Source organism: Pristiophorus japonicus, chromosome 16, assembly GCF_044704955.1.
Source record: "Pristiophorus japonicus isolate sPriJap1 chromosome 16, sPriJap1.hap1, whole genome shotgun sequence".
In the NCBI taxonomy this organism is placed as follows: Eukaryota; Metazoa; Chordata; class Chondrichthyes; family Pristiophoridae; genus Pristiophorus; species Pristiophorus japonicus.
In genome coordinates, this window is record NC_091992.1 from 53,053,680 (window position 1) to 53,120,291 (window position 66,612).

General features: G+C 43.8%; 1 protein-coding gene across 3 annotated transcripts; it reads right to left on the minus strand.

Annotated features, from left to right (window-relative positions):
- Positions 1-11,371: 11,371 nt before the first annotated feature.
- dtx2 (deltex 2, E3 ubiquitin ligase) lies at positions 11,372-60,745 on the minus strand. Of its 3 annotated transcripts, none has more exons than XM_070857325.1 (9): positions 60,312-60,745; positions 49,135-49,717; positions 30,970-31,028; positions 27,122-27,277; positions 19,262-19,329; positions 17,097-17,255; positions 16,022-16,183; positions 13,301-13,390; positions 11,372-12,499 (listed from the first exon to the last, which is right to left on the minus strand). In XM_070857325.1, the coding sequence occupies exons 1-9, from the start codon at positions 60,652-60,654 to the stop codon at positions 12,275-12,277; spliced, it is 1,845 nt and encodes a 614-aa protein (XP_070713426.1). In that variant the 5' UTR covers positions 60,655-60,745; the 3' UTR covers positions 11,372-12,274. The 3 variants fall into 3 exon arrangements, with proteins under 3 accessions (XP_070713426.1, XP_070713428.1, XP_070713427.1); XM_070857327.1 differs by having other exon boundaries at positions 60,469-60,594; XM_070857326.1 differs by lacking the exon at positions 27,122-27,277.
- Between the last annotated feature and the right edge of the window lie 5,867 nt (positions 60,746-66,612).

Below are 66,612 nucleotides of genomic sequence, written 5' to 3' on the forward strand. Positions count from 1 at the left end.
GGTATTCACACCACCGCCAGTGAACGAGCAACAAGAGCATTCAGCAGCATGCACAGTCCCTGCGGTCAGCCCGGACAGGCCAGAATCACCACAGGGGACAGACACGCAGGCCAAGGCTCAACAGCCAGAGCCCCAACTGCAGCGCTCCACGAGAGAGCGCAGACCACCCGAAAGACTTAACCTGTGATCCCAATAAGACGTTGGGGGGAGGTGTTGTCATGTATGTAACCTTCATGTAACAACACTGCAATACTGTATATACTTGAGAAATGCATACATTGACCACAGGGGTGAACTTGTGGGAGACACTCCTCACCTGGTCATCCAGGTATATAAAGGGAGGTCCCACGCAGGGTCATAACTTCTTGTTCCTATGAATAAAGGTGCAGGTCACAGAGTGACCTCGTCCATAGAATGTGCCTCGTGTGGATTTGTGGTATTGTGTCAGGACTTTACATCCACTAGCCTGTCCTCGCCCCCAGTCATCAAGATCCATGGCGTGGCCCTGGACAACGTGGATCATTTCCCATACCTCAGGAGCCTCTTATGAACAAGAGCAGACATTGACGACGAGATTCAACACTGCCGCCAATGCGCCAGTGCAGCCTTCGGACGCCTGAGGAAAAGAGTGTTCGAAGACCAGGCCCTCAAATCTGCCAGCAAGCTGATGGTCTACAGGGCTATAGTAATAACCGCCCTCCTGTATGGCTCAGAGACATGGACCATGTACAGTAGACACCTCAAGTCACTGGAGAAATACCACCAACGATGTCTCTGCAAGATCCTATAAATCCCCTAGGAGGACAGATGCACCAACGTCCCCAGCATTGAAGCACTGACCACATTTGATGAGTTCCGCTGGGCGGGCCACATTGTTCACATGCCAGACACGAGACTCCCAAAGCAAGTGTTCTACTCTGAACTCCTTCACGGCAAACGAGCCAAAAGTGGGCAGAGGAAACGTTACAAGGACTCCCTCAAAGCCTCCCTGATAAAGTGCAACATCCCCACTGACACCTGGAAATCCCTGGCCAAAGACTGCCCTAAGTGGAGGAAGTGCATCCAAGAGGGCGCTGAGCACCTCAAGTCTCATCGCCGAGAGCATGCAGAAATCAAGTGCAGGCAGTGGAAAGAGCATGCGGCAAACCTGTCCCACCCACCCTTTCCCTCAACGACTGTCCCACCTGTGACAGGGACTGTGGTTCTCGTATTGGAATGTTACGCCACCTAAGGATCCATTTTTAGAGTGGAAGCAAATCTTCCTCGATTCCGAGGGATTGCCTATGATGATGAATATGAGAATTTGAATACTCTCTTTCCAATTCAGCCCAACACACAGCCACAAATAAAACTCTTGCAGAAAAATACTGAAAAGTATTTTTATATTTTTTAGCATCCCTCTTATTTGGTCTCCCTTGACAATGGGTCGATCCTGGGTAAGATGGAGAGCAGGTGAGCTGCTCCTAGGCTTTATCCTAGCTCTGTACATACTACTAAGGTGCAAAGAACTTAACAATCTTGATAAACTTGCTGATCAACAGTCATCAATAGCTACTCAGTTTGCAAATAACGTAGCACTACTGCACACTGCCCGATGACTAAGTTGGTAATGGCTGCGAGTGACCAGCAAGATCCCAGATTCCATCGTGTCTATCCTGAGTCACCTGATGTCACAAGTGCTACAATTGGCCTCAATTGCATTGGGCTTGCTTGGTGGAGAAGGGGGGAGGGGGGGGGGGGGTGGAGTGTGGAGTGCATTCCAGATCTTAACCACTCGCTGCGTAAAAGTTTTTCCTCATGTCGCCTTTGGTTCTGCTGCCAATCACCTTAAATCTACGTCCTCTGGTTCTCAACCCTTCCGCCAATGGGAACAGTTTCTCTCTACTCTGTCTAGATCCCTCGTGATTTTAAACACCTCTATCAAATCTCGTCTCAGCCTTCTCTGCTCCAACGAGAATAACCCCAGCTTCTCTCATCTATCCACGTAACTGAAGTCCCTCATCTCTGGAACCACTCTTGTAACTCTCTTCTGCACCCTCTCTAAGGCCTTCACATCCTTCCTAAAGTGCAGTGCCCAGAATTGGACACAATAGTCCTGTTGAGGCCGAATCAGTGTTTTATAAAGGTTCATCATAACTTCCTTGCTTTTGTACTCTATGCCTCTATTTATGAAGCCCAGGATCCCGTATGCTTTTTTAACCGCTTTCTCAACCTGCCCTGCCACCTTCAACTACTTGTGCACATATACCCCCAGTCTCTCTGTTCATGCACACCCTTTAGAATTGTACCCTTTAGTTTATATTGTCTCCTTGTTCTTCCTACCAGAAACACTTTGCAATTTTCTGCATTAAAGTTACTCTGCCACGTGTCCACCCATTCCACCAGCCTGTCTATCACTATCCGCATCACTTTTCACTTCCAAGTTTTGAGTCATCTGCAAATTTTGAATTTGTGCCCTGTACACCCAAGTCTAAGTCATTAATATGTATCAAGAAAAGCAGTGGTTCTAGTACCGACCCCTGGGGAACACCACTATCTACCTTCCTCCTGTCCGAAAAAGAACCGTTCACCACTATTCTCTCGTTTCCTGTCACTTAGCCAATTTCCTATCCATGCTGGCACTGTTCCTTTTATTCCATGGGCTTCAACTTTGCTGGCAAATCTATTATGTGGTACTTTATCAATGACTTTGGGGAGTCCATGTACACCACATCAACCACATTGCCCTCATCAACCCTATTGCCTTATCGAAAAAAATCAATTTAAACACAATTTGCCTTTAAGAAATGTTAAAGCTATGCTGGTTTCCATAATTAATCCACACTTGTCCAAGTGACTGTTAATTTTGTTCCGGATTATCGTTTCTAAAAGCTTCCCCATCACCGAGGTTAAACTGACTGGCCTGTAGTCGCTGGGTTTATCATTACATCCTTTTTTCAACAAGGGTGTAACATTTGCAATTCTCCAGTCCTCTGGCACCAGCTCCGTATCCAAGGAGAATTGGAATATTTCGGCCAGTACCTCCGCAATTTCCATCCTTACTTCCCTCGGCATCCTAGGATGCATCCCATCCGGTTCTGGTGATTTATCTACTTTAAGAACAGCCAGCCTTTCCAGTACATCATCAATTTTTATCCTATCCAGTATCTCAACTACATCCTTGTTCACTATGACTTTGGCTTCTTCCTTGGTAAAGACAGATGCAAAGTACTCATTTAGTACCTCAGCCATGCTCTCTGCCTCCATGCATAGCTTTCCTTTTTGGTCCCTAATTGTCCCAATCCCACCTCTTATTACCCGTTTACTATTTATATGCCTATAGAAGACCTTTGAATTCCATTTTACGTTAGCTGCCAATCTATTCTCACTCTCTCTTTGCCCTTCTTATTTCCTTTTTCACTTTTCCTCTGAACTTTCTATATTCAGCTTAGCTCTCTTGTATTTTCAGCCTGACATTGGTCAAAAGGCCCCTTTATCTGCTTCATCTTGCTCTCGAACTCTTTCATCATCCAGGGAGCTCTGGCTTTAGTTGCCCTACCTTTCCTCTCGTGGGAATGTACCTGAACCATCTCCTCTCTAAAGACAGCCCATTGTTCGATTACAGTTTTGATTCCAATTTTTACTCTAGATTACTCCCTGTCCTTTTCCATAGCTAATCTAAACCTTATGATACTGTGATCACTGTTCCCAAAATGTTCCCCTCTGTCACTTGCTCTACTTGACCCATCTCATTCCCGAGACCCAGATCCAGCAATGCTTCCTTCCTCGTTGGGCCGGAAACATACAGATCAAGAAAGTTCTCCTTAACACATTTAGAAATTCTTCCCCCTCTCTGTCCTTTACATTATTGCTGTCCCAGTCAATATTAGGATAGTTGAAGTCCCCCATTATCATTACTCTATAGTTCTTGCACCTCTCTGTAATTTCCCTGCAAATTTGCTCCTCTATAACCTTCCCACTAGTTGGCTGCCTATAGAATACACTTAGTAGTGTAATGGCATCTCTATTGTTTCTCAACTCTAACCAGAGATTCTATCCTTTACCCCTCCAGGACATCCTCTCTCTCCAGCACTGTAATATTCTCCTTAATCAATACTGCCACTCCACCTCCTTTATTTCCTTCCCTACCTTTCCTGAACTCCTTATATCCAGGAATACTTAATACCCAATCCTGCCCTTTTTTGAGTCAGGTCTCCATAATCGGCACATCATATTCCCATGTGTCTATTTGTGCTTGCAACTCACCAACCTTATTTACCATACTTCGTGTATTCATACACATGCACTGTAAACCTATCTTGGACATTCTCGCTTAGTCTGACCCCACCTAATACCGTACTATTTCTTACTCTAGTGCTATCTGTCTCTCCTAATCCTTTGTGCACCTTGTTTCTCCTTTCTAATGCGACAGCCTGGTGCCCATTCCCCTGCCAAATTAGTTTAAACCCTCCCCAACAGCATTAGCAACCCCCCCCTCCCCCACGAAGACATTGGTCCCAGCCCTGTTGAGGTGCAACCCTTCTGGCCTGTACAGGTCCCACTTCCCCCAGAACCGGTCCCAATATCCCAGGAATCTAAAGCCCTCCCTCCTGCACCATCTCTCCAGTCATGTATTCATCTGCTCTATCCTCCTATTTCTATACTCACTAGCTCGTGGCACCAGGTGTAATCCGGAGTTTACGACCTTTGAGGTCCTGGTTTTTAATCTGTTTCCTAGCTCCTAAAATCTGCCTGCAGGACCTCAGCCTTCTTTCTACCAATGCCATTGATACTAATATGGACTATGACCTCTGGCTGTTCACCCTCCCCCCTCAGAATGTTCTGCAGCTGCTCAGTGACATCCTTGACCCTGGCACCAGGGAGGCAACATACCATCCTGGAATCACATCTGCGGCCGCAGAAACACCTGTCTGTTCCTCTATCACTATTGCTGTTATGTTCAGAATAACTCCACAAGACTGTATATCTTAAGCTCAAACTGTTGTGACCTTGGTCTCTTTATTGTAACTCCAGAGTGAGGAAGCAGCATGGTAGACTGCCTTTTATACCTGCTTGCCCAGGGTGTGCAGGTGACCCTTGGGTCTGCCACAGGTGCGCCCCCCCTGGTGGCAAGTCTTACACATTGGTAATGTTTACATACATAACAATTGCTTTCCCAATCTTCCTCCTTCCCCCCCCCCCAGCCCCCCCCATACAGCTGAGCCACCCATGGTGCCATGGACTTGGCTCTGGCTGTACTTCTCAGAGGAACCATCGCCCTCACAATACTGGTTGGAGAGTGAGATGCACTCAAGGGCCTCCTGCACTACCTGCCTGGTCCTCCTTTACTGTTTGACAGTCACCCATTCTCTCTCTGTCCACACACTTTTAAGCTGTGGGGTGATCACCTCTAGAAAAGTGCTATCCACGTAGCTCTCAGCCTCACTGATGCACTGCAGTGACGCCAGCTGCTGCTCAAGCTCCAAAGCCTGGAGCTTGAGCTCCTCCAGCTGATGACACTTTCTCCACATATGGTTGTCCAGGACATGGGAAGCATCTTGGAGTTCCCACATGACACAAGGTCTGCATTCCATGGGACCGAGGTGCCCTGCCATGCCTCTACTTAATAGACGATTAAGTAACTTAACAGAAATAAACTTAAGACTTAAAAAAAAATCACCAACTACTCACCAATCCCTTGTGATGAGGTCACTTACCCCGCTCCCTGACACTCATGCTCTCTCCAGGCTCTTGGGCCTACTTTTATCTGCAGCTGCTCCTCTTGCTCTCCTGCAGGTCTGTTCTCGTGTCCGTTAACTGAGAGACCTTGGGTTCTGTGGCTCCACTCCTCCTTTTCAGTCAGACGTCTCAACCACCTTCCTCCTCTCCACCGAATTCCTGCGCTCATAAAATTCCTCCACTCTGCTAGCGATCCACTCAGTTTATGTTCTTGCAGCTCTGTACCAGTACCCCCATGCTTTATCACTATTAGCTGACCCCTGTCGGAAAGTACCATATATATGGACACTAGGTGCAAACAGGATCAAGCTTGGCATTGATGCTTCCCTGTGTAACCTGCTTGGACACAGTAATAGACAGCACCATGGAAGTACTATGTAACATGACTCAGTGCCTTGAAGGAAGATAGAATATTGGAGGGAAAGAAATAAGTCAAAAAAGATAGCAATACCTTTAATGGTCACCCACCCAGTTTCACATAAATGGCAGAATAGGGTACATCATGACATTGAAACATGGCTAATAAGGCAGGAATGACAGTATCTGTAGTAAGTTTCCATTCTCCTACACTTCAGTTTATCTCCTACACCACAATCTCTGAGATACACAGCACAGCCAAAACCAGTCAATCATCAGACAGTCTTCGATTTCCAATTTAAGATCAGATAGACAAAGAAATGTTATCACTTACACAATCATGCACACCTTAAATCAGTGAGTGCTCAGCAGGCTTTCTGAACTTCTATTCTGGTTGATCGTGGACAACAATATATTCCTGGATAACAGGAATGTTGGTTCCAATAGTTTTTTCCCCTCTCTTCCAAGAGATAGGCCTGTATTAAGTCAGATATGGTACATTGCATCAGAGAGACCACTGTGTAGTTTGTTAGTAAATCGGACCATAAATTCAGTATTGCAACTGTACAGAAGAACTTCATTTCAGCCTGAAGAAAAGCCTTTCCAGCATCAAGAAATTCTACAGCAACAGCACAATATAATTGAAAGAGCAAAATACTGAAACACCAGGTTGCAAACTTTGCTAGGAATTTGAAAGCCGATTATGCAAAATTAAAAAGTTTAACATTTCACCAGTAAGCCACCCTTGCTGACTCAAGTCTACAGGGAAGTGAATCTCCAATCTGCCCAATGGCACAGTTCCCAAGTCTTCGGGTTTACACCACTTCCCAACATTTTGTCGTCATCTACTTAATTTGGAAAGGTTGTTTAAAGGTCAGACATTGAGCAAAGAATAAGTGAAGAGGCAAAAAATAGGCAGATGGATGCATGGTGAAGGTTTAAGTAAATGATGATAAAATTGGCACAATTTTGATATCAGGATCACTTGTTAAAGGAGAAATGCAACTCTACAGAACCAGGGGTCACAGTCTAAGGATAAGGGGTAAGCTATTTAGGACCGAGATGAGGAGAAACGTCTTCACTCAGAGAGTTGTGAACCTGTGGAATTTTCTACCACAGAAAGTTGTTGAGGCCAGTTCGTTAGATATATTCAAAAGGAAGTTAGATATGGCCCTTATAGTTAAAGGGATCAAGGGGTATGGAGAGAAAGCAGGAATGGGGTACTGAGGGAATGATCAGCCATGATCATATTGAATGGTGGTGCAGGCTCGAAGGGCCAAATGGCCTACTCCTGCACCTATTTTCTCTGTTTCTAATACTATCAACCAGAGGTATTCATCCGATCGCCTCCATCGCTTATAAAGGATGGAAAGTGTAGGAAAACAGCTATTTAAAAATAAATATCCCATTATTTGCCTTGGCACTTTAAAAATTCATGACTATATTATAAAATAGGTTTGTGTCAGGAGCAGGGTGCAACAACTTAATTTTGTGACATCATGGTGATGTTTCGGATAGGGAGAAGCGTGTGAATTGTTTTCGCAACAACTTAAAGAAAATCTGGATCTATTTTAAGTCTCTAGTTTGACACGATACTTAAAAGGTACACACTGGCGCATTCGCGTATGGTGTGCATACCTTGGTAATGGCACAGATACATAATTTGATGATGATCCTAGAGTTTTGGTTAAGTTAGCAAGAGCATTTCAAAAGCCTTGCAAATATAATTGTGGGCCCTGTAGGGCTCTGGCATTGCCCTTTGTGGAGCACTGGGGGTGGGAGTTTGCTAATCTATGATTTGGGGGGGGGGGGGGTGGGGGGGTGGTGGTGGTGGAGGAGTGGAGGGGAAGGGAGGTTGTGAACCAGACATGAAGCTTTAGTAACTAGTTGTATCATTAGGAGATGCTGCTGGCAGTAGTTGTGCATTTCTGTTTCCATTCCTCCTTTAATCTGGTATCAGAGGTTTCATCCCGAGCTCTTTTTTTATATATACGAAAAGGCTTTTCGTGTTATCTTTTGATCCGGAAGTAAATTTAGTACAAAGTGAGGAGAGGGGTTTACGGTGTAGTTACGTTCTTGGGAGGTTGATAGTTGAGAGCACGACTGGGCGGAGGAAGAAATGTTTAATTCGGATTTGGCAGAATAGGTTATGCTGGGTCAGCTGGAATTATGCATCAGTTGAGGAGCTGACTTAGTCTGGTGATGCCTTGGTCAAGCTAGGGTCATAAGCCATCCATGGCAAATTCCTGAGAGTTCCACAATGTACCAAACTGGGGAAAGGGCCAGATAGGTTCAAGGGATTTTCAGAGAGATGCAGACCTCTGTCCAGGAATATAGACCTGGCTATTAACAGGGACAGGTTATGCAGGCCTAGGGGACCTTGATAGGTTCCCCGCCCAGACGTCAGCCTGATTGACAGGCTTGGTTCCTTATCAGGAGGGGAGCAGGACCAGGTAGGTCCGATCTACAACCCTGGGGGAAGGGGGTGGTGGAGAAAGGGGGCGGGGGGGAGGAAAAGAGAAAGCACTCCTCCTGGCCCATAAGCACTTACCTTCTCCGCGAAGCTGTCCTTGTTTCCCTTCAAGCTGCCAGGTTTCCAGCGTTCTGGGAAATCCAGCCAACCAGGGTTAAACTTGCAAAGCAGATTAAATCAGAGGCCGCCAACCTCATTAAAATAGTTAAATTGTCAACACCTGGGAGTGGCTGGTTGCTCATCCTCTAACCTCCAGAAGTGAGTGGGTTGGAGTCGTGGTTGAGATTTTAATAGTTAAACCTCTGATTCGACCCTAACCCACCTGTTTTTAGGTGCTAAAATCCAGCCCATAATCTGGACCCCTGGCAGCTTTTCCTTTAAGGTCTATGAAGATAAGATTGTGTACAGGGGTTGTTTTGAAGGCCCTGGTCTTCATACGAAACAAAAAGAGTTGCAGCATGTTGAGTAACAGAGGCATCAGCTGTTTCTGCTGCATTGTTTAGAGCCGCAAGATCCTGCAAATCCCCTAGGACAGACGCACCAATAATAGCGTCCTCGACCAGGCCAACATCCCAGCATTGAAGCAATGACCACACTTGATCAGCTCCACTGAGCAAGCCACATTGTTCGCATGCCAGACATGAGACTCCCAAAGCAAGCGCTCTACTCGGAACTCCTTCACCACAAACAAGCAAAGGTGGGTAGAGGAAACGTTTCAAGGACACCCTCAAAGCCTCCCTGATAAAGTACAACATCCCCACCGACACCTAGGAGTCACTGGCCAAAGACCGCCCTAAGTGGAGGACGTGCATCCGGGAGGGCACCGAGCACCTTGCGTCTCGTCGACAGCATGTTGAAATTAAGCGCAGGCAGCGGAAAGAGTGTGCGGCAAACCTGTCCCACCCACCCCTTCCCTCAACGAATGTCTGTCCCACCTGTGACAGGGACTGTAGATCTCGTATTGGACTGTTCAGTTACCTAGGGACTCATTTTTAAAGAGTGGAAGCAAGTCTTCCTTGATTCCGAGGGACTGCCTATGATGATGATGATGCTTAGAGCTTTGATACCCGATTGCCAGTATGATATTAACACATTGCCAAAAGATCTCACTGTGTCAAACTAATAAGTGGTACCAAGAACCCCTTAAAAAAAAGGGGGGAGCCAGGCAGGATTTCTGTGGTAACTTCCCATTTTCTATAGTTTTCTTCCCCTTCAATTTACTGCCTTTTTGAAAAAAATTACTTTACAAATTAAGTACCTATAGTCATCCATTTTCTACTTAAAGTGGGATGGACAGACAGACTTGGTTAATCCAGAACAGGTATTATGGATATATTTACTAAACCCCAAGAAACCCCTGCACCCAGTCAATTTTGCCATACAATTGCATCCCAATTTAAATGGAGGAAAATACTTTGTACAAAAGCTGCAGCTATTTTATCCGTGTGCTTAAATTTTTAAAAAGTGCAGAAGATATTTCTCTTCCTGTCCCCTGTAATAATTTTCTGTTGTGTTCTCCTATGGACAGTGAAACAAGGGATACCTGGTCTACAGGAATCAGCAGACTTCTGCAACTGTAACCATGTAGTTAACTACTCTAACCTTTCTTCAATTAGGAGGCCAGCAGACTATGTGGCAATTTTGGGGGTGGGGGCTTAAGGGTGCATATTTTAGTGCCAATATTGTGGCTAACTGCTTTAAAGATTAAAAATATGGAATCTTCGAATATAACCCCCACTTCCAAATATATGGTTACCCAACAGAGCTTTTTGATTGTCATTATAGGCAGTCCCTCGGAATCGAGGAAGACTTGCTTCCACTCTTGGCAGGAGTTCTTAGGTGGCTGTACAGTCCAATACGAGAACCAGTCTCTGTCACAGGTGGGACAGACAGTGGTTGAGGGGAAGGGTGGGCGGGGAGCCTGGTTTGCCGCACGCTCCTTCCGCTGCCTGTGCTTGATTTCTGCATGCTCTCGGCAACAATACTCAAGAAGCTCGGCGCCCTCCCGGATGCACTTCCTCCACTTAGAGCGGTCTTTGGCCAGGGACTCCCAGGTATCAGTGGGGGTGTTGCACTTTATCAGGGAGGCTTTGAGGGTATCCTTGTAATGTTTCCTCTGCCCACCTTTGGCTCGTTTGCCGTGGACGAGTTCAGAGTAGAGCGCTTGCTTTGGGAGTCTAGTGTCTGGCATGCGGAGCTGATCAAGTATGGTCAGTGCTTCAATGCTGGGGATGTTGGCCTGGACGAGGACGCTAATGTTGGTGCGTCTGTCCTCCCAGGAGATTTGTAGGATCTTGCGGAGTCATCGCTGGTGGTATTTCAATACTGTACATTGTCCACATCTCTGAGCCATACAGGAGGGTGGGTATTACTATGGCCCTCTAGACCATGGTGACAGTTTTGAGGGCCTGATCTTCAAACATACTTTTCCTCAGGCGGCCGAAGGCTGCACTGGAGGTGGTGTTGGACTTCGTCGTCAATGCCTGCTCTTGTTGATGAGAGGCTCCCGAGATAAGGGAAGTGGTCCACGATGTCCAGGACTGTGCCGTGGATCTTGATGTATGTGGGGCAGTGCTGTGCGGCAAGGACAGGCCAGGTGTCACCGGAGAAGCAAGGCAAAAAGTGGGGAGGACCTCCAGCAACCAAATTTTAATTTGATCCTTAATGTCTAAAGTTTAATTTGTTCAAGTTTGTCGGTTTTAGTGCCCCTTTAATAAGGGGGCACTTGTATTAACGTTTCAACTTAAAAATAAAAAAGTGGGGAGGCGGAACTAAAATAACTGGTACCACAGCAACTTAATAGAATACAATTCAGTCCAATCATTTTGCTAGTGAAAGACTTTATTACATGGAAATAATTGTTAATTATTCAGCCTCCCTGAGCACAATAGAAACCAGTAGAAAAGTGAATTTATTGATTGCAGAGGACACCGCCTTGTTGCCAGTATGAAACAGGCTACATCGATGGACACAAAAGTACACACAATTTGTGACCAAAGTTGAACAGTAATGCACACAAGATTCCACAGCTTTGCCACCAGGAGCAGATAGTGCACATGCTTGAAGGTTCCACTGTCTCACCTTTCTATGATCAGATAGTAGTGAACATGCTATAAAAGGTTCCATTGCCTGCCCCATTTCGATTAGATAGAAGTGCACATGCTACAAAGTTCGACTGTCTGTCCCCATGTGGATTACAGATACTATTTTATTTTTAATGCTTACGGCTGAAAGACGAAGAAACCAGGAGAAGGATGCACACAAGAATTAGAGGTACGACAGTCTCCAACATCGCTGCTGTGGTAAAATGCAACACGACAGACAATGTGCAAGAAACTGTGCAACCAAACCAGATTCAATTTGTTGAAGTCCTTGCTGGCTAATGCTGTGCTTATGTAAACATGGTACTGGAGATGTTCCAAAGTGTCAGAAAAGGGACTGGGGCAGGGGGAGGGGGACAAAGTGAAACATGCGAGTCCAGCTCAGCTAGATCTGGCTTTGAATGGAGCATCACCTCCTCCAGCATCTACCAGTGCGGCGATTGCAAACATCAGGGCTTTGGAAGATGCAGCCTGTGCATCCTCGCTGCAGCGTTCACAACTGTGGGGATTGATGCTGCATTACAAAGGAGGAAAATTAAAAACACAGCTAGCACTCAAAGTGCAAAAGACGGGAGGCTCTCGAGAGGCAACACTGGATTGAAAGGCCTTTCCAAAATACATTTAGCTATTGTCGAAGACAGTTCTCTCGGACACCCTGAGCTGCCAGCTCTCCAATGACATTGTCCAGATAGTTGGGGTCAGGGAATCCGTGCCCCGAGACGTTGGACCCCATCTCTGTTTTATGGTGAATTTCATTCCAAACCACTGTGTCCGTTTCTCCGGTTGTGTTTGACGTTCCCACAGTAAAAATCAGCCGTCTGTTCCATGCTACTTTCAGCAGCTCCAGAACCTGAAATACATGATTCAATTCGGTTTGTATTCATTCCTGGGAGGCTGTACGTGCATGGCTTTACAGTGAGAGCATTGATAAAATGGAAGTTAAATAGTGTCCTGGGATTGATCCCCTTTCTGTGCTGTTAGCCAATCTCAGCAGCAGGAGCCCTACAAAAGGCCTTAGCAGCCTTAATTAAAAGGGAGAGAAAAATCAGCTCTGGCTTTTAATTCAGATTGGTATCTTGTGGCCTCTATTGGCAGTGCATATTTCTGAATACTAGGTGAAGATCTGATCGCTTGGCTATGCGCCCCCCCACCCCACCACCCAACCAGTGAAGCAGCCTGCTCACCCACTCACTGTCACGACTCACAAGTGAGTAACAGTCATTTGGTACGAGATACTGGAGGGCACCTAGTACCCTTGAGACGCTACTCCAGCAAAGAGTCAGCACCTTCAGGAGAGATGGTTTCAGTGGAAGGGGCAAATTGTAAAGTAAAAAAAAAGGCATATTCAGTGGTGCGCCACGCACACAGGGTTAGCCAAGACTAGCAAAGGTGCCCAGCAGCACAGCGCATCGCACTGCAGCACCCAGCAGAATGCAGAAACATGCTGCCTTCACGGAGCGAGCGATTAAAATGTTTTTTTAAATAAAACAATGCGTTCTATGGTCCCTCACTAAGGTCGCATTCTTGTAATCAACTTCAATTCACACATTGTGAAAAATCTAGAATACCAAAGTTAGCATAAGTGGCAATCAGAACTATTACAACATTTAATTGTTAAATCAGTTTAATCCGCTCTGTTACACTCTATTACCTGTTTGCCCTTTTCGCTGTACGGCAGGTAGCAGTGCCTGGGGAAGCCACGGGCAGTGTATGGTTTGCCTGGGTTCGGGTGCTCTGGACCCTGTGAGACATCAGAAGGGTTTGTTAATTTCACTAAAAACATGACTAAACAGAATCCTTCAGCTGCAATTCCCGATTGGGACATTCACAGCTCTTCATCCTTGACTACATTTCCAAAGAGGTTTGTTTTTAATATAGAAATTATTACAATAATGAGATAAACACAAGATAAGCTCTCCAAATGTCTTCGAGACCAGTTGGTGCAAGACTGATCCATACAGACCAGGCAGACTCCAAGTTATTAGCCGAGGCATAGAATACAAGAGCAGGGAAGTTATGCTGAAACTGTATACAAATTAAGCCACAGCTAGAGTACTGCGTGCAGTTCTGGTCACTACATCACAGGAAGGATATAATTGCACTAGAAAAGGTGCAGAGAAGACTTACGAGGATGTTGCCAGGACTGGAAAACTTTAGCTATGAGGAAAGATTGGATAGGCTGGGGTTTTTTTTCCCTTGGAACAGAGGAGGCTGAGGGGAGATTTAATTGAGGTGTATAAAATTATTTTTATCTCGCAAGTTGTGGCCCCCGACCTGCGAGAGAAGAGCTTCGCAGGTCGGGCTATAAAAGAGCTGGAGCGCCGGGCCCTGGAACATCATGGCCCCCCCGATCTGCGAGAGAACAGCTCCGCAGGTAGGGAAGTAAAAGAGCTGGAGTGGCGTACCACTTCAACCTCCAGTGCGAGCTGCTCCAAGGATTTTGAGATGGGTGAAATCATCAAAACCCTGGTCGCTGTTTTGGAGCATGGGTAGGAATATCGGCAGGGCCCAAGTACAGAGGAGTGGGAAGGTCGGGGCGGAGGAGCGGCAAGTGTTTGTGGCGGAAGTGCAACAGAGGAGGGTACGGGTTCCAGAAGAGCCGAGGACCCAGGGACACTGCGATGTGTGCGCACGCTCGGTCCGTGCAGCAGAGCAGGTCTCTAGTCATCTTGATTAACCCTTGCACTGGACCAAGACCGAGCTCTGTCAAACCCATGTGGTGGCTGATGTGCAACGGTCACCACACACTCAAAAAAAAATCCACGCACAGGCATCTTCCACCCCCTCAATTGGAGTTCAGGACTGGAACATCGGGTCCCTCATTGAAACACCTGTGAACTCATGTGGAAGCAAGTCATCCTCGTTCGAGGGACTGCCTATGATGATGATGATAAAATTATTAGGGGCCTAGATAGAGTGGATAGGAAGGACCTATTTCCTTTAGCATAGATTTAAAATAGCTGAAAGTAGTATTAGAGGGGAGATGAGGAAACATTTCTTCAGCCAGAGGGTGGTGCCTGAAAGGGTGGTAGAGGCAGTACATTTAAAAAGCACTTGGATGTGCTCTTTAAGAGCCGTAACCTACAGGGCTACGGACCAAGAGCAGGAAGGTGGGATTAGGCTGCGTAGCTCTTTTCGATCAGCATGGACACGATGGCTGAGTGGCTTCCTTCTGTGTCGTAATTATTCTATGATTTTTGTATGAAGTTTAATCAGCAAGCTGTGTAGAATTAACGGATCTCACCAGGAGCGGCTGTTGTGCTGCTGTAGTTGGCCTCAGCGCTGTTGTGTTAAGCCGGGTGGGAGGTGTAGGGAGGGTTGGAAGCCAGGGGGTCAAGGTCATGTTATTATCCAGTGATCTGACTGGAAAGGGAGATTGTGATTACTAGGTGAGGATTGGACTGAGCACACTTGGGAAGTCCTTCATAGTTGGACAGCCTCCAGTGCTCACTGTCTAAACTCAGGTAACCATTTGGACAGGGAAGTTTGGATTTCAGGTTTCAAGACATTTTAACGATAGTCATGTCCTACGCTAAATGAATCTCACCCTCTGCTGTCCCCCACATGGCAGCACCCAATGCCAACACTGAAAATGGCATCCGAATATAATGGGAGTCCAAGGGCTGGTGCTAAACCACAGTGGCTTAAAACACCAAACACATTAGTCTGCTCTGGATATTCTTACCCAAAACTTCACAGCGTCAAAGTTTCTAGCAAAATCCCAACAAATTAGGAGTGGGAGCAATTTCAAACAAATGGTGATCAATGAACTCAGACTGAGCCTCAATCTTTCTTCACTGGGCACTCTGATTGTTATAAAGTCAAACTGAAGTTGAACTTCCATCACCCCAACTGTATGCCCAATACCTCATCTCTACAAACACAGCCAATCAATTGGTACAATGCAAGTATGGATGGACAAGCATTAATTGTTCATTGATGAGCATTGAGGAATCAAATTAAACAGATTATATCCACCTGCAGCATGCATTTAGATCAGATACAGCTACATACACAGAATGTAGATCATTGCGAAAAAATATTGGCTTCTCCAACAAACTGTTAATTAACCTTAATCTGAATCTTCAAGAAGTATAATTTCTATCGCCATAAATGGCTCAGGAGTAAAAACAGAAAATGCTGGAAATACTTATCAAGTCAGGCAGCATCCATGGAGAGAGAAATGGAGTTAATATTTCAGGTCGATGACCCTTCGTCAGTACTGAGGGTCATCGACCTGAAACGTTAACTCTGTTTCTCTCTCCACAGATGCTGCCTGACCTGCTGAGTATTTCCAGCATTTTCTGTCTTTATTTCAGATTCCAGCATCTACAGTATTTTGCATTTGTAATAATGACCCAGGAGTGGTTACCTGAATACCATGAGGAATATTATACACAATTTGTATACATCCAGAGTCTGGATATCCTGGCAGTGATTGCGGTAATAAATAAATGTCCATCTTTCCTTTTGGCTGGGTTCCAGTTTTTTCACCATAGATTGTCTTGCATGAAGGGCACTGTAAACTGCCATCCTGAAAAATAAATCAATTCAGTTGCTTAACACACGTTTAACCTGGAAACCCTTGGGACCGAGACTGTTCCGGATTTTGGAACTTCTGTCTGACATCAAAACCCGGAAACACCCGAGCCCAGGTTCGGGTATTTCCGGATTTTGGAACGTCAGAAAGGGTGGGGGGGGGTACCTGTCGAGGAGCTGTTCGGGCCGTCCGGGGCCCGCTGAGGAGGTTGTCGTGGGGCCAGCCCCGCCAAATATGTTGTCGGGCGGGCCGCCAGGGCCCGTCGAGGAGGTCGTCGTCAGGCAGGACCCCGCCGAAGCAGCTGTTGGGCCAGTGGGCCCCGCTGAGGCAGTTGTCGGGTAGGGCTCCGTCGAGGAGGTGTTTGGGCGGGCCGGCGAGGAGGCCCTGAGGTCGGGCAGGGTCACCCCGTCCGGATTCCGCACGACTTTGCCACGAATCGTCCCGGAATCCGGATTTTGGACGCTGCACCTGTACTACAATTTTCCCTGCCCCAAATGAAGCCACCAATAATTGTCCATTGATACACTGTACATGTATCACACAATGTTCAAAGGGTACTCCTATACGCTATACAGTACTGAGCGAGGCAGACCAGGTTTTGCGGTGGAAAAACTACATTTGACCTTAGAGTTGTTCCTTTAGCAACCGATCACAATCACTAGTAAGTGTTCACTAAAAAGAGTGAATGTTTAGGGGAAAGTATGAATGACAGTTATGTGGCACTTTAGAAAAAAAAGTCTAAAAATATCCCGTTGAACTGATCTAGAATAAATGCTTACCCGTCACAATATCTCCCTGTCCAATAAATCTTCCTCCCCTTTAGGGAAGGCGGCAATGTCACTTAAAAACAAACACTGTTGCACTATTGCTGGTTATATTAGATATGAAGTGGGACAATTTTGTGTACCTTGTTCCCATTTTCATACATGGCCATCATACATAGCAAGTGGAAGACATGGCCACATCTTGTGAACTTCCCCACTGCACTTGACTGAATGGTTCTCGTCCTGGACAGTCCATCATACCCAGACAAGGCACTCAGCTTCTCCATGCAAATGATACAGTCCTAAAACACACAAAACAGGAGCAATATTTAGCTTCCAAAGCTTAACATTTAGTGATTTTGAGCAGAATACACACCATGGTGATATTCAGTTCAGAGTCTGTACAGTAGAGTGCAGAGGGAGAATGAGCAGTATTGCACCACGGTCCTGAAACACACTACTTTGGAAACTGTACACCACTGGATTCCATCTGTGCTAGTAAATTAAGTTGGCTGAAGCATTCAACCAGTGGTCTCTATTCAAATTTATCCACAGATCCTCAGATCCCCTGTAAAATGCAGACTATCTGACCGTGTTAGCTGGTTCAGTTGGTAGCATTTTCACTACCAACGGTGTGCGTTCAAATCCTACTCTAGACTTGAGCAGATAATCTAGACTGACAATTCAGTGCACTACGGAGGGAGTGCTGCATTTTTGTTTTCTCCTGGTGATTTAGCCAACGTTCCCCCTCAGCCACACCACCAAAAAAGTTATCCATTCATTTGCTGTTTGTGGGATCTTGCTGTGGTAAATTTACCTACATAACAGTGACTGCACTTCAAAAGTAACCCCCTAATTGTAAAGTGCTTTGGGAAGACCTGAGGATATGATTAAATGTGACATTAATTCAAGTTTTAAAAAAAAACTTAATTACAAAACATAATGAACAGTTCTAACCCCAATCGAAGATAGAATGCTTCTAGTAATGGGAAGACCATTAAAAGATTTAGTGAATAAGGTGACACACCCAACTCTAGCCGCAACACCCAAAACATTCATTCCTTTTTCACCCCATTCCAACTTGTTGCTGCATTACGAATAGGCCGATAGAGAATTCAGTCCATTTAAACAAATGGAAAATGTTAACATGTCAAATCAATGCTGGAAACTTTAACAGATTAATAGGCAGAATTTATTGCCAGGCTACAATGAGTAAATGCCTTTTAAGTTCACGTATATTTTAGATTTCAGTGTAATCATTACAGTTTTCAAAGTCACAAATACAGATCCAGGAGATACTACTATGGACACCTCAGGACAGGCTGCAGTCTCAACTCCTGCAAGCACCTTGCTTTGTCTCAGTGCAGGACCATCCCCTATGGCCAAGCCCCCGACTAGATATGATCTCATTTAGCCAGGTGGAAGTGTAAAACTGTTCAAAACCCTCAAGGCTTGTATCTGCAAGTGTTCTGTATTATTGAATGATCGGTGTAAAGATAGTGTACAACACAGTAATCAAATATATTTATCAGAATAAATGAGTAGCTAGTGGAGGATAACAGTACAGTCTGTGATTTAGAAATGTTCGGACACTCCCGTGTGGTCACAACAGTTGCTTTTAGATCACAATGTGTGCTTTGCTTTGGTCCCATTTTGGGAAAGTTTTTTTGGCCCTTTTCATCAGAGCTCCCTGGCCACTTAGTAAAGACGTGCTCCCAGAGCTCTGCCAACTGTAAAAAATAGACTTGGATTTATACAGTACCTTTCACGACCACTGGACGTCTCAAAGCACTTTACAGTCAAAGTACTTCTTTTTGGACGGCACCTTTGATTGCAGCACTCCCTTAGTACTGCAATGGGAGTGTCAACTTATTTTGTGCTCAAGTCCCTGGGGTGGGACTTGAACCCACAACCTTCTGACTCAGAAGCAAATGTGCTACCCACTGAGCCACAGCACCAATTATTTTCCTCAAACAATACACTCCACCCACTCCAGTTCTGGCAGAACTGAAAGTGGTACAGTGAATAAAAGAACCACATAGCACTTTAGAAAAATTAAATGACAAAAATAGATGGTTTTCAAAAACAATGGCATTCTCCTGACAGTGGAGGGGGAGGGGGGGGTGGGGAGGGGTTAAAAATAGAATTATTATTTTAGTCCTTTTAGAAGATCCATATTACGCAAGTGCGGCAGGCCAGACTAAAACTGGAAAGAGGAAACCTCTGCCTTGGAAGAACTTCCTGATTAAATATTGTGATGTTTAATCACAAAATTACAGACACTCAATCAATAATACTTTGACTTCACCTCATCTGGATGCACCTCCATTCTCATCATGTACTTCTTTACCACCTCCTCTGGGTCCTTTACCATTTCTATAATGGAAGAATAAATGGAAAGATGACGACAGTTAGATAATGATATGACTGATAAATACCCCCTACCGCTGGCAGCTCAATGTCCACTCCAGACAATTGTAACAGATGTATATGTTTAATCAGAAACTCTGGGCATTGAAACTAAATCTGAAACAGAAAGGTCAGTAAATAATTGAAGTTCTGCAAAAAATACCTGCTGTGCTCATATTAAAACTATTTAAATTCATACTACTGGATAAGTTGAAACTTTATCCAAGCTTAAAAATGACTTTAAATGAACAGGAATACACTAGTATCCAGCTGAGAAATGGTGAACTCATTCAGGCTGGGTAGGTGTATGAACCTCAGTAAAGGCTAGGAATCACACCTATTCTCCCTGTTTCAAGAGAGACAATGACCTTGGGATGGGGAAGGGCAATTTGCACATAATATTGAAAAACATAGTAGGTTCTTGCTTTTATCATGTTTATGTTACATATCAGATAGGAAACAGAGAACATGAGAGGGCACACAGTTCTTGGAGATAAAATCCTCAAGTTCTGGAACAAAATTATATTGTTATATCTGTATCTCTGCAAGCAGCACCTTTTATTTCCCTGAACTTTCCTTTAACTAACTGGTTGATTGATGAGGTCCAGTACAATGAAAGCTATTTTTTGTGATTAAATGAACCCAACAACAGCGCTCCCCCTCCAAAAACAAAGTGCCTCAATTTCCTGGGACTGTTTATTGCCAATCTGTTTCTACCGTCACCGGCTTCACCAGATTTGGAATTAGACATCCTGGGGAGTTTGGATCGGATCTCGTGAAATTATTCAGCTGCACTTGGAGCATTCCAAATATTCATTAATATACCATAGAGTCTATGACATTTCCCTCTATTCTCTCACTACAATAGTCTAGCCCATTTCACTTCACTCATACTATAATAATAGACCATCTTTGTTCATCCCATGTTCGTATCCCCCCACTGTAATACCATGCTGCACAATTCCATGCCCTTGCATGGTGCTCAGCTGCCTGGGCCCCAAATTCTGGAATTCCCTTCCTGAACATCTTCACCTCTCTACCTCTTTCTCCTCCTTTAAGATGCGCCTTAAAACCTACCTCTTTGACCAAGCCCCTGGTTTAATATCTCCTTATGTGGCTCAGTGTTAAGCTTATCTCTTATCTGCTGGTATATCAGAATTCACATGAATTGTGACACCCATGGAGGCAGAGTGGTCTTAAAATGTCAGCAGAATAAAGCAGATGCAAGAGTGTGAGTAGGCCTGACGACATGAGCACAAGGGCACACAGGAAAGCTTGCAGACAGGAGAGCAGCCATAACAAATGGGTAAAAGTGTCAGCACAGCAAGAACGAGCTTGTGACTAAGCAATGGCCACAGTAGCGTAGTGGTTAGGTTATTGGGCTAGTAATCCAGAAAAGGAGTGTTCAAATTGCACCATGGCAGTTTGAGAATTTGAATTCAATCTAAAAAAATACTAGAAATAAAAACTGGCATCAGTAAGTAACTAAGGAACTGCTGGAATGTCAAAAAACAACTGGCTCACCAATATCCTTTGGGGAAGGAAATTTGCCATCCTTACCCATCTGATCTATATGTTGACTCTTAACTGGTTAGAGTGGCCTAGCAAACCACCAACAGTGTTTGAAGGCGGCGGTCCAACGCCACCTTCTCAGGGCAACTAGAGATGGGCAATAAATGCTGGCCTTGCCAGCCACACACTCATCCCAAGAATGAACACAAAAAAAATCCTTCCTTCGTGCCCTGTGCCAAATAGACGAATAAGATTTTTTTAACAATATGGACCACGGAAATTATTCAGAAAGCAATTAAAACATAAGAAAAATGAACAGATAAGCAAGAATTAGCACCTTTGGGAGAGAGGAGAGGAGAAAATAAACAAACAATAAGCTTTGCACTCGGTGAGCTTATCCGTTGAGTAACTGAACCATACCCTGGTTCAATTCCCAAGTTACATTAGCCGATCTTAGCCGAGGTGGACAGGGTCTTTTCATATCAGGAGACATTCCTGGCAGCATTCCTGCTCATCGCTCTCCCTTACATCAAGAGACGGGGAGCACAAAGCTATCCCTATTAGCTGCAGCAAAAATTTATCTACATTGTTGCACTTAGCTTTTGATTCCCGATGTGCGAGAACCTGACTAAACTCTCAATAGCCATTTTGTATGGGTGAGATTAGTGCATCACATATGATGCATTGACAGAAGCTGTATAGCCTTCCCCATGTACCAACAATGACTGGATTTGCATACCAAATAACCTCATTGCACAGAGTGCACACTAAGCTGAAAAGCCCTGCATTGATTGGGACTGGTGCTCAGCAGCTGGGATGCACACAAATCTCAGAACCCCCCCCAAGATTGTTTCCTACTCTCCAATCGCCACTGGTGTAATTCATTACAGCAACAGCGATTTCTAAGCTTAAGCAGCTTTCTTTTTAAAGCTTGTGATATGAAATAGTCTGCAACCTAAGCAATGTCTTGTACCCTTTACTGCTCACTCCAGAATACACACTGACTCAGAGTTGAGTGGCAGCAATCATTCTCCTAGCTGGTCATGAGTGTATCAACATTTTAATAGTACTAAAAAGCTCATAGTGCTCTTATAATGTTGTACCAGTCATTAACATTCAGAAAATCAAAGCATTAATGTTTATTTTTCTCTGTACAACTCACACGTGTAATAAGTCACCTGGGAATTTATTACATGCCTGAACAGTTTATGGAAATCATTCTGATGCTGAGACTGTGCTATAGTCTTGTGACACTCATGTGAGTTTTAATTGAGTTTTGTAGCAGATGCACCAGAAAATGTATGTATTTAATTGTTGAAGTTGAAATAGCAGCGAATCTGAGGAGCTAAGGGGATGACAGTGAATGGAAGCCTAAGTATGAGCATAAGGGACTGACTGAAGTGTATTCAATAATATAATTTATGGGAGTCATATTAGCACAGATAATTTGTATTAGATATTAAATTGTCAAGTACAGTGTTCAAATTTAAGACAGAATAATGGATGTCTGGAAGTGTGTTACAAGACTAAGCTGAATGACGAGTTCAGAGGCCTTAAACTGCAAGAGCAGATACCAGGATGTGCGTGGATGCCACTAGAACCCTACAATTGGGCTACAGGCTTGCCTCGCTCCCAGCTACTGTGTGTGTCCAGTCACCATGTTGTCAAATAAAATGAGATGCAAGCCACCAAGTGTTACCATTCTCAGTACTGTGAATCTTGTCTAAACTGTATACCTTCCATTTTAATTAGGACAGGAAATGAACCATTTTTGTTTCAAGCTACTCATAATTTAAACACTTGACAAGTTATCAAATCATAAAATTAGGAGTTTCAGTCTCTGGAAAAGGCTATTGGGTTTAATTTGTTTCATTCCTGGACAGTTCTTTATCTATGAAATGAAGTGAGAACACTCAGGATAGGTTCAGAAACTCCATTCTAACACAACTAATACGGTCAGAATATACACCTCTTATTTCCTGCCAGTAAAAGGCAATTTGTTGCCCTCGCACAGGCTGCATTAATGACGTCAATCAGGCTTGATAGTCAAGCGCGAAAGTTGGCAGCTATTTCATTCGATAGCCATTTGATTTTTTTTTTAAAAACAACCCTTTTGACAAGGTCCTCACAAGAGATTGGTGTGCAAAATAAAAGCACATGGTATTGGGGGTAATATACTGACGTGGATAGAGAGCTGGTGGGCAGACAGGAAGCAGAGAGTCGGGATAAACGGGTCCTTTTCAGAATGGCAGGCAGTGACTAGTGGCGTGCCGCAGGGCTCAGTGCTGGGACCCCAGCTCTTTACAATATACATCAATGATTTAGATGAAGGAATTGAGTGTATTATCTCCAAGTTTGCAGAGGACACTAAACTGGGTAGCGGTGAGAGCTGTGAGGGGGACGCTAAGAGGCTGCAGGGTGACTTGGACAGGTTAGGTGAGTGCGCAAATGCATGGCAGATGCAGTATAATGTGGATAAATGTGAGGTTAACCACTTTGGGGGCAAAACGCAAAAACAGATTATCTGAATGGCAGCAGATTAGGAAAAGGGGAGATGCAACGAGACCTGGGTGTCATGGTTCATCAGACATTGAAAGTTGGATACAGATACAGCAGGCGGTGAAGAAGGCAAATGGTATGTTGGCCTTCATAGCTAGGGGATTTGAGTATAGGAGAGGGAGGTCCTACTGTAGTTGTACAGGGCCTTGGTGAGGCCTCACCTGGAATATTGTGCTCAGTTTTGGTCTCCTAATCTGAGGAAGGATATTCTGGCTATTGAGGGAGTGCAGCGAAGGTTCAGCAGACTGATTCCCGGGATGGCTGGACTGACATATGAGGAGAGACTGGATCAACTGGGCCTTTATACATTGGAGTTTAGAAGGATGAGGGGATCTCATAGAAACATATAAGATTCTGATGGGACGGGACAGGTTAGATGCAGGTAGAACATTCCCGATGTCGGGGAAGTCCAGAACCAGGGGACATAGCCTTAGGATAAGGGGTAGAACTGAGATGAGGAGAAACTTCTTCACTCAGAGGGTTGTTAACCTGTGGAATTCCCTGCCGCAGAGAGTTGTTGATGCCAGTTCATTGGATATATTCAAGAGGGAGTTAGATATGGCCCTTACGGCTAAAGGGATCACGGGGTATGGAGAGAAAGCAGGAAAGGGGTACTGAGGGAATGATCAGTCATGATCTTATTGAATGGTGGTGCAGACTCGAAGGGCTTGAATGGCCTACTCCTGCACCTATTTTCTATGTTTCTATGTTAACTCTAATTATCCAGACTATAAAAATAATAATTTTATAATATCACCCAAACTGTGTCTAATAAGTATATACAGCTTTTTAAAAAAAGGGAAAGTTGGGGTTGGGCCAGATATTCATTAAACTTTGGGATATCTAAAAGGTTCCTTGAACTTTACTCCCTGCTATTTAATATGGCTAGTAGTTGACAACAGATATACAGACATTCCTTTCAGATGTTTGTATTTAGTTGATATTCTCTAATATGATGACAAGTGAGACATTTTTTTTTGAGCACAGGAAAAATAAATAATTGACAGGTATGTGTAACACTCAACATATATAAGTTGTCAGCTTTCTCACTTCCTACTGCCGTCACACTGGAGTTGTGTGAAAGGGCCATAAGGTACTTGTGAGCAAAGACTTTTTCGAGCCTGCAGGTGCTAACTTTTGCTGGCAGTCCTTTTAATATCTTGCCCAAGTGGCCGTTCTTCATGCGTGAGCCCAGACAGCAGATGTTGGCAGGATATTCCACCATCAATGGATCACACACCTGCTCTTCCAGTAAGGGATCATAAGGGGCTGATTTTCCTCTCCCCAGCACAGAGGAATTGAGGTTAACTGTAGAACTCCTACTGCTGCCTGGCTAAGATGTACTGCATTGAGTAATTGTGCTGCCACATACCATCACTGCATTCACACTCAGAATAAATGTCTCACTTTTCATCTCTTACATGCCAGAAGACTGATACATGGAAAGCAAAATGCACTTTTTATAACCTGTGCTTACCTGTTTACATAATTAATACATCATGCAATGAGCAAATCTGATAAATGTAAATACTTTAAGACCACATATGGAACAGACAGGATAAACAGCAGTGAAAATATATCCTGGGAGAACTGGAAATGACACACTTAGATAAGAAAACCATCAGATACAGCATTGCACAACTCAATCGCATGCATTATGAAGCACTTATTTTAATGCTGAAAAATCCCAATAAATTAGGAGTTGTAAAAAAAAAAATCAAATGGCTATTCACTCAAAAGGATGGGAAAAGCAACTTGCTGTCAGCAGCATAACTTAAAAAAAATGTGTTCCTGGGATGTGGGTGTCGCTAGCAATGCCAGCAATACTGCCCATCCCTAATTGCCCCGAGAAGGTGGTGGTGAGCCGCCGCCTTGAACTGCTGCAGTCTGTGTGAAGGTACTTCCACCTCAGTGGTGTTACGGAGGGAGTTCCAGGATTTTGACTCAGTGACGATGAAGTAACAGCGATATATTTTGAAGTCGAGATGGTGTATGACATGATGGGGAACTTGCAGGTGATGGTGCTCTAATGCTCCTGCTGCCCTTGTCCTTCTAGGTGGTAAAGGTCACTGTTTGGGAGGTTCTGTCGAAGAAGTCTTGGCGAGTTGCTGCAGTGCATCTTATAGATGGCACACTGCAGCCACGGTGTGCCGGTGGTGGAGGAAGTGAATGTTGAAGATGGTGGATGGGGTGTCAATCAAGTGGACTGCTTTGTCCTAGATGGTGCGGAGCTTCTTGAGTGTTGTTGGAGCTGCACTCATCCAGGCAAGTGGAGAATATTCCATTATGTTCCTAACTTGTGCTTGGGGTGGAAAGGCTTTGGGAATCAGGAAGTGAGACACTTGCCACAGAATACCCAACCTCTGGCCTGCTCTTGTTGCCACAGTATTTATAGTCCAGCTAAGTTTCTGGTTAATGGTGACCCCCCCAGGATGTTGATGGTGGAGGATTCCGTGATGGTAATGCCATTAAATGTCAAGGGGCGGTAGTTAGACACTTGCTTGTTGGAGATAGTCATTGCCTGGCACTTGTGTGGCGTGAATGTTACTTGCCACATTAGTCCAACCCTGAATGTCGCCCAGGTCTTGCTGCACGTGGGCATGGACTGTTTATTATCCGAGGAGTTATGAATGGCACTGAAGACTGCAATCATCAGTGAACATCCCCACTTCTGACCTTATGATTGAGCGAAGGTCATTGATGAAACAGCTGAAGATGGTTTTTCACATTGTCGGATTGCACTTGAACAGATTGGCTAGTGGCGCTGCTAGTTCTGGAGCACAAGTCTTCAGCACAACAGCCAGGAAGTTATCGAGGTTCATAGCCTTTGTTGTATCCAGTGCGCTCAGCCGGTTCTTGATATCACGTGGAGTGAATCGAATTGGCTGAAGACTGGCTTCTGTGATGGTGGGGACCTCAGGAATGGCCGATATGGATCATCCACTCGGCACTTCTGGCTAATGATAGTTGCAAACGCTTCAGCCTTGTCTATTGCACTCACGTGCTGGGCTCCGCCATCATTGACGATAGTTGTTTAACGGTCCACCACGGTTGTATCCTGCCTTCAATGTGAGAATAGGGCCTTTATAGGATAACGGATTGATAAATACCGTGTGTGTGAGACAAATATAGAAACATAATAAAACATTGAAGTAGGAGTTTTGACCTCTAAACTTAATAGTCAACATGCAAACATTCACAGATCACTTACCTGTACAAAAGAATGTATTGACCCACAGACAAAGATAAAGTTTTGGTACCTTAGCTGGAACACAGGAGAGCCTGGAAATAGAAAATGCCAGAAATGCACTTGAAAGGGAGAGACAGGTTCATGTTTCAGGCACACTCCATCAAGGTCTTACCCGAAGCATCAAACCTTTCATTCACTTTCAAATCCTAGTCAACCTGCTGTGCGTTTCCAACATTTGTGGTTTCACTTTTTAAAAATCGCACAGAAGTTAGTGCGTCACACTTGGCCCGATACCTGCAATCCATCCTCGGTCCCAAAACTGCATTGGTCGAGAAGGTGATTAAAATTCAGAATTATTTCAAGGATTAGTTTGGAGCGTAATATAGGAAAAGCAAAAAAAAAGCATGCCATAGTAACCAAACTTGAAACTTCTCCCCACTGGGCAACAGAAAACAGATTAACACTGGAAGTAAATAGGAAATGTCTTTTTTTAACTACCTTTTCTGGACACTTTCTTCGATCTCCTAAATGATTTATCTCGGGCAGTGCTGAGTTTTTTATCGCTTTTTCTTGAGTCGGGATTGTGTACGGGTTTAGTTGCGCGGGTGAAGCACACAGGCAGTCCAGCAGCACACATCAGAATTGCAGTCATGCCTACAGGTTCAGTGGTCATCAGCATGCACAGGGGTAACGGTAAAAAAATAAAGCACACAAAAGTAAATTTAAAAAGAAACTGGAGAAAATAAAAGGAAGGAAGTCAACAGAACTAAATAAAATCCAAATCACCAAGTGACAAAATTAATTCATTCGACAAAAAAGTGGAAGTGCAATTAGTTTCAGGCATTGTAGGCCCCTTCACCTCACCAGTGACTTGAAAGCACCGAGTGAACAAAACCTCACAGAATAAGCAATAAGGGCAGCAGGCCTGTGTAAATACCATGGCAACAGCAGCATTTTCTGAAACACTGGGATACTGTTTAGGGAATATTCCAGTTCTACAGCAGCACAGAAAGAATTCTAAAATGAAATAACCACACAGAATTTGCAATAAAGAGCATGAAAGCATCATTGCCAAGCAGTTCCGATACTGGTGTTCAGATTATCGATGTCGTCCCGTGGTGTGCGCTCTCTTTAAATGAGTGAACAGCATTCACTTTTTGGAAAATAAATCACTTCATCCTTTTTATTTGGTGTGAGGGCTCTCTATAGGACTGTTCTACTCCCTTCCCCATTCTGATACACAATTGGAAATTTGTCGAGGGGGTGTTACGTACAATTTCCTCTCCCAAAATTGACTGGATCCAAATTTATCTACGGAGAAGGTTGAGATTTCTCTGAATGCTAATCTGCGCCAAAGAAGATTTTCCCATTCTTTTATGGTCTTGGCTTGTAACTTTGTACACAAGAAGGAACCCGAGATTGTCAACCAGGATAAGGGGATAGACAAGAGGAATCAAACTGGTGTTGTGTCCCCTGCTGCTGTGATGCCCATGCATAGGTGATCCAAAATGTCATCTACCGAGCTCAGGATGGTTAATGAAGTCAGTGTTCATAGAAGCACAGATGAGCAGACAGAATTTATACACAGTCTCAAAAGTAATTAGATCATAAAGTTTAGGAGGTGAAATTTAGTATCAACAGACATATGCTTGGGTTTCCATAAAACCCTATTTTCAAAATAAATGTAAGCGCTTAATCTTTGAAATTTGATAGGGTACCACAGGTCTTTAAGAGACGACCCAAGTGAAAGAATCAAAGAACGAACAATGCGAGTGACTTTAATCAAATGCTGTTTTTAATGGTTTAAAAATGGTTGGTTAGTAGAAGAGTCTATAAAGATGCACCAATGAATCACAACGAGTCTAAACTTGGCCCTTTCCATGTTAAGACAGTGTGGAAGAGCATTTAAAAAAGCAACTAGGAATGTCGGTGTACAAAGCCAAACAATATAAATCTGCTGAGGCTATGCAGGGACTTATAATAGTGCATTGGTCAGATGAGTGTATGGTGTATAGTTCTGGCCACCACACTTCAAAAGGGACAGCCATGCATGGGAGAAGGTGCGATGAAAAGCAACGAGACTGATTTTGAATGTAGAGAGAATGAGTTATTAGGAAAGATCACAGAAGTTTGGAACTGGGCACAGCAACTAGGTTTTTCTCTGTCAGTGTAAGTTGGTGCTCTGCTGGCTCCTTGAATTAGACTAGCAATGGTTCCCAACTGTGAAAGTCAGCCCTGGGACAGGAACTCAACCATCTGGATTGCTTTTTGGTGCCATCAGCAGTGTTACCAGGCTGCCCTGAGACTGTGCATATGCTAATCAAACATCCAATTTCATTTTCAGATGTCATTCCCCTCGACGGCAGGCAACCAATTAGCCGTCAAACTTAAAATTTACCCCAGGTCATTGTCCACATCTGGAATGGTTGTTTCCACTCATGATTTTTACAGTTAATTTTACAATTTCATACTTTTACAAAAGGTTGCACATATTTGAAGAGCAAAATTGTAATCTTATGGCTAAATTATGAGCAATATAAAAACCAAATCGGTTTCTCCAATCCCCCAATATTTAACAGTGCCGTGTGATCTTCAGATAAGATCGGCCAGCAGTGGGACATAACGGGACCCACACATCAGTGAAACAATCCAAAGTGATGCTTACAGAACTCTAGACAGCACTGCAGAAAACTCTTCCACGATGCACATTTTAAATTGGTAACTGTGTGCAATCCCTTCTGTGCTGAAGTGGGACTTTTGTGATTTGTGGAACAATTAAACAAATTGAATTTGTGCTGAATTTCCATTGTTTCCCTGCAAATACCTTCACCACAACCATTTATGAGGATGGCTGTTTACTTATTTAGTCAAGTCACCAGGCTACTAATCCAGGGAACCTAGGACCTGAAATTACACCTCATGATAAGCTATGAATGTTTAGCACGTTTGTCGACTTTATAAAAAAAAACAGATTTTAACCCATTTAAAATAAGTGGATTACTGCCTCTGCCAATAGAGAGGAGAGGGAAATTACAAACATGTTAAGCTTTCATACGGTAGTATCCCTCAGAGTAATTTTACAGCACAGCTTCTTAAATGGATCAGCAGATTTCTAGCTTTCTGAAAGCAAACAATACAGGATAACTGGCAAACTGGGCAAATGATCCGGTCATGAAGAACAGCAAATGGAAAATTTTAACCGTGTTCAATTTCAGGCAAATTCAGTGGGGATAAAGTCCAGGAATAGCAACTTCAAAAGGAGGATGTAGAGACACTGCAGAGTAAGAGCATCATTGTAGAAAACGAAGACTAACTTTCTTAGTAGTCAGTGATACTATCAAGCATTATGAAAATAAGGTATAACAGAGACAAAATGCAGTGAAGTGCACCCTCAATAATGACTGAACAATCTGCACCCACTCCCATCTTAACAGCAGACTCTACTGGCCCATTGTTACTTATTTCCCACACTCTCTGATCTTTACTGTCTTCTGAGCAGATGATGGAAAGTGTTGATCCATGGTCTTATCTCCACTGGAAGCTAGACTGAGATCACCTAGACTCTTCCCATCGGGATACCTGGGTATGACAGGCGATGCTCTTTTCCCCCTCTTCCTCATTGTATTTTCTTCTCCTAACAGTGCAGATTCATACTAGATATAAATGTAGTATTGCAGAATGAAGGTCCGTTGAGTTAGAGGGCACTGTACTTTCATTTCTTGAAACCCATATTTAGCACATACGAGACAAAGTATTACCTTTCAGGTTCCCCCAATGGCTTACTGAGCCAATGAAAATATGATACTGAGCCATATAGGTCAAAGTGGCACCTCACACAAATGAGCATTCATTACATGAATGTTGACAGGCTCCTTGACTATACAAGTGAGTCTGACTCTGTCCCTCCCCGACATCCATGTACGTGTACATACTAGAAAGGATCAGGAATCAAAAGGAATCCTCGTTTATATTTCCATTCCCTAATCTTGATTTGCTGAAGCTGACTGTAGTAGCCCTATCACAGGCCTGGCTGAGACGAGCCAACTAAGCACTCACTGGGTACCGGGTATTGGACTGTTCTCGTTTGTATGGCTTGGTATCACATTTGCAAGCACTTGGTGAACTATTGGGGCAAATTGAGAGACAATACTTTGTCTCCTGTGCCTAGGTTACATACTACATATGGGTTTCAGGAACTCACTCGAACTTCCAATCCCCAGTATTGAGAAGATTCTTAAACCTCTGCTTTACAACATCAAAAGTTTTTTTAACAATGACATCTAATCTGGAACTTCAGGTATCATTTTACTGAACATTTACACATTATTAATAGATCATATGATTACCTGCAAATGCTGGGAATACATTGTTTGGACCATTCAGCTGTATCGGCAATGTTGGAATGCTGACGGAAAAATAAAACAAATTCAGTACAAGTTACCGGGATTGAAGATAAATAGTAATTCCTCTAAATAGCCACTTATACTTCTCAAGAGTCGCAGACACCTTTGACATCCCAATTTTAGTGGTGAGAGATACTTGCTCAGCTGCACAAGGAAAGAATGAAACTTGCATTTCTATAGCACCTTTCACATCCTCAAAGGGCTTGAATCACCTTTGACACGCAGTGACTGTTGTAATGTAAGCAAATACAGCAAACAACATGTAGACAAACAGCAATGAGGTCAATGACCAGCTAATCTGTTTTGGTGGTTTTGGTTGAGGGATTGCTGGGTTGGCCTGCACACCTGGAGAACTTCCCTGCTCTTAACTGAATAGCGTTGTGATCTTTTACATCCATCTGAACAGGCAGCTGGGGCCTTGATTTAATCTCATCTAAAATACAGAACTCTGACACTTGAAGTGCTGCAAATGTCAGCCTATCTTATGGTTCAAGTCCTATAGTGGAGCTTTAAAAAAAAATAGAATTTTACAGTACAGGAACTGGCCATTCAGCCCAACTGGTGTTTATGCTCCACACGAGTCTCCTCCCTCCTTAAGCGATCAACAATTATTTCATGTTCTGTTGAAACCAGTGTGAACATTATAGCATCCTTTGGTGCAAGATGACAATTACTTCCCATAAGCTATTCACAGCCATCAATACATCACTTGGGAGCTAACAAAGTACTTTAAACCTACTCGTTTAACTGCAAGGAAATGATGATCTGCTCATCATTGAAAGCAGAAGAGCCACTATTCAAAATGCTTTTGGCATAACAATTTTTAAAATATAAAACAGACCATAATTTTTCTTTTCCCCTTTAGTGTTTCATATTATGTTACAAGTCAGTGCACTTGCTCTACTGAATTGTCACATCATGTATGCTCAACCAGTTAAACCAAAGAGATTACAAAAATACAAGTTATTTTCCTTCAGAGTCATAGGATAACTAGTACGCTGTACTAAATAGATTATTGGTACTACTAACACCTCTCCATTTTTATAAATTTCAGATGTCAAAGACTATCCGACGTGCCATATTTATTTTTCTAGTTAGGTCATAAGCAACATGCAAGAGTATTTCACATAAACCCTCAAGTTTTCCAGGTTCAACATATTCTGTCCACATTATTTTATACATTTAAGAAGAGTGTTATTCTAAATTTCAAATAGTTGGAGGGTAGGAGTGGGGGAGAGGGCAGGGCTTTGAGCAATAGAGCAACCAACTATATCATAATTCCCTGCCCTTTCTTCCAATCTCTTAACTCTGCTAGTTCTTAAGTAAGTCCCTGTTACACTTTTAAATACTTCAACTGATTCTGCATCTATTGCCTTTAGGACAGTGCACTCCACATTCTCATTTTTGTGTTGAGATTTTTTTGGCTTGCCTTAGTTAGAACTTTAAGATATGACCGCTTGTTTGCAATTCCCATGTGCAGTTTTGGAGTTTACAATTTATACAGAGGATTGCGAAACTGTGGAATGCACCAATGGAGCTAGTGATTGGAACAGAGACCATGTCAACAATTAATAGGTGAGATAGGTGGTTGAAAGAAAAGGGATAAAGGGATAAAGGGATATGGGAACAGAACAGACACATGATATTAGGACTACTGCTCATTTGGAGGATAAACACCAGCACAGACTTGTTGGGCTGAATGGCCTGCTGCCATTTCTATGTAATTCTATAGAGAGGAATGAGTCTATCCTGAGCCAGTGCTGGGAACTCTGTTTCCAGAGATGAATAAATACTAGCACCGATGAATAAAAATTGGCACCGATGCATAAAACTAGAATTAAAATTCTGTTTTAACTCTTCCAATTCTGACCTCTTGCACATTCCCAATTTTCATCACTCCACCATTGGTGGCCTTCAGCTGCCTCGGCCCCAAGCTCTGGAATTCCCTCCCGAAACCTCTACGCATCTTTAGCTCTCTCGCTCCTCCCTTCAGGTCAGCCATGATCATATTAAATGGTGGATCAGGGTCGCGGGGCCAGGTAGCCTACTCCTGCTCCTATTTCTTATGTTCTTAAGACACCCCTTAAAACTAACCTCTTTGACAAAGCTTTTGGTCACCTTTCCTAATAGCTCATGTGGCTCATTGACAAATTTTGTTTGATAACACACCTGTGAAGCACCTTGGGACAGTTTACTACATTAAAAGGTGCTTATATAAAAGCAATTTATAGTTTTAGTAAAACACCGAGCCAGTAATGTGCAAAAGTTGAAACACACAAAAGGGGCAAAAATAAATGTCACTACAGAAAAACACAACTGACATTTACTCCAGATATTTTAAAAAACTATTCTTACATTGACATGGTCTTTGGTTCAATCGCTAATTCTGTGCATTCCACAGCTTCAGAACACTGTGTAAAGAGGTTTCTCCTGCTCTCTGTCCTAATTCCAAACATCGAATCACTCTCACTTGGGAGGGCCAGTGTTGCCCTGTGTTATGTGCAAGGAGAGATACCCAGATGTAATTCATCAGGCTTATTGTTTCCCAGGGACACAGCCAAAAGGAAGTGCTCTCTGTCCAAGACAGTCTTTTTTCCAGATGCCTCCAAACAGGAAGCATTAACAGCACAGAGTTTTTAGACAAAAGGACACATCCGAAAGTAATAGCTCAAAAGTCTCGAAGACAATCCAGAGGAAGAGCTAACTTTAGCAGCTATTTATTCACAATCTCCTTTCATAAAAATAGATCCTAAATGGAAAATATATGAATAATTTGGCTCCAAAACTTACTTTGCGGTTTGGAAAGACTGCACTAGCAAGATAAATGCCTTTTAGAGCAGGTGTATTTATAACCAGTTAGTGGGGGGGGGGGGGAGAAGCCGGGGAGGAGGAGATGAGTGATACAATGGAAGGGAGAATTTTGTTTTACTTGTAAAACACACGTCAGGTGAGAACGGGATCAGCTGTAATGCCTGCAAAGAGCAATATGGCTGATTATCTTCATGCAAACTTACAACAGAAGTCATTGGACAACAATCAAGAATGGGAACCTTGGCCGATTTTGACTATCCATAGCTCAGAGGCAGCTTTGGATTGTCTTCGAGACTTTTGAACAATTCCTTTTGTCTAAAAACTCTGTGCTGTTAATGCTTCCTGTTTGGACGCATCTGGCAGTGTCCCTGTGAAACAATAATCCTTATGAATTGCATGTGGGGTAACTCAACTCCAGGTGAGAGCAGCCAACACAGCAAAAACCTTCCTGGTTTAGTGCTATGCCCAGGGGGGGCTCAATATTCTGCAAGTAAGTGCTTCAGCTAGATAAATTACATCACATGGCTGAGTCACACAGAATCCACGGTCACTAATGACCATGCATTATACTGGGCATTACAGCAACTGTAATTCGTTACCACGTTTATCCTTTTACTCACCGCACTTTCAGCAGACTTGGATTAGCGAAGCCTAAATAAACCCTGCTCATTTTTAACACCTTTATTTGGTCTAGCTGGGAGCCATGCCTACGATAGGACAGGAACCAAATGTCTGAATAATAAATTTCAACTTACATAACCAAGTACTTTATCTCCATATATTTCCTGAAAACCTGGTATCTATACATCAGAACTTATTTGGTGACTTTTGCATATCCAACGCCTATAGCCATCTAATGTTCGTGGCATGAAACCCTTTGTTCTTCACTGCTAATGGTCACCAACATGTGCTATCTGCTCACTCAGCTAAAATACTGGGTATTTTTCCATGACAGAAATTGGGGGAGGTAAAGAGAAAAAGTACAGTACTATGCAAGGCCACAGGTAGCATGGGGCAAAATAGCGAGAAGCATGACCACTTTTCAGGCCTGTATTTACACGGAAGCTAAACTAGAGAGGGAATGCATTTGATGTATCCATTCGCCCATATGGGTATTTAGCATAATAATATGAACAGAGTACATTTACACAAGGTAGTCCATTCAGTTACAAACTAGGACCCTGTAACAGCTGAACACAAATAAAGAACCCTGCTCAGCCAGGGTCCTGCAATTGGGCTCAGCATCATGTTATTGGGCTGGGTAAGGAGAAAATAGACCAGGGCTGCAATTCTTGTTCACGGTCCATCAAATTGTGTTGTGAAGCATGCAGGCATGGGTGTTGGATGAGGACAGAATTGAGCCCTCCCTTGACTCACTGTAAAGAATGGCCACTTGGTCAAGATGCCAGACTGCAACCTGTGGCCTTCTACACCCAGCCAGGAGCAAGCAAATTCAGGACAGCAGAAAAATACGGGTGGGGGAAAATGATAGAATAGTACACACTGTGGTACTAACTTAAAACGTTGTGTTGTGCTCGGTTGCACTTGCGCCACTTCTTCCAAGTGATAAAAAAATCTGGATTTCTCTTCCGTTTACATTTTTGCAGGAATGGAACTCTGCTATAGGGATTGTGACAATAGGGAAGGAGAGCTCACTACGATTGCTTTTAATAGCAGGACGTTTGCCATTCATGTTTTAGTACAAGGCGATAAAAGACAATAAGTAAAATTGTCTAACAAAGGGTCAGCGACCCGAAACGTTAACTCTGTTTCTCTCTCCACAGATGCTGCCTGACCCGCTGAGATTTCCAGCATTTTCTGTTTTTATTCCATATTCCAGCATCCACAGTATTTTGCTTTTGAACTAAAATTGTCTAGTGTTATTATTGAAAAGGACCGATACACAAGTGTACCAAGCTGAAATGTTAATTAATGGAAGCTATGAGTATCTCTGCCCTGCGCCACCACCCCCACCCGCCCCCCCACCCCACCCCCACAATCATCTTTTCTCATTTCCCAACGCACTCACTGATGCTGGTATATAGAAATATAGAATAATAGAAACTAGCAGCACAAAGAGATATCATTTGGCCAGTCGTGCCTGTGCTGGCTCGTTGAAAGAGCAGTCATGCTTCGTCCCACACCCCTGCTTCTTGCCCGTACCCCGTAAGTTCCTCATCCCCAAGTACCTATCCAACTCCATTTTAAAATCATTTATGGACTCAGCTTCCACCACCTTTTCAGGTAGCGCATTCCAGATCCTGCCAACAACAGCAATATCTCAATACACCAGAGTGAAAATATTCTCAGTGCAATGTACATCTGCATGAAGCAGGCATCCATTATTTGCACAGGGGGGGTGGAGGGAAGGGAGCCGACGAACGCGAGGGGGGGGGAGGGAGCCGACGAACGCGGGCGGGGGCCGACCGAACGCGGGGGGGGGGGGGGGGGGGGGAGCCGTTCCAGACCGCTGGTGGGAAAGAGAGAAGGCTGCAGGAAGCCTCAGAAATTGAGGAGCCATTTCCCGACGGCAAAAGGCGGAGGTCGTCGGGAAACGGCTGCCTCAACTTTGAGGCTTCCTGCACCCTTCTCACTGCTACAAGAAGCCTCTGTGCTGATGGCAATGTACTTTTATTAAAAAAATTAAAAAAAACTAAACAGCTACAAAGAACTACAAAAATCTTCGAGTGCCAATGTTTTTTTCACACTGAGCATGCGCAAACACTCCAACGCGCACGTGCAGCGTTGCCGGCAGGAAAAAAACTAATTTAAATAGTCCCCCCCCCTCCCACTTACAAAATCGGCGCGAGTGTAGGCTCCGCCCCCCTGCACACCGCGCCAGGCAGACAAGGAGCTGCAGAACGCTCCGGAATCGCGATTTCTTTTTTAGGCGCGAAAAACGGTTGCCCAGCTCGGAGGGGCGCCCGTTTTTTTTCTTGTGGAAACTTGGGCGCAGTGTGTCTCAACACAAGCCTCAAAAGGACAGGAGCTTTACATAAGTATACTCCACACAATCAATGCCAGAGATCAGCACCATTTCAATAAATGTATGAATTGGCTCTACATGCAATTTGTGTCATAATAATTGAAAATAGCTGTCAAAACAAGTGATGAGTTGTAAACAGTGTTATATAGGTTCACTCATTCATCATAGCCAAAGCTATGGAAACAGGTCATTTCAATGCTCTCACCTCCCCCACCCAGGATGTTTTTTTGGAACAATACATTGTGGAACAAACCAGGGAGCAGACTATTTTAGATTTGGTAATGTGGAATGACTCTGGATTAATTAATGATCTTGTAGTGAAAGATTCTCTTGGGAAGAGTGATCATTGCATAGTAGAATTTCAAATTCAGTTTGAGGGTGAGAAAGCTAGTTCTCAAACTAGTGTCCTGAACTTAAATAAAGGCAATTACAAAGGTATGAAGGCAGAACTGGTTAAAGTGGACTGGGAAAATAGACTGTAGAAAAGCAGTGGCAAACATTTAAGGAGATATTTTATAACTCTCAGCAAAGATATATTCCAGTGAGAAAGAAAGACTGAGAGAAGGATGAACCATCCGTGGCTAACTAAGGAAGTAAAGGATGATATCAAATTGAAAACAAAGACATACAATGTTGCGAAGAACAGTGGAAGGCCAGAGGATTGGGAAATTTTTAGAAATGAGCAAAGGATGACTAAAAAGAGAGAAGATAGCTTATGAGAGTAAACTAGCAAGACATATAAAAACAGACAGCAAGAGCTTCGATGGGTACATAAAAAGGAAGAGTGTAACTAAAGTAAACATTGGTCCCTTAGAGGAAGAGACTGGGGAATTAATAATGGGAAACGGCAGAGACTTTGAACAAATATTTTGCATCAGTCTTCACGGTAGAAGACACTATAAGCATCTCAATAATTGATAATCAAGGGCTATTTGGGGGCAGGGGGGGTGAAACTTAAAGCAATCACTATCACTGGAGAAAAAATACTCAGCAAACTAATGGGACTAAAGGTGGACAAGTCCCCTGTACCTGATGGCCTGCATTCTAAGGTCTTAAAAGAAGTGGCTGCAAAGATAACGGATGCATTGGTTGTAATCTACCAAAATTCCCTGCATTCTGGAGAGGTTCCAGCGGATTGAAAAACCGCAAATGTAACACCCCTATTTAAGAAAGGAAGTAGACAGAAAGCGGAAACTATAGACCAGTTAGCCTAACATCTGTCATTGGGAAAATGCTGCCGTCCATTATTAAGGAAGTAGTAATAGAAAATCATAATGCAGAGTCAGCATGGTTTTATGAAAGGGAAATCATGTTTGACAAATTTGCTCAAGTACTTTGAGGATGTAACAAGCAGGGTGGCTAAGGGGGAACTAGTGGATGTGGTGTATTTGGATTTTCAGAAGGCATTCAATAAGATGCCACATAAAAGGTTACTGCACAAGATAAGAGCTCACGGGGTTGGGGGTAGAGGATTGGCTAATTGGCAGAAAACAGAGTCGGGATAAATGGGTCATTTTCAGGTTGGAAACTGTAACTAATGGAGTGCTACAGAGATCAGTGCTGGGGCCTCAACTATTTACAATCAATATTAATGACTTTGTTGAAGGGACAGAGTGTAATGTAGTCAAATTTGCTGAGGATACAAAGATAGATGGGAAAAAAAAGTTGTGGGGAGGACGCAAAGAATCTGCAAAGAGATAGAGATAGGTTGTGAGAGTGGGCAAAAATTTGGCAGATGGAGTATAATGTGGGAAAATGTGAAGTTATCCACTTTGGTAAGAAAAATAAAAAAACAAATTATTTAAATGGAGAGTGATTACAAAATGCAGTGGTAGAGAGGGATCTGGGGGTCCTTTTACATAAGACAAAAAGATAGCATGCAGGTACCACAAGTAATTAGGAAGGCAAATGGAATGTTGGCTTTTATTGCAAGGGGAATAGAGTATAAAAGTAGGGAAGTCTTGCTACAACTGTACAGGGCATTGGTGAGGCCACACCTAGAGTACTGCGTATAGTTTTGGTCTCCTTATTTAAGGAGGGATATACTTGCATTGGAGGCAGTTCAGAGAAGGTTCACGAGGTTGATTCCTGAGTTAAAGGGGTTGTCATGTGAAGAAAGGTTCAGCAGGTTGGGCCTATACTCATTAGAGTTTCAAAGAATGAGAGGTGATCTTATTGAAACGTATATGATTCTGAGGGGGCTTGACAATGTAGATGCAGAGAGGATGTTTCTCTTCGTGGGAGAAATCTAGAACTAGGGGGCAGTTTAAGAATAAGGGGGTCACCCATTTAAAATGGAAATGAGGAAGAATTTCTTCTCTGAGAGGGTTGTGAATCTTTGGAATTCTCTACCCCAGAGCTGTGGAGGTTGGGTCATTGAATATATTTAAGGTGGAGATAGACAGATTGTTGAATGACAAGGGAGTCAAGGGTTATGTGGAGAGGGCAGGGAAGTGGAGTTGAGGCCAAGATCAGATCAGCCATGATCTTATTGAATGACGGAGCAGGCTCAAGGGCCCAGATGGCCTAGTCCTGCTCCTATTTCTTATGTTTTGTTCAAAAAAAACATTTAAAATAAACTATGAGATAAAAATAAACTTGAAAACTTCAAATATATTTTATTTAAAGGCTGTTTTGTCGTACTATAGAACAATATCGAGCATGTAGAGCAATCATGCATGACCTTAATATCGATACACATTCATACCATGCATACATAACTTGCAAGATGGGTCAGGTTGTAAAATGTTTTACCTCGTCAGACTCTAATATCCATTTCTATACTTTTGGTTTCCTCACTGTGGGGAATTTCCACAAGGTCATAGACAGCTGCACAACTTCGGGTTCTACAAAGGAAATCTATTCACCTATAACCAATCCACAGAACTTTACTTAGAAAAGCGCATAATGAGTCAACAAACCACCACTCCACTTTGTGATACGCGAGTGATCCTCATCTCCTGGGTAGAAAAGACAGACTTGAATTTATATAGTGCGTTTCACGACCACCAGATGTCTCAAAGCGCTTTACAGCCAATGAAGTACTTTTGAAGTCTAGTCACTGTTGTAATGTGGGAAATGCAGCAGCCAATTTGCATACAGCAAGCTCCCACAAACAGCAATGTGATAACGACCATCTAAAGATGGTGTCTAAAACTAGATGCTAGGTAAGCAGCAGGATGTATCTGAGGCAGTGGAGGAGTCGAGAGAGGTGGTGGTTATGTTTTTGTTTTTATGTTAATTGAGGGATAAATATTGGCCAGGACACCGGGGATAACTCTCCTGCTCTTCTTCCGAATAGTGCCATGGGATCATTTACATCCACCTAAAAGACGGCACCTCCGACAGTGCAGCACTCCCTCAGTACCAAACTGGAGTGTCAGCCTAGATTTAGGTGCTCAAGTGCTTGGAGTGGGACTTGAACCCACAACCTTCTGACTCAGAGGAGAATGTGCTACCCGCTGAGTCACAGCTAACACTAGAAGTTAGCTATTTATTTTAAGACTGGCTAAAGAGTGTGATAGGAAAGAAAGGACTTGCATTTATATAGCACCTTTCAGACCTCAGGGCAGCCCAAGACATACTAGATGTATGCAATTACACTGAGATTTACTTCTGCAATTACTTCTCTTCCCATTACTTTGCTTCTGGAATCCCCCAAGGATCTATCCTTTGCTTCCTCCTATTGCCGATCTACATGCTACCCCTAGCGTCAATCATCGAAAAACACACCACCGGTTTCCACTCGTACACTGACGACACCCACCACCACCACCTCTCTCGACTCCTCCACTGCCTCAGATACGTCCTGCTGCTTACCTAGCATCTAGTTTTAGACACCATCTTTAGCTGAACCAGAATATTCGCAACCTCAATGTCCTACTTGACCCTGAGCACTGAGCTTCTGACCACATATCCTATCACCAAGACTGCCTACTTCAACCTCCGTATCATCGGTCTCCACCCCTGCCTCAAGCTCGCCTTCTGCAGAAACACTCATCCATGACTTGGTTACCTCCAGACTCATATTCCAATGTTCTCCTGGTCAGCCTCCCACTTTCCACCCTCTAAATTTGAGCTCACCCAAAACTCTGTTGCCCATATTCTAACTCGCACCAAGTCCTGGTGCTCGCTGGCCTACATTGACTCCCGGCACGGCAAAGCCTCTAATTTAAAATTCTCATCCTTGTTTTCAAATCCTTCCCTGGGCTTGGCCCGCCCTATCTCTAACCTCTTCCAGCCTCCAACCAACGTTCCTGTTAAGACGTAGGTCCCGTGCAAGCCGTTCAGTGGCCTTTAAATGGAAAATAAACACGTATGGGCGAGAATATGAATGGGCTGCGCACCCAAAAAAAGTTAGAGGGAACATTGCCTGCAAAGCTCCGCGATCTCTGCACTCCTCCGATTCTGGCCTCCTGTGCATCCCCAATTTTCATTGCTCCACCATTGGCGGCCATGCCAATAGAAAGGTGTGCGTGGGTAGATAATGGGTGAATAATGGGTGAGGACAGGAGTCGGACCCCACTGTGTTGCCCTCCGAGGCCAAATACCCTGCCACTCTTGGCGTCTAGGCTCACATGAAGGCGGCGATTTGGGAAGGCCATCAGGTAGCTGTGAAATTTCACTTCAGCAGGAGAGGGATGGAGAAAAGTGGAAGAAAAGAAACATTAAAAGCAAGAGTCAATCACAGTTTCTAACTCCAACCTCTACAGTGATGGGTCTTTAAGGTGCAATGTTACAAAACTCCATTAGTGTTTTTTTTTTAAAAACCTTGCCAAGCTGTCTGAGGGTTACAAAACTGCTGGTATTATTGATGATTTTGTACTGATGGCATGACTGGGTCTGCCAAGCACAACATTATCTGTGCAGAGAGAGATTACAGAGCTTCTGCAGGGATTTATCTTGTCTCTTTAGTGATTGACATGTTATTGAAGTCAGGAACTTCATGTTGCAATAGAGATTTTATTTATTCGCACAGAAAACATCTGAAAACCTCCGCCCTCGGCAATTTTCTTCCTCTCTCCTGAAGGAACCTGTGGTACAGTTCTACAAGCGCGGGTAGATCTGCAGTAGCTTGTTCAGGTGACCACGAGCAAGACTTCACAAGCTGTTCTGATTGCTATCTCGGCAACTCCCTGCTGAACATGTGCACGCAGGGACATAATGCTTTGATTCTCTCCTTGGTCAATGCAGGCAGTTCCCGGTGGAGCGATCAGAAACAGGAACACTGGCTGCATTTTTTTTTGTGTACATTTTCAGTCTAGCCTCTATTGCTGTTTTAGCAGAGACCAGTTCACTCAACAGAGACTGGGGACCAAAGCTAGGATCTTCTGGGCCGAGTGGTTTACCTGGTGATATTTTTATCTATATCGGGGGAGCTGAACTTGCCTCCAGCCTTTTGAAAAATTACAAACTGTTTCTGGCTTGCATGTTTACTTGTTTTCCCTCAACTGAGTTTCTTCCTTTCTGTCCCAAAGGTCTAATTATGACAGTCCATCCCACTCACTAGCATGGATTTTCACAGCAAGTATCTTCAGACTATTTGACAGTGAGGGGATATCACGGCTGAGCCAATCCTATTCAGAGTCCACACTTGCACTTGAGTGGGCGTTTCCTTCCGAAGACTTCACAGTGAATATCGGCAAGCTCTTTGATCAAGAAGAGCATCAAAGCAGAACTTCTCCACTTACTTTCATCGATGACTGGATTGGGGGGGGGGGGGGGGGAAAGGAGAACATTCGGGTTTGGCTCCTAATCACTACCTAGCATGGGTATCTAGTCGTGTCAGTAGTGTCAGCTGTGGCTCAGTTAGTAACACCCGAACTTCTGAGTCAGAAGGTTGTGGGTTCAAGTCCCGCTCCAGCACAAAAGAAATCTACAGACACTCCCAGTGTTGCACTGTCAGAGGTGTGCCATCTTTCGGATGAGATGTTAAACCGAGCTGCTGTCAAGTGGAGCAAAAGATCCCATGGCACTATTTCAAAGAAGAACAGAGGAGCTATCCCTGGTGTCCTGGCCAATATTTATCCATCGATTAACATTAAAAAAAACAGATTATCTGGTCGTAATCACATTGCTTTTTGTGGGAGCTTGCTTGCGCGCAAATTGGCTGCCGCATTTTCATTACAACAGTGACTACACTCCAAAAAGTACTTCATTGGCTGTAAAGTGCTTTGAGACGTCCGGTGATCATGAAAGGCGCTATATAAATCAAGTCTTTTTTTAAAGTGAGGACAGAATTATGCTCAGCTGTGATGCCCCAAACTAGGGTTGGCAATGAAGAACAACCACAGTATTGTAGGGCTGCTGGTGTCTATAAGACTGTACACAACATGATACACAACATCCCCCCGAGAGATGGGGTGAAATCAGAACGAAAACAACTCAGTCCTATACAGTACCACAGCTAGGTGAAATACAGTATGATGGAAAAAGGGTAGGCAGGCTACGTGTATACTTTATTGAATGATATATGAAGTAGTAGGTTATGCATGTAGCACAAGAACTACAGGAAATGCGTGGCACAGCTGCTATTCACAGCTTTGCTTTTACTGGGTCTGCAGCCAATGTGAAAAACCTTTAATTGGATCACTTATAAACTTGATTAATTCGAAGGCTTTCCCCCAGAGCAGCTGCTTGTATTGTCCATGCTTTCTTGACTATTTAACAGATTCCAAAAATCAGTTGATGCAACACCGTTTTTTCCCCAGTCAGGGAAATGCGTGTGGGAAGACGCAGCCTACAGCTCCAATAAAAAACCACTGACTTTCCCCCTCAGTAACCTCAAAAATACTCGCTGACTGAAGGATATTTCCGGATTCTCGCCCACCGTGCTGGTAACCACAGTAGACTCTGTTATCTGGATCATCAAGTGCTGGTGTCTGCTGCAGGTCAATCAGGCAAGATAAGGATATGGTAGAAACAGAACCAAAGTGTAGGTCAGACAATAGCGACAGTCAGGCTACAGTTTTGGTTTCCATATTTAAGAAAGGATATACTTGCTTTGGAGGCAGTTCAGAGAAGGTTCACTAGGTTGATTCCAGAGATGAGGGGGTTGATTTATGAGGAAAGGTTGAGTAGGTTGGGCCTCTACTCATTGGAATTCAGAAGAATGAGAGGTGATCTTATCGAAATGTATAAGATTATGAGGGGTTTGACAAGGTGTATGCAGAGAGGATGTTTCCACTGATAGGGGAGACTAGAACTAGGGGGCATGATCTTAGAATAAGGGGCCGCCCATTTAAAACCGAGATGAGGAGGAATTTCCTCTGAGGGTTGTAAATCTGTGGAATTCGCTGCCTCAGAGAGTTGTGGAAGCTGGGATATTGAATGGATTGAAGACAGAGCTAAACAGTTTCTTAACTGATAAGGGAATAAGGGGTTATGGGGAGCAGGCAGGGAAGTGGAGCGGAGTCCCTGATCAGATCAGCCATGATCGTATTAAATGGCGGAGCAGGCTCAAGGGGCCGTATGGCCTACTACTGCTCCTATTTCTTATGTTCTTATGTTATCTGTGGGCAAACAGAAGACTGTCAGTCAACATTTCAGGTCCAACAGTCCTGAGATAAGGTCTTAGACCGGAACAGTCAACTGACTGACTTCTGTTTCCCCACAGATGCTGCCTCAACTGCTGAGTATACCCAGTTTCTTCTGCTTTGTTTTCAGATTTCCAGCATATGCAGTGTTTTGCTTTTAGGTAGTTTTCCTGTTTGATTCTTAATCTAATTGCATTTGAGACAGGTGGGAGAGTCTAAGATGGATACAGAGCAGCAGAAGGTTAGAGGAGGCTAAAGGGATACGGACAGGCAGTAAGTAACCACACAAAGGGTCCAAGTTTCCACAAGATTTGCGCCTGATCTTTAGGAGCAACTGGTGGAGAACGGACTATCTTAGAAATCGCAATTCTCCACATTTTTTTTTCTGCAGTTCTAGTCAGTTAGAACAGTTCTACTTTGGAACAGAATTTTTTCTTCAAAAGGGGGCGTGTCCAGCCACTGACGCCTGATTTCAAAGTTTCCACAGTGAAAACGTACTCCAAACTAAGTTAGAATGGAGCAAGTGAAGATTTTTGTAGAACTAAAAAAACCTGTTCTACACATTAAAAAATCAGGCGCAGATTACAAATTAGGCGTCCAGAACGAGGTGGGGTGGGGGGGAAGGGAACTCATTAAATTCTACAATAAATCCTTATTTACACTTCTACAAATAAATCCAACCTGAATAAACATTTATAAGCAAAGAAAAGATTAAATAAACCATCTTCCTACCTGTGTGAAAGTGCTTCAGGCACGGAGAATGCTGCAGGCGTTCGTTCCCGCGGGGGGAGGGGGGGGGGGGGGAGGAAGGGAACAGCCGTTTCGTTCCCGCGGGGGGAGGGGAGGAGACAGTGAGAAGGCTGCAAGTGCTGATGGCAATGTGCTTTTATTAAAAAATGTTCAAAAATTAAACAGCTACAAAGAACTACAAAAATGGCCGAGTGCCAATGTTTTTTTCACACTGCGCGTGCGCGAATGCTCCAACGCGCACGCGCAGCGTGGCCGGCAGGAAAAAAACTAATTTAAATAGTACCCGACCCCTCCCACTTACAAAATCGGCGCGAGTGTAGGCTCCGCCCCCCTGGGCGCCACGCCAGGCAGACAAGGAGCTGCAGAACGCTCCAGAATCGCGAGGTTTTTTTTAGGCGCGAAAAACGGGCGCCCAGCTCGGAGTGGCGTCCGTTTTTTATCGTGTGGAAACTTGGGCCCTATATGACAGGGATGAGCAAACAGATAAAGCAGAAATAATTTTTTGGCCGAAAATAGGGGCAGTAAGGAGAGAAAGAGCTCAGAAATAATTTGGTTAGCATAGAATTAAATAAAGTTGTGTTGTATAAAATGTGTGCGCCATTTTGATTAATAAAATGAATATTTAAGCCAATAGCAATTAAAACCAGCCAGGAAATGGCCCAATATAGAAACCTGAAAATGTAATATACTGCAAAAGTTAATAGTGGGAAGAGGGGAGAAGAGTGTCCCCCACAAGCAACCTTGCCTACACTGTAAAAATATCTTTCAAAATTAAAGGTGGAAAAATAAATTAACACTTTGAAGGTTTAACCTGTAACTATCTTCTGGAGCATTTACAGCCTTTACATTACAGGCAAAGACCCCCCCCCCCACCACCAGCCACTACCGTACAGGCAATGATACTTCACAAATAAGGGAAAAAGCCTGATGAATCGCACAAATGTGACAAAGTTTCAACCTGAACAAGCTTATCTATTCTGCAGCATTTTCCTTTTTGCTAATAACTCTTAATTATGGACAGCTTGGCAGAGCTGAGCAGAGCAGATAAATATAACCAGGCAGGCAGGAAGAACAGGCTTGGCCATCATCATCGTGAGGAGGAGGAACCTCATGGTGCCTGGCAACTGTTATCCAGTATGAATTCAAGAGAATTCAACATTTATTTTTAAAAGAAAAAAAGTTAGCTGAAAGTTTTCTATTTTTCAAATACAGTTCCTACCTTGTTGTTCAAGCGAAGGAGAGAAAAATGACACTTTATTTCCAGTAATTTCCTGACCTTGGCTGACAGGGGTTGCGAAAGCTGAGATAAAGGCTCAGCCGCAAAAAACTGCAGTGGGACTGATCTTGTGTTCAAAAATGAGCGGTGAATTTGTTTTTGGTGGCATTTGTTCAGTGGCACCTTGAAACAACCTGTATAACAGGTCAGGACCCAGGTCTCCACCCATTGCAAAATCCTTCCACACCTCCCCAACAGTAACACTTTAGGCATAACTCTCACCAAGAACCACAACTGGAGCGTTTTACTCTCATTTGGAAAACATGACAGTGGTCACACTCCTGATGTCCCCTAGCGCACAGCAGCACAGAACTACCCCACCTGCAGTACATGCTGCTCTGCCCGAGTGGAAGAATACCAAGTTCCCTCGCTCAGCCTCTGGCAGATCCCAGCTCCAACATTTCGTTTCAAACTGAAGTCAGAGATTGATGAGTAGAACACCAAGTGATTTAACTCCATCATCATTTGATTTTAAGATAAGCCATCTCCGTGACCTCTGGCATCAAATAGGGTTCCATCTGCCTCTTCACCCCCCCTCCCCCAGAAGGACATGATTCATTTAAAACCATTTAACAGCCAACCAAAGGTTTCTCAAACTGAACTAGAGATGACGACCCGACAGATGAAAGGCTTCAATCAGTGTCAAGCCATGTGCAAGCAACTGTACACTACTGTACTCAAGACTTTTGTTTATTTAAAAAAATCCAAATACAATTCTGTGGCTATACTCAAGAACAGGTGAAATAGGAACAGGAGTAGGCCAGGCAGTCCATCGGGCCTGCCACCAGTCAGTAAAATTATGGCTGAACTTCTACGTCAACTCCACCTTCCCGCCCTATCCCGCCTTAACTCCCTTGGTGCCCAAAAATCTATCAATCTCAGTCTTGAATATACTCATCGACTGAGCAGCTACATCCCTCTAGGATAGAGAATTCCAAAGATTCACAAACCTCAGAGTAAAGAAATTTCTCCTCATTTCAGTCCTAAATGGCCTTTCTTCTCCCCCACCCCACCACCAAAACACACAGTCTGCGCCTCTACAGATGGTGCAGTAAAAGATTTTAATATATAATGACTATATAATTATGTGGTCCTTTAATCTACAAAGTCAATAAAATGAACTTGTTACATTCTACCTGCTCATATTCTCGCCACTGCCTCCCAAACAAAACATGCATTTATATAGAACCTTTGACTTTGGGACTATCTGTCCCACTTGTGACAGGGACTGTGGTTCTTGTATTGGACTGTACAGCCACCTAAGGACTCATTTTGAGAGTGGAAGCAAGTCTTCCTTGATTCCGAGGGACTGCCTATGATGATGATTCTTCACGACTTTGGGATGTCCTAAACACTTTAGAGTCAATGAATTACTTTTGAAATGTAGTCACTATTGCAATGTAGGAAAAGTCGGCAGCCAATTTACACACAAAGGTCCCATAAACAGCAATGGTATAAATGACCAGGTGATCCGTTTTTAGTGATGTTAATTGAGGGAAAATTGTTGGCTAGACACCGGATGAACTTTCGTGTTCTTCTTCGAATAGTGTCATGGGATCTTTCTCATCCAACATGCTTTCTTGTTGTACATTAATAAATATTTTCCTGCAACAATTGGTTAGGTTATGGTCCCCCCCCCCACACCCAGTGTCTCTACACTTGCATCAATCCCAAAGTTGGAATATCCTAACTAGGGAGGCAGAAAACAATCTTGATATTGTATTTGACCCCAAGATGAGCTTCCGACCAATATCTGTGCCATCACCAAGACTGCCTACTCCCACCTCCGTAACACTGCCCAATTCGGCCCAGTCTCAGCTCATCTGATGTTGGAACCCTCATCCATGCCTTTGTTACCTCTGGACTTTACCATTCCAAAGCACTCCTGGCTGGCCTCCTATCTTCCACCCTACATAAATTTGAAGTCATCCAAAACACTGTTGTCCGTGTCCTAACTTGCAAGTCCCACTTACCCATCAACCTTGTGCTCGCTGGCCTACGGTGGCTCCCAGCAACACCTCAATTTTAAAATTCTCATCCTCATTTTCAAATCCCCCCAGTGCCTTGCCTCTCCCCACCCTAGAACACACCAAAATCTCTGCGCTCCTCCAATTATGGCCATTTGCATATCCCTGATTTTCATCGCTCCACCATTGGCAGCCATGCCTTCAGCTGCCAAGGACCCAAACTCTGGAATTCCCTCCTGAAACCTCTCTGCCTCGTTAAGGATGCTCCTTAAAATTTCCTCTGGCCAAGCCTTTGGTCATTTGTCTTAATAATTGTCTTATGTGGCTTGGTGTCAAAAAAAATTGTAATGCTCCTTTGAAGCGCCTTGAGATGTTTTGCTACGTAAAGGCACTGTATAAATGTTGTTGTTAAATTCAGGTTGGTTTAAACCAGATCTAGCTCAAAGGCAGAGTTTTTTGCTATTTAGACATTACAATACAACTCCTAGGGCACACTGAAGCTGATATAGTACACTCACATAGTTTGCTCCCAAAGTTACAAAATAGAAAAGAATTTTGGCGGGGGGGGCCTGGGCAGACACATACATGGGGCAAGGAGAGCACCAACATTTATGTGTCACTGCTCCATTGAGTGCATCCAATACAACCACTGCAGCTCTAGTTATTCACGCTCAGTATTTCTGTATATGGAGCCTAGATTAAGCCAATGGGTTCCATATAATTGAGGAATCAACGTCAGTTAAACTACAGGTGAACGTACTGCATTGAGGTTTAATACTGTACCTTGAACCATTGATGAAGTGTGAGCCAGAAGCTGTAGATAGATTTGTAGCAGTTGCTGCAGCGCCAGGCCAATTAGAACTTGCGATGGGCATTGGACCCATAGATGTCGGCCTCTTGCTATAAGGGGAGTATCCATGGTTAGGAGACATCATTAGAGATGGCCTGTTAGAAGTCTGTTGAGTAAAAGGGCTTGCTAAGTTGTAGACAGTGTGTCGACTACGATTTAAAATGGGCCCAGAGGCAGTATAAGCCAGACACTGATGGCAAGAGCAGATTTGACCTCTGTGCATCGGTCCATAAGCAGCTAATGGATAGGGTGCATCAGAAAATCTTTGAATTCGTCTCCGGAATCCAGTGATTTTATTTATCTGACACGAGCTGGCCAAATCCACTACGTAGTTGTAACCAAAGTGCCCTAAATCGGCGACCTGCTGCCTTCCATTGCAGCAATCCTCGATGAAAATGGAGATGTTCGTTTCATAGGCTGTCCAGCCACCTTCATCGTTTTCCCATTGCCATAACAATCCTTGCCCTGGTGCAGATGACTGAGCATATAGCTGCCTTCTAACTCTTCGCATTCGTCCTGTAAAGAAGATTGGAAAATTGGGAAACAAATTAGAATTTACAGGAAAACACATGGTTCATGATCACACAGTAAGGAATATGGAAGATAAACAAGAATCGACACCTTTCATTGGAATACTTTGCCCAGTAACTTAAGGGTGCTGCATCCTCTCTTTCCCCATAGGGTTTTGCAAGTGGGCTAGATAATTACCAAAACAGGGCTCAAGGCATGTTCACGCTGCTCATCTCTTCTGCCTTCCCAAGCCTACTTAGATTTCACCCAGAAATACTATTCTTCACAAGTGTCTGCTTGAGACTTCAGAAATAGAATGACTTTGTAGCAAAAATAAAGGTTTGTATATGCAGTTCCTCACTTTCATGTGTAATGAAAGGTGGACTGTTTTCCTCAAAGAATGGAGGCGCGAGAGTTGCCATGACCCCCAACTCATCGGCATCTTCAGAGTTAGTTACAGGAATGGCAGGATCTGGGGATAACTCACTTGCCTATCCTCTCGGCTGGGGATTGACCCTGCAGGCACTGGGAATAATCTAAATGAAGAAAGATTTTTTTTTTAATAATTGAAAAACTGAACAGGCAGCAGAATGTCCTACAGGACCTGTCCATCACATAAACTAATGTACCAGTTTGGAAACACTTACTGCACAGTAACACGTGACATGTCTTTGGAGATAGTTCAGTTAACCTGCATATTTTCTTCGGTCAACTCAACACACAGCCAAGTAATTCACACATTCATTTCCCAATGTGAAAAGCTGTGAAACGTAGATGCTGTCGCTGAAAAAACACACACACAGAGACAGACAGACAAACAGACAGACAGACCGGTCTGGTATTTGCGGTTGTAATGACGGCAGAACGGTCAGCGCTCGCCGTCATTGCCACTGTGAATCCGACAGCCACTTCTGAAGTATCATCTTCTTCTTAAGCGGTCCCTCGTATCGAGGATGACTTGCTTCCACACCAAGAAGGGATGAGTTTACGGTGTTTCAATGTAGGGCCTGATATTCCAGGTCCCGAACTACATGCTGAAGGGTGGAAGATGCCGGTGCGTGGATTTTCTTTTAACATGGGGTGGCCGTTGCACACCAGCCACCAACGGGCTTGACAGAGCTCGGTCTTGGTCCAATGGCAAAGATTAACCAAAACGACTGGAGTGAGTTATCTGAAGTATGCATATGCATAGTTAAACGTGGAAATACAGAAGTTGCGGTCAGTCATTCCCTGCTCCTTCACCACCATCCTCAATTAGGTTCCTCCCACCCAATTAAGAAATTCCGATGATTCTAAAACTTTTCCCAAATATTCAAATCTTCCCAATGGGCTTGTTGCTGCACTATATCTACAAAACCGCAACTACAGTTCAGAAATGATCTATCCGAGGCGCTCTTTGGGATGTCCTGATGACGTGAAGGATGCTATATAAATGCAAGTTCTTTCTTTCACCTATATAGCAATTTACAAATCAATTATTAGCTAATAAGGACCACTGTAAAATGGCAAAAAAGGCTAAGCTAGAACTTGCTGGCCTTTCCAGTCTATTCTGACAGCAGTAAAATTTACATCCTTCATTTCAGTTGCACAAAGCTTCTTATATCACGAACTCCACTAACCAACTCACGAGAAACTTGCAATTCATTATCCAATTGTCTACCATACAAAACAACTGAAATGTAGCTGAACCATTCTGTGGCTGCAACAATCACCTCTGCATACAAAGGTTTCCTGTTATTCTTTCTGACTTCCTGTGAAGGCCACTGTGTCAGTGTGCAGACAGCTATTAAACCAGTTTGTACAATCCAGTCCACGCGTCTGTCAAAGAGTATTTTAACTATACTTCCGAACAGCCCATCCTGTTGCTACCCCAACAATTTAAACCCCTTCTCCCACTTCAACTGACTGCCCATGAAATGACTTGTAGATGAACATTTTTCATAGCATCTGGAAAATAAATCAGGGTTAAATAGGGAGTTTCACCAGGTACTGGGTGCCACTTAGGTAAGCATATGGTCCGTTCACCTCTCGGACTTGGAATCAAACAGAAAGCAAGTCTCCTTTTTGACAACTGCAAATCTGTGCTACATGAAGATTTCCCAAACCAGTCCCTACTGGAGAGTCCAACGGGGAAAATGGCCAATAATTCAGTAGAAATTGGTGCTCTCACTTCGAGGTTCTAAGGATGGCTGGTGCTTGAGATGCTACACTTGTGGTCAAAAGTTCTGGTTGTCTTAACTCAACAGGACGTGCCTGATCCAGACAATGGATACCAATTTGGAAGTGTTCCGTTCTTTAGCATTAGCACCCCAATGCCTTGAAATTCATCCAAAAGCTCTTCTGATTTTGTTTAGAACCTTCCCTTCCATCTATGCATGCAGCACCTTGGGACATTCTTCGGCTTAAAGACAATACATAAACCAGCAACAAGTACAGATTATTGTTGCGGCTCCCAAAGTAGTAAGAGCTGACCTCAGGCTTACTGAAATAGGAAGAAATGGAGCAGAAGGCAGGTGCTTTCCCAGAATGGGAGTTTGGTAAAGAAGGAAGAAGTAGTGAGAAACTGTGCCATTCTCATTCTTCACTTGGCCTTCAGCTGTGGAGAGCAGCAATGGCCTGGGAGCACGTCTTTACCAGGCTGTTTAGGGAGACACCATCAGAATTTCTGGATATCAGAAAGCTGGATCTTTCTCCCCCAAAAAACTGTTGAGGCTAGGTTCATTGAAAATTTCAAAAATGAGATTGGTAAGATTTTTGTTAAGCAAGGGAATAAGGGTTACAGAACCAAGGTGTGTAGGTGGAGTTAAGATACAGACAAGCCATGATCTAACTGAATGGCAGAACAGGTACGAGGGGCTGAATGGCCGATTCCTGTTCCTATGTAAAAGGGGATCAAAGTCAATACATATCCAAAATGTAAAACTTGCAGACTATTAATGGTGGACTTTAAAAAGGATCTTAATTTGACATGACTCAGAAAAGAACTGCAAAGAATCTTTAGGGCTCAACACTAGAGCGGTGATTACACCACCACTTTCATTCTCATGGTTTTGAATGCCCATTTTTATAAAAGCAGCTGTATAAACTCAGGCGTTAGAACCCGTCAGATACCTGAACGCACCAAAGCCAAGCGGTGAGAGACCTCCTAATGCCATGTGCTTTAAGACCAATGACAGGAAGCCATCCTACACCAGTTTTGAGTTCACAATGACTGCAGTTTGATTCAAAATAGCCTTGGTGGTCCACTGGACTCCCTGGGCATATCTGAAGCTGGAATCTTTCAAACATTGTCACATTTTTGCCCAACTCTGATTTGTTCACAGTATTTGTTACCTCTAGACAACACTATTCCAACGCAATCCTGGCCGGCCTCCCACATTCTACTCTATGTAAACTTGGTGAGCCAAAACTCAGCTGCCCATGTCCTAACTCGCACCAATTCCAATTCACCCATCACCCGTGTGCTCGCTGATGTACATTGGCACCTAGTTTTTCATCCCTCCATGGTCCCTCCCTATCTCTAATCTCATTCAGTCTTTCACATCCCCCCTCCCCCGAGATTCCTGCACTCTAATTCTGCCCTCTTGAGTATCCCTCATCATAACTGCTCAACCATTGGTGGCTGTGCCTTCTGTTGCCTAGGTCCCAAGCTCTGGAATTCCCTGCCTAAACCTCTCCACCTCTCTTTCCTCCTTTAATATGCTCCTTAAAACCTATCTCTTTGACCACGCTTTTGGTCACCTGCCCCAATTTCTCACGTGGCTCGGTGTCAAACTTTGTCTCACAATACTCCTGTGAAGTGCCTTGGGACGTTTTACTACATTGAAGGTGCTATATAAATACATGTTGTTGTTGTAATTTCTAAAACTTGCATTAGAGTGGCCTCTGCACAAGTGCCGTATCAATGGCAAATCTGATCTCTGGGCATGGTCACAGAAACATTTCAAGCATCAAATAATCAATAAGTGCCAAACCCCGACCACAATTTCAGTGAAGTTTATCTGATTTGAGCAATTCAAAAAGCATTGGCAATATATTTGGAATACCGTTTAGTCCATTTAAAACTGCTTTGGGGTTCTTACTAAGAAAAGTAGAAGTCCATGTTTTGCTGCTGATCTTGTATTTTTCTCCTCTTGGTGCATGTGGGTAATTAAGTGAATTATTTTGAGAAATTCTGGATTATCAACCAATCAACAGGACACTGCAACAAACTTGATTTTCACCTGAAGGAACTCTTTCACAAGTGCACAAATGTATTAATTTGTCTCGTGTCCTAACTTTTCTTTTTCCAATTCAATTTCAGGGCAATTTCATAAATTCACTTTTAAACGTTCACTGGAAACATGTCGTCACTGAGCCCATGAAATGATTTCCATGAAGGATTTTATAAAACAAAGGGAATTTACCCGTACTCAAATGAGGCAATATTATAGCATAGAGTTATCGTGCTAATACAGGGCTTCCAAATTCTACTTGCTGGCTATCCGGATATGAATTTCTTTCCAACTTTAGTGTGGCTGAAAAGCAAAGCAGCTCTCCCGCTTGTGGACAACATTATTGTGTTAATCCCTCCATCTCCAATCCGTAGCATCTTGTTTTATCCTGAACAGGTTTAAAACATCCTCCCCGACTGCGTTTTCCATCTACAGCACCCCCTCCTTCCACTAACTCTATTTCTCCTGCCCAAATGATCGACTGCTCCATGCCTCATTCGCGTACCCCTGCTGCTCTGCAATGCCCTTCCTCAGCACGTCATCCTTCCTCTTTTCCTCCCCACTCCACCACTGCTTCCCGTACCCTTCATTTGCCTTTTCCTCCTCCTCCTCCCACACCTCCCCTCCTTTCTTCAGCATCCCCTTCCCTCCTCTCCCACACTGATTTCATTATTTGCCCCACCCTCTAAACCTACTTGATCTCAAAACTTCAAATTGGCCTTGACTACTCATGTATAAACACACTTGATCAGCTCTGCTGGACGGGCCACATTGTCCGCATGCCAGGCACGAGATTCCAAAAGTAAGCGCTCTATTCGGAAATCCTTCACAGCTATCGAGCCAAGGTGGGCAGAGGAAACGTTACAAGGACACCCTCAAAGCCTCCTGATAAAGTGCAATATCCCCACTGACACCTAGGAGTCCCTGGCCAAAGACCGCCCTAAGTGGATGAGTGCATCCGGGAGGGTGCTGAGCACCTCGAGTCTCATCACCGAAAGCATGCAGAAATCAAGCGCAGGCAGCGGCTAATCTGTCCAACCCTCCCTTATCCTCAACGAGTATCTGTCCCACCTGTGAAGGGGACTGTGGCTCTCGTATTGGACTGTTCAGCCACCTAAGGACTCATTCTAAGAGTGGAAGCAAGTCTTCCTCGATTCCGAGGGACTGCCTATGATGATGTTAAACACAGGAGATTAACCAGATTCTTGTGATTTTGAATAATGATCATTTATATCGTTCAGAAATGTCCCAAACTACGTTGCATATAATTAATTGCTTTGAAATGCAGATTAATGTTAAGTGGAGGCATGTGGCAACTATTTTGCACACAATGATGCACAAAGAGCAAGGAGATAAAGGACCAGTTATACTATGTTTGGTGCTGTTTGAGAGAGAGATGTTGGTCAGGACATCAGAAGAGCACCCTGCTCTTCTTCAAATAGTGGCATGGGATCTTTAACATCTGAACAACCAGAACGGGTGTGCAGGGCTTTAGTTTAGTGTCTCATTTGAGTAGCGGCATCTCAATATTACACTGAAGCGTGGCTTCAATTTAGTGCTCAGGTCCTGGTGTGAGGTTTCCACAAGCTTCTGACTTCTACCAACTTACATCAGATCCTTTAGAAACAAAGTAAAATAGTTTTGCTGTATAGAAAACTGGATCACAAGACACATTCCGATCTTGTGTCCAAAGTGTAAGTATAGTGCCATGTGGAATTTAATTTATTTCAGCTGCAGAAAACCCTACAAGTCCGTTGTGCTGACTTATTAGCACATTCCTGTGCTGTTGGTTAAAAGCATTGCTTAGAAATTATTTTAGACTCGCTATGAGGGTACAGAAACAATGGTACCTATTATTTTGTCGATAGGATGTTTAGCCAAACGTGTGGGTGCGCGGCTGCGGGCGATAACAGTGCCTCAGGTACCATGCAGCACTGCTGCTAATTTTGGAAAGACCGAAGCTATTGTTTTCAGTCCCCGCCACAAACTCCATCCCTCTCACCAACTTCTCTCCAAGGCTGAGCCAGACTGTTCACAACCTTGGTGTCATATTTGACCCAGAAATTAGCTTTCGACCACATCGACAGGATAATTAAGACTGCCAATTTCCATCTCCGTAACATTGCCCGATTTCAAAATTTCCGTATCCCTCCATGGCTTCGCCCCTCCCAATCTCTAATCTCCTCCAGCACCACAACCTCCCGAGATGTCTGCGCTCCTCTAATTCTGGCCTCTTGAGCACCCCGGATTATAATCACTCAACCATTGGTGGCCGTCCTTCTGTTGCCTAAGCCCCAAAGCTCTGGAACTCCCTGCTTAAATCTCTCCGCCTCTCTTTCCTCCTTCAAGACGCTCCTTAAAACTTACCTCTTTTGGACATGTGCACTAATTTCTACTTATGCAGCTCAGTGTCAAATTTTTTATCTCAGAATACTCCTGTGAAGCGCCTTGGGACATTTCACTACATTAAAGGCACTATATAAATACAAGTTGTTGTTATTGTAGTAATATCTGGGCTGAATAGCAAATATGTCAAACAAACTGCAAGTATCCTAAAGCAGGGCCTGCAACATGGAGTTTCTTTTCTCTTTGCGAATAAACCCCGTGTTTCCAACATTTTCTGCTTTTATTTCTGATTTCCAGCACGTTGGATGAAATTTAATATGAAGAAATGCAAGGCAATACATTTTGAAAGATCAGAGGAAATATAAACTTAAATGGCAAAACTTGAGATCGCGGGGTTCAGATGCACAAAGTTGATAAAGTTGGAAAAAATACAAGATCTCAGGCTTGATAAAAAAATGGAAGAGAGAGCCATATGGATTTGTATAGCTCCTTTAACATAAGGGAACATCTCAAGGCACTTTACTGATGAGCAATGGAAATACATCCTAAACCAGGAAGAGATTAGAAGAGGGTGACAGACTTGGCTGGAGAGAATGGATTTTGAGGTATTTAAAGGTGGAAGCAGCAGAAAGGTCTAGAAATGGAACTCCAGAAAGTAGAACCAAGGCTGCTGAAGGCTCTCACACCAATGAAAAAATGAAAAGGAAAAGGATGTAAATGGAAGCTCAGAATCAGAGGAAAGGAATGTTCCACAAGGATTTAAAAGAACTGGAGAAACCTGCAGAGGTTGGGGTGGAAAAGACCATTGAAGGATTCATGGTCTAAAGGGTGAGGATTTTTAAACTTAATGCAAGAAATGAAGGCGAAGAGCTAATGTTCACCAATACACAAGAACATAAGAAATAGGAGCAGAGCCATTTGGCCCCTTTAGCCTGCTCCACCATTCAACATCATGACTGATCTGATCTTGGCCTCAACTCCACTTCCCTGTCCACTCCCCATTGACTCCCTTACAATGATACAAATCGTTAGTAACATTAGTACAGTATACAAATCATTGCTTCCTGTTTTGGGTTCCCCCAACTTGAGGAAGGGCATCAAGGCCATAGGAAGAAATACAGGAGAGACTTGCTGAAATGATATCAGGGATGAGAAGCTTTGGTTATCAGAGACTAAAGGAAGTCTGATAGGAATCAAATTTGAGAGATTTTGATATGGTAAATCAGGAGTTAATAACACTAGTTGGTGAGTCAGTAACTAGAGGACAAAAAATTTACGATAATGGCCTAAAGAACAAAGGGAGGTTAGGAATGTTTTCTTTTTTTAAATGAGAGCTTTTAGGACATGAAATTCCCTACTAGGAACAGCTTAATGCTGGAGGCTGGATTACAGCCAATTTCAGACACTGAAATTGGCCCATTAACCACCATGACACACCTCTTACAAATGCACAAATAAGGTGAGTCATGTTGGTTAATGGGGCAATTTCAGAACCCGAAATTGGCTGTATTTCAGCCTCCAACATCAAACTTATGGGCTAATTCCAAGGAGCCCAAAAACAGCTGCTTTCCAACCTCCAGCATGAACATGGAAAAAAAATATTTTGGAGTGTGACCCCCACCTTGCAGGGGGCATTTGTTTAAAGTGCACAACTAAAATAGTTGAACATGGGCTGAAAAAGCTGATGTCTATGCAAAAAGTGGAGAGTTGGCATGTTACCAATGTCTAAACTATATTGGGAACATAAATATCTCAATTGGTTTCAGGACAAAGACAAGCCACAGCTCTCAATCTAAAATATATGCCCCAGCAATCGATGAACTCCTCCTGCATGGTGGAATGCCAGAGGCTGCATTTGTCCTCCGCAAGTTCCAGCAGTGATTTGAGAGTTTACTGGATTGGTGGCTAATCGGCTCCTATATTCCTACCAAAAACAGTGTCAGCACCCTTTATAGAACCGGTAGCCCAGTCAGTGTCAACTTGGTTTAGTGGCAGCACTTTCGTTTCTCAAAATCAGAAAACTTTGGGTTCAAGCCCTACAAGCAGAACTTGAGCACATAATCTAGGCTGACAATCTGGTGTAGTACTGAGAGAGTATGGCATTGGCAGAGGTGTTGCCTTTCGACGAAGACGTTAAAGAGGGAAAGTCAAGGCCTCGGTTTAAGAACAGGGGAATTCGTCCGGAGTCCTAGAAAATATTTATCCCTGGGGCACCACCAAAAGTAATCAACAGGCCATTTATCTCATTGCTGTTTGTGGGACTTTTCGATGTGCAAATTTGCTGCCCTATTTGCCAACAAAAATAACTACATGCCAAAAATAATTCACTGGCTGCAAGATGGCCATGAAAGGTGCTATAGAAATTCAAGATCTTCCTTGCAATCTAACACCTCAGTAAAGCAGACCTAATCTAATAACACAGTCCGTTAACTATTTCACACTTGATAAGTATGTTACTATCAACATTGCTGATCTTAAAGAATGCTGAATAAAGCTAAACTTTTAAACTACAAAATTTATTTCAATATAAAATGGAGGAAAATTAAGACAATCGTATCTGGTTTTTCTCATCCCCAGAAACAACCTGCATGCATAAAGCTCAGTAATTGAGGTTGCTTGTTTGTGCCTCCTGGTTTATTGGGTAAGCAAAATAATTGGTCACCTGCCTGATTCCAATATTGACATGAAGCTATAGAAAAAAATACCTAAGCATTGCAGTTCTGTCATGATATACGCAACTACTGTGCCCGTTTGCTGCAGGAAGCACACAACTTTCGACAGCCAGCTTTAAAGTAGAGCACACATTCAGTTGCCTGATTCATGTACAGACAACTGTACAAAGTTCCACTGGGTAGGAGGCAATGATTGTACATCTTGACTCCCTTTAGACTTGTATTTTGTGAAGACAGCTTTGTGAAAGCTCATCTTAATATCAAGTGTTTGATTCAATCCTTCACATTGTTTTGCTGATTATAGATCTAAAGTTATCCATTTGCAAATATTGGGTCTTATTTTTGTCTAGAGAAAGCCTTAATTTCTCAAATCGATTTCACTTGCTTCTTTTCTGACATGAAAAACCCTTGAAAATAAAAATCATTATTGTGTTACTATTTTAGCAGGTTAAAAGATCTCCACTGCACCATAATATCTCAGAACTTTCTGCTCTCAGTTGCACTTCTATAGGGAAGCACTGAATACAGTGCTCCAAATAGGGAGAGGGAGATCATAGAGGAAACTAAAACTAGGGGGCATAATCTCGGAATAAGAGGCCGCCCATTTAAAACTGAGATAAGGAGGAATTTCTTCTCTGAGGGTTGTAAATCTATGAAATTCTCTGCTCCAGAGAGATAAGGAGGCTGGGTCATTGAATATATTTAAAGGCGGAGATAGACAGATTTTTGGGCAATAAGGGATAAAGGATTATGGGGGGGGCAGGGAAGTGAAGCTGAGTCCATGATTAAATGGCGGAGCAGACTCGAGGGACTAGGTGGCCTACTCCTGCTCCTATTTCTTATGTTCTATGTTATGCCAAATGTAAATCCCTATAAACTACACTGACAAATACGCTTAGAATGGCAACCATCACCAAGGCAAAAATCAGGAGAAATAATTAGTCTTTTACACCTATTAAATATTCATTTTAGAATAAAATCCATGGGTACATTTTAGATATTCAAATTAACAGCGGTGCTGTGAAAAACTTTTAACCTCAAAAAATACTAACACTAATGTTTAGTTTCATTTTTTGGACAAAGTCAGGTGAAATGAGCTTCGAAGAAATACTTTTGGGTTAAAAATGAAACACAGTTTCTGATATAAAAACCCAAGGTTTAATTCAGCAAAGCAATTTAGAAAAGGAAATCATTTATTTTAAGATTTGCACCTGGAGTAAATATTTCGTTACAGATAATGAACCATTAATAGACAATATCAAATAATGCGTTTTCATTAAAATGAAGAATGTTAATGAGAAGTATGTTATGGATAGGGATGAGTGTGGTGCCAATGAATGATGCTAGTGGGTGGGTGACAGTCCCTACCTGTGTCCTGGCGGAACTGGGTGAGTGTGGGGATGTCGATGATATAGGGTGCCAGCCAGGGGTCGGCCATGCCCAGCGAGATGCTGTTGGTGCCTTTGGCGGCCGCCGCCGCCGATCCGTGCAGCTGCTGGAGGCTGCGCTCGACGTGCTCGCTCACCCGACTGCTGTAGGGCCTCCAGCGGCCCGTCTCGTCTTCCCATTCCCACACGGCGACCAGCGGCCCCGGGCCTCCGGGAGAGACGGCCGCCGCCGCGCCGGGCAAAGGCAAGGGAGCTACGGGGAAACTCGAGCCACCGCCGGCTCCAGCAGCTGCCCCTCCGCTTCCGTGAGCCGAGGCTGCCATGTCGTCCTCTCCGCCTTGCGGGGTTAATGGTGAGGGGCGGGGGGTGGGGGGGAGAACACAAATAAACGCCGATAACTTTCGGCTACAAACTCCTCCCTCACAGTATTTTCCCCGTCTCCAGGGTGGCGCCGCGCGCGCGCTGCCTTCTGGGAACTGTAGTTCCTTCCGGCTGAGGTGGCCAGGGGCTTGATATCCGGTTCGCCGGTGCGCGGACTACAACTCCCAGGAGGCGCCGCTCCGGCCAGCACCCTCTGCTGACGGCTCGCGTCAGGTGCGAGGGTAACAGAAACGAAACTTTAGTGAGCAAAACTTTTTGTTTTTGTTTCGCGGGGAGAAGATTTAGCTGCGCACAAATAAAACTCTGCGATTATAAAGATTAGGAAAAAAATTAATAAACGCAAATCTGAAAAAAGAAAATGCACAGCAGTTTATCAATGAAGAAACGACCTCCCTGGACGCTGTAATTCATGCTCTTGTCAAAGTTGTTTCGGAGCAATATACTGACTCAGGGGACGTTCTGTTTCACAATTTAATAACTGTAACAACTAGTTGATAGAAACGTTATGTTCTGAAGACAGTGCTTAGGGAAATCACTGTAGTAGTTGAATTGGCTGCTGCGTTCACGAAGAACGTGCACTCTAGTACAGGGCAGAGCAGACAGATCCGAACACATTATGTATCGCTCCAATCGTGGAGAAAAAAGGCCGAGTTCCCGAGGTGAGGTGAGGCGAGAGCCCATGACATCAAGGCATCATTTGACTGAGTGCGGCATCAAAGAGCCCGAGTAAAATTTAACTCACTGAGAATCAGGGGGAAAATTCTGCACTGGCTGGAGTCATATTGAGCATAAAGGAAGATGATTGTGTTTGTTGGAACCCAATCATTTCAGCCCCGAGCCATTGCTGCAGGAGTTCCTCAGGGCAGTGTCCTAGGCCCAACCATCTTCAGCTGCTTCATCAATGACCTTTCCTCCATCATGTCAGAATTGGAAATGCTCACTAATGATCGCACAGTTCCATTCGCAATTCCTTAGATAATGAAGCAGTCCGTGCCAGCATGCAGCAAGACCTGAATGGCATTCAGGCTTGGGCTGCTAAGTGGCAAGTTACATTTGCACCACACAGGTGCCAATAAGAGATTAAAACTACCGCCCCTTGACATTCAACAGCATTACCATTGTCAAATCCCCCACCATCAATATCCTAGGATCACCATTGGAGCTGGGTATTCTGTGGCAAGTGTCTCACCTGACTCCCAAAGCCTTTCCACCATCTATAAGGCACAAGTTAGGAGTGCGATGGATTACTCTCCACTTGCCTGGATGAATGCAGCTCCAACAATACTCAAGCAGCTCAATATCATCCAGGACTAAGCAGCCCACTTGATAGGCATCCCATCCACCACTTTAAACATTCACTCCCTCCACCACTGACATATGCTGCAGTGTGTACCATCTACAAGATGCACTGCAGCAACTCGCCAAGGCTTCTTCAACAGCACCTCCCAAACCCGTGACCTCTACCACCTAGATGGACAAGGGCACCAGGCACATGGAAACACCATTGCCTCCAAGAAGGTGGCTCACCACCATCTTCTCAAGGGCAATTAGGGATGGGCAATAAATGCTGGCCTTGCCAGCGACACTCACATCCTGGAACGAATAAAAACAAGTCACACACCATCCTGACTTGGAAATATATCACCCTTCCTTCATTGTTGCTGGGTCAAAATCCTGGAACTCCCTCCCTAAAAGCACTGTGAGAGCACCTTCACCACACAACTGAGCAGTTCAAGGCAGCACCTTCTCAAGGGCAATTTAGTGGTGGGCAATAAATTCTGGCCTAGCTAGCGACGCCCACATCCCATGAACAAATAAAGTCAATGGAGGTAGATTCATACTCTTGCAGGAAATGTGGAATGGTGAAGGGGATCGAGCGAGGGACAGGTGTTATAAATGTGCAGGGTAATAAACAATTCTCAAATTGGAGTGAAATCACTGCGGCATTATTCTGCAATCAGGCTTCTGTTTTTTTTTTAAGAGGGAAGGCAACTTTCTCTGGGAAATAGGTTAATGATTTATCCAAGTGTATTCTGTTGCAGCTTTATAGTTGGTTATGTCCCTCCACCTCATCTTTCTAAACAGCTTCATTTGACACCATTATTCCATTACACTCCTGGCTGGCCGTCCACATTCTGCCCTACATAAACTTGAGGTGATCCAAAACTCGCTGCCCGTGTCCTAACTCGCACCAAGTCCCGCTCACCCATCACTCCTGTGCTCACTGATCTACATTGGATCCCGGTTAAGCAATACCTCGATTTCAATATTCTCATCCTCATTTTCAAATCCCTCCATGGGCCTCGCATCTTCCTATCTCTGTAACCTCCTTCAGCCCCCTAATCCCTTCTGTCCTCTTGAGCATTCTTGATTATAATCGTTCAGCCATTGGTAGCTGTGCCTTCTATTGCCTAGGCTCTAAGCTTTGGAACTCCTTGCCTAAACCCATCTGCCTCTTTGTTCCCTTTCCTTCTTTAAGACGCTCGATAAAACTTACCTCTTTGACCAAGCTTTTGGTCACGCCCTAATTTCTCCTTATGCTCGGTGTCAAAATTTTTGTCTCATTATACTCCTGTGAAGCGCCATGGGACATTTTGCTATATAAATACAAGTTGTTCTTGTTATTATTAAATCATTACTTGAGCCATATAAATTTCAGACATCTTCATATTGGTCCATGTTGCCTTATTATAAGTTTAGTTTTAATGTCACATTTGTCCCTGCAGTTATTTATAAATTTAATACAGTACTGGGGAAGTTACAGAGCTGCTGTCTTTCAGCTGGGACATTAGAAGACTTGCATTTATATAGTGCCTTTCACAACCACAGGGCGTCCCAAAGCGCTTTACAGCTAATGAAGTGCCTTTTAAGTGTAGTCATTATTATAATGTAGGAAATGCGGCCGCCAGTTTTTTTTTTTTTTTACATAGCAAGGTATCACAAACAGAACTTTTAACATTGTTATTACCAGTTTAAGTGTATCTAAGGGTTAAGACATGGCAGGAGAGCTCGGTCGGGTGTTATGCTCCTCCTGTACCATGTGGGAACTCGGGGACACTTCCGGTGTCCCTGACGACTACGTGTGCGGGAAGTGTATCCGCCTCCAGCTCCTGACGGTCCGCGTTACGGAATTGGAGCTGAGGGTGGATTTACTCTGGAGCATCCACGATGCTGAGAATGACGTGAGTATCACGTGTAGTGAGTTGGTCTTACCGCAGGGAAAGGGTCCACAGCCAGATAGGGAATGGAAGACCAGCAGGAAGAGTAGAGCAAGGAAGGTAGTGCAGGGGTCCCCTGCGGTCATCCCCCTGCAAAACAGATACACCGCTTTGGGTACTGTTGAGGGGAATGACTCATCAGGGGAGGGCAGCAGCAGCCAAGTTCATGGCACCGTGGCTGGCTCTGCTGCACAGGAGGGCAAGAAAAAGAGTGGGAGAGCGATAGTGATAGGGGATTCAATTGTGAGGGGAATAGATAGGCGTTTCTGCGGCCGCAACCGAGACTCCAGGATGGTATGTTGCCTCCCTGGTGCAAGGGTCAAGGATGTCTCGGAGCGGGTGCAGGACATTCTGAAATGGGAGGGAGAACAGCCAGTTGTCGTGGTGCACATTGGTACCAACGACATAGGCAAAAAAAGGGATGAGGTCCTACGAAACGAATTTAAGGAGCTAGGAGCTAAATTAAAAAGTAGGACCTCAAAAGTAGTAATCTCGGGATTGCTACCAGTGCCACGTGATAGTCAGAGTAGGAATCGCAGGATAGCGCAGATGAATACGTGGCTTGAGCAGTGGTGCAGCAGGGAGGGATTCAAATTCCTGGGGCATTGGGACCGGTTCTGGGGGAGGTGGGACCAGTACAAACCGGACGGTCTGCACCTGGGCAGGACTGGAACCAATGTCCTAGGGGGAGTGTTTGCTAGTGCTGTTGGGGAGGATTTAAACTAATATGGCAGGGGGATGGGAACCAATGCAGGGAGACAGAGGGAAACAAAAAGGAGCCAAAAGCAAAAGACAGAAAGGAGATGAGGAAAAGTGGAGGGCAGAGAAACCCAAGGCAAAGAACAAAAAGGGCCACTGTACAGCAAAATTCTAAAAGGACAAAGGGTGTTAATAAAACAAGCCTGAAGGCTTTGTGTCTTAATGCAAGGAGTATCCGCAATAAGGTGGATGAATTAATTGTGCAAATAGATGTTAACAAATATGATGTGATTGGGATTACGGAGACGTGGCTCCAGGATGATCAGGGCTGGGAACTCAACATTCAGGGGTATTCAACATTCAGGAAGGATAGAATAAAAGGAAAAGGAGGTGGGGTAGCATTGCTGGTTAAAGAGGAGATTAATGCAATAGTTAGGAAAGACATTAGCTTGGATGATGTGGAATCTATATGGGTAGAGCTGCAGAACACCAAAGGGCAAAAAACGTTAGTAGGAGTTGTGTACAGACCTCCAAACAGTAATAGGGATGTTGGGGAGGGCATCAAACAGGAAATTAGGGGTGCATGCAATAAAGGTGCAGCAGTTATAATGGGTGACTTTAATATGCACATAGATTGGGCTAGCCAAACTGGAAGCAATACGGTGGAGGAGGATTTCCTGGAGTGCATAAGGGATGGTTTTCTAGACCAATATGTTGAGGAACCAACTAGGGGGGAGGCCATCTTAGACTGGGTGTTGTGTAATGAGAGAGGATTAATTAGCAATCTCATTGTGCGAGGCCCCTTGGGGAAGAGTGACCATAATATGGTGGAATTCTGCATTAGGATGGAGAATGAAACAGTAATTTCAGAGACCATGGTCCAGAACTTAAAGAAGGGTAACTTTGAAGGTATGAGGCGTGAATTGGCTAGGATAGATTGGCGAATGATACTTAGGGGGTTGACTGTGGATGGGCAATGGCAGACATTTAGAGACCGCATGGATGAAGTACAACAATTGTACATTCCTGTCTGGCGTAAAAATAAAAAGGGGAAGGTGGCTCAACCGTGGCTATCTAGGGAAATCAGGGATAGTATTAAAGCCAAGGAAGTGGCATACAAATTGGCCAGAAATAGCAGCGAACCTGGGGACTGGGAGAAATTTAGAACTCAGCAGAGGAGGACAAAGGGTTTGATTAGGACAGGGAAAATGGAGTACGAGAAGAAGCTTGCAGGGAACATTAAGGCGGATTGCAAAAGTTTCTATAGGTATGTAAAGAGAAAAAGGTTGGTGAAGACAAACGTAGGTCCCCTGCAGTCAGAATCAGGGGAAGTCATAACGGGGAGCAAAGAAATGGCGGATCAATTGAACAAGTACTTTGGTTCGGTATTCACTAAGGAGGATACAAACAACCTTCCGGATATAAAAGGGGTCAGAGGGTCTAGTAAGGAAGAGGAACTGAGGGAAATCTTTATTAGTCGGGAAATTGTGTTGGGGAAATTGATGGGATTGAAGGCCGATAAATCCCCAGGGCCTGATGGACTGCATCCTAGAGTACTTAAGGAGGTGGCCTTGGAAATAGCGGATGCATTGACAGTCATTTTCCAACATTCCATTGACTCTGGATCAGTTCCTATGGAGTGGAGGGTAGCCAATGTAACCCCACTTTTTAAAAAAGGAGGGAGAGAGAAAACAGGGAATTATAGACCGGTCAGCCTGACCTCAGTAGTGGGTAAAGTGATGGAATCAATTATTAAGGATGTCATAGCAGTGTATCTGGAAAATGGTGACATGATAGGTCCAAGTCAGCATGGATTTGTGAAAGGGAAATCATGCTTGACAAATCTTCTGGAATTTTTTGAGGATGTTTCCAGTAAAGTGGACAAGGGAGAACCAGTTGATGTGGTATATTTGGACTTTCAGAAGGCTTTCGACAAGGTCCCACACAAGAGATTAATGTGCAAAGTTAAAGCACATGGGATTG

Excerpts from the sequence above, each read along its gene's own strand:
- dtx2 (XM_070857325.1), bottom strand. The coding sequence starts at position 60,654 with ATGGCAGCCTCGGCTCACGGAAGCGGAGGGGCAGCTGCTGGAGCCGGC. Across the intron at positions 31,029-49,134 it reads CACTTCATCAATGGTTCAAG|CATTCCAACATTGCCGATAC; the intron begins GTACAGTATTAA and ends TTTTTCCGTCAG. Across the intron at positions 27,278-30,969 it reads TGTATTCCCAGCATTTGCAG|GCATGACTGCAATTCTGATG; the intron begins GTAATCATATGA and ends CTGAACCTGTAG.